At 43.2% G+C, this 71,767-nt stretch overlaps 3 pseudogenes, besides 6 other annotated features; all 3 read left to right on the top strand.

Moving 5' to 3' along the window:
• MARK2P11 (MARK2 pseudogene 11) lies at positions 27,301-32,641 on the top strand (annotated as a pseudogene).
• On the top strand, positions 29,569-31,170 carry LOC345471 (cell division cycle 37, HSP90 cochaperone pseudogene; annotated as a pseudogene).
• RNU2-48P (RNA, U2 small nuclear 48, pseudogene) lies at positions 40,329-40,516 on the top strand (annotated as a pseudogene).
• Positions 45,422-45,946: an enhancer, noted in NCBI's record as "H3K4me1 hESC enhancer chr5:157398347-157398871 (GRCh37/hg19 assembly coordinates)". NCBI's record gives its function as "activates a minimal SCP1, AML or CMV promoter by ChIP-STARR-seq in naive H9 embryonic stem cells {active_cell/tissue: H9 hESC(naive)}" and the evidence as "EXISTENCE:reporter gene assay evidence [ECO:0000049][PMID:30033119]".
• Positions 45,947-46,471: an enhancer, noted in NCBI's record as "H3K4me1 hESC enhancer chr5:157397822-157398346 (GRCh37/hg19 assembly coordinates)". NCBI's record gives its function as "activates a minimal SCP1, AML or CMV promoter by ChIP-STARR-seq in naive H9 embryonic stem cells {active_cell/tissue: H9 hESC(naive)}" and the evidence as "EXISTENCE:reporter gene assay evidence [ECO:0000049][PMID:30033119]".
• Positions 49,339-50,229: an enhancer, noted in NCBI's record as "H3K27ac-H3K4me1 hESC enhancer chr5:157394064-157394954 (GRCh37/hg19 assembly coordinates)". NCBI's record gives its function as "activates a minimal SCP1, AML or CMV promoter by ChIP-STARR-seq in naive H9 embryonic stem cells {active_cell/tissue: H9 hESC(naive)}" and the evidence as "EXISTENCE:reporter gene assay evidence [ECO:0000049][PMID:30033119]".
• Positions 68,190-68,484: an enhancer, noted in NCBI's record as "identical tiled regions #4109 and #11482; K562 Activating DNase matched - State 4:PromP". NCBI's record gives its function as "activates a minimal TATA promoter and a strong SV40 promoter by Sharpr-MPRA in K562 cells {active_cell/tissue: K562}" and the evidence as "EXISTENCE:reporter gene assay evidence [ECO:0000049][PMID:27701403]".
• Positions 71,101-71,748: an enhancer, noted in NCBI's record as "OCT4-NANOG-H3K27ac-H3K4me1 hESC enhancer chr5:157372545-157373192 (GRCh37/hg19 assembly coordinates)". NCBI's record gives its function as "activates a minimal SCP1, AML or CMV promoter by ChIP-STARR-seq in primed H9 embryonic stem cells {active_cell/tissue: H9 hESC(primed)}" and the evidence as "EXISTENCE:reporter gene assay evidence [ECO:0000049][PMID:30033119]".
• Positions 71,749-71,767: part of an enhancer, noted in NCBI's record as "OCT4-NANOG-H3K27ac-H3K4me1 hESC enhancer chr5:157371897-157372544 (GRCh37/hg19 assembly coordinates)", that runs on past the window's edge. NCBI's record gives its function as "activates a minimal SCP1, AML or CMV promoter by ChIP-STARR-seq in primed H9 embryonic stem cells {active_cell/tissue: H9 hESC(primed)}" and the evidence as "EXISTENCE:reporter gene assay evidence [ECO:0000049][PMID:30033119]".

Below are 71,767 nucleotides of genomic sequence, written 5' to 3'. Positions count from 1 at the left end.
GCTCCAGCATCTGCTCCTGGTGAGACTTCAGGAAGCTTCTAATCATGGTGGAAGGCAAAGGCGGAACAGGTGTATCACATAGCGAGGGATGGAGGGAGAGAGCACGCACACGAGAGAGTGAGAGAGAGAGAGAGCGTGAGCAGACAGGAGGTGTCAGGCTCTTTAAACAACAAAATCTAGTGTGAATTCAGAGCGAGAACTCACTTATTACCTTGGAGATGGCACCAAACCAATTATGAGGGATCCACTCCATGACTCAAACACCTCCCACCAGGCCCTACCTCCAACATTGGAGATCACATTTCATGTAAGATTTGGAAGGGACAAAACATCCAAACTATATCAATGTGGTCTTGTAATGTAAGTGAGAAATAAATTTACTTTTATTTGAGTCACTAAGTTTGGGTCTCTTTTACAGCAACTTAACCTACCCTAATAAATTTACACTTTAGAAATTTGCTTTGAGTTTACTAAATGCTTACCTTGTGCCAGAGACTATACAAAGCACTTTATATGCATTATTACTAAACTCCATTTCTTTTTCACAGTACAGATCTGCAGCTAGGATTGGATTGCCAGCCAAGAACCTCCACTGCTAATAATGATAATAGCAGCAATAACAAGAATAGTACCACCTAATACTTATCAAATGCTTACAATGTGCCAAGCATTAAGCAAAACTCTATGTTATTCTTTACAATCTTACAGGGGTTCTTCTTTAAAAAAAAATCCAAGTTTAATCACTAGCATTAAATTAATCTCTCTGACTGGTTAATACACTTTATTTAGAAAATGAAAGCAAATCTGCTTTGCCAAGATAAATTTCTGACAGTAAAACTTAACTCAATCTTCTTGGTTTCCGAAGATGCAGAAAAAATGAATCTCCTCTTAAAAGGGATAAGATTCCCAGCATACAGCATCACTGGGTGAGAACTGGTGGTAGGATTTTTTCTTATGCTTCCCAAAGAGGGATCTTATTTTTATAAAGGCTGAGAAGTGCCACACACACTTTTGCTGTTTAGGATTAGCTCATGGGCCCTTTAGAAGCAAAGCTTTGAAGGTGCCCTCCAAGACTTTTCTCCTATTTCTCAAAGAACTAAAAATAGAATAACCATTCAACCCAGCAACCCCATCAGTGGGTATATACCCAAAGAAAAATAAATTGTTCTACCAAAAAGACACGAGGCTGGGCGTAGTGGCTCATGCTTATAATCCCAATGCTTTGGGATGCCTAGGCAAGAGGATCACTTGAGTTCAGGAGTTCAAGACCAGCCTGGGCAACTTAGTGAGACCTCATCTCTACTAAAAATAAAAATTAAAGAAATAGTCAGGCGTGGTGGTACATGCCTGTAGTCCCAGCTACTAGGGAGGCTGAAGCAGGGGGATCACTTGAGCCCAAGAGATCAAGTCTGCAGCAAGTTATGATCTCACCATTGCACTCCAGTCTGGGTGACAAAACAAGATCCTTTCTGCAAACAAAACAAAGAAAAAGACACATGCATTCATATGTTCATAGCAGCACTATCTACAATAGCAAAGACACGAAGCCAACCTGGGTGTCTATCAATGGTGGATTGGATAAAGTAGTACATATACACCACAGAATACTACTTGGCCATAAAAAAGAACAAAATCATGTCCTTCACAGTAACATGGGTGCAGCTGGAGGCCATTATTCCAAGTGAATTAATGCAGAAACAAAAGTCAAATATCACATGTTCTCACTTATAAGTGGGAGCTAAACCTTGAGTACATGCAAACAAAGATGGGAACAACAGACAATGGGGACTCCAAAAGGAGGGAGGGAGGGAGAGGGGCAAGGGCTGAAAAACTTCCTATTGGGTGCTCTGTTCACTATCTGGGTGATGGGATCAATAGAAGTCCAAACCTCAGCATTATGCAATCTACCCCTATAATGAACCTGTGTATATACCCCCTGAATCTAAAGTTTAAATTTTAATTAAAAAAAAAAAAGCTTTTCTCCTAAATGCCTTTTCTCTTTCAGAGAAAGAAATTGTCTCACTTTGCCCCCAAAGACTTAGCTCAGTTTTAAATTAAATTAAAATTATAGGTATAGGAGGGAAAATTCAATTTCGAATTAAGGTACAGGCTGGACCTCAAATCTTGGTACAGCCTTTTCTCTCAAGGTGTTGTAAGGTCTGATATATTCATGTCTGACCTTAGTAGGGTTGGACAGATGTTTTTGTTATTGTTTTATGGGGGTTTTAGTGGGATCTTTTCTACCTAGTGATACTTCTAAGGCAAGGTTCAGAGGAAGGGTCTCAAATGGGGGCATCTGCATCCATGCATTATTGTAAGATCAATTAATAAACACCGGGGACACATCTAAGGGCAGGAATCTCAGGGCCATAGCCTCTGGGTACCTTGCTACCAAAGGTATGAATAAACCACATGATCCTTCTATGTTGTCCAAGAGCAGAATCCTGTTTTCTACAGTGCTTCAAATCATCTGAGAGTGTCTAAGCCTCAGTTTCCTCATCTGTTAAATGGAACCATTAATACTATCTCATAGGCTTGCTGTGAAAATCATTATGGAGTATTTAGGTGCACACACTCTGAAAGTATGCAGCCTGTATCTTAATCTTTATGACATTCTTTAGTACAGTGGAAACCCTGGGCAAATAACTTCTTTGTGCTCAGATTTCTTCATCTCTATAGTGGGGATAATGAGAATATCTATATCATGGGATCATTGTAAGGATTACATTCTTGTATGGTGCCTCACATAACATAATTGGCATCACTACCACTACTACTGTTACCACTACTGATTCTATTTAGTAAAAGAAGTTTCTAGCCATGTCACGCCAAGGGGAGGGGTTGAAAATGCTCCTTGAACCCCTGAAATAGGCTTCCTTGGGAGAATGATCTCCAGAAAGAGGGTCAAGCATTCTGGGTTTGTGAGTGCAGGAAGCTAAGACTAGTCTTGCACCAGCCTCCTAGGGTTGGCCTGTGCCCTGGGATGTGGCTGTGCACCTGAACTCAAGGAGAGGATCAAATCTGATGTCTTGGCAGCCAGAGCTCTCAGTACGCATGGCCCAGTCTAGCCCACAAGAAGTGGAATGTCCTCCCTGGAGAACCACTGAAGGCTCCTCTCAGATGAACGAGCCTATGGGACCGTGCAGAATTCAGCTTCACCAGCGACACCCTCTGGCAGCAAGAAAGAAACAGCCGAGACAGCATAGGGATTTCTCCCCAGATTCCCCTGGTATCAAAAGAAGACTGGCTGCCCCAACCAGTTCTTTTGAGATTAAGAAAATATCCTGGAATTCATAGACATTTTCAGGACTGGAAGTCTCAAGAGAACTATATTTGGAGTCCGTTTGTGAGGAAGAGATTAAGCAATCTGTTGGAAAACTAAATCATCTATCTATCCATCCATGCATCCAATTCCCAAATAATTATTGAGCATTCACTATGTGCCAGGCACTATTTAAAACATTAAGGATATAGCAGCGGACACGGTAGTCAAAGAGATGTGATGATATTTGTACCCTGTGATTGCAGAGCAGTTCATACAAGCCATTTAACATAGAATCATATTGTAATGTCAAATGTGTTTTTTCACTTCTCCCTCATCCACCCATCTCACGCAGTGCATCTAGCCCTCACCGAGGTGCAAGGGCATCCATAGACAATGTTAGTTAGGCCAAACCCTGGCTTCGTTGGCCTGCCCCAAAGACTGCAATTATCCCTAAGAAGGAGTCACTCTTTTGGGTTCAGATCATGCAACTGCCAGAGTCCTTATTTGAATGCAAATAGCCTTGCAGCAGTGACACATTACATCATTGTCATTCATTATCACCTTTCAAGTGTCACAGCAAGGCTGGGGGTGGGGGTGAAGAAATCCTGGAGAGGGAGAGAATCTGAGTGACTTCTTCCAGGAAGAACAAGGCTAGCTGTTGTGGCTCAACAGGGGAACAGGAAGGGGGCTACCGACAGGTTAAAGAAAGGTGAGGTGAACACAAAACCATTTTTCCCTACTTCAGGGGGTGACTGAAGGACTCTCTTGAGGGAGAGACCAGAAGGCAACAGGATGATCAGTAACGAAATGAAGGATGCCTTGTATTAGGCTATGCAATTCAGTTTTGTTTTCACGTAGACCTGGAGTGCTTAAAAAGGTTCACAGTCCTCTATAGAAATGGACAGGGTATATAACAACATAGAGGAAATCTTTACTTAGTAGGTGAACTCACCCACCCTCAATAAAGTTAACTTGGTGAATAAATCAGAAGCTTCGATGGGGAGGAGATTTCCAAGAGGCATTTGATGATCACTCTAAGACTAATTCCAGGGCTTGGTTTAGCTGAATGGGGCATATAAGTTACAGACACAAGCTGAATAGCCTGGACAGGAGAGTCCTGAGAGGCTGTTTGGATTAAGAGACAGGTGGCTGGCAGAGGACAGAGCTTTATTAGCTTTCTATTGTGTGGTCTATGATGCCAACCATATTCCCTGTTTTCTCTTGAAATCTTCAGTAAAATTCCATTCTTGTTCATGCCCCAAAGACCTTAGGGAACGGTCTGAGCACCAGCCAGCCCCAGGAGGCCTGCCACATCTGGGTTCCAACTGTAAATATTTAAAGAGCTTGAGCTGTACAGGGTCCAGTGCACAAAGCCTGCTGCTTAATGCAGGGTTGTTGGTCTAGGGATGGGATTTTTTAATGGTGGCAAAAAAGGTCTAGATGTTCAAAATATGTTGTTTTCATGAGGCGATACCAAATCAATGCTTTGTGTTCAAACCCCAAGCCCCTGATTTCCAAAAATGATGATGCCTAATCCTCAAAGCTAGCGGAACATACTAAGTATAGTTTTCCCATCTTCAGGAGAGACATGACTCCGGTTCAGCAAGGATAGAGAACTTTATCAAAGTCACCTCAACCAATGAAGACAAGAATCAGAGTACCTGGCTCTCCACTGAGAGTCAGACACAACCCAAGGGGCTGGGAACCACATTTGAGCATAGAGCTGAGCTTCATGAAGTTGATTTCCTGAAAGAACATTCCATCTACTTCTCCATCAGAAGGCTGTTGAGACATGACTGGGTAGCACTATTGTTTACGTTGTAAAATTCCAGGCCATCAAGCTGAGTCAAGTTTCAAATCCAGCAGTAAAAAGAATAGCAGAGCATTCTCAAAGGAGCTCCAGAAGACAGCTTCCCCCAAGGTGTATCACCAAGACGGTTCAACCACAGAAAGCTGAAGATAAGTAAACTACAATTTCTTGGAAAATCACCCAACTCATAAACGACACAGTCCACCAGATTCAATAAACATTAGCATCCTTGTTATAATTTCCATGCAATTTGACATCCTGAAGAGCTCTACTCTTGGTCCAAGATCGATTGCCAGCAATTGCCACTCACTTTTATTTTGGGGCTAATGGGCAAAGGCATACTGTTTTGTGGCTTTTCCTTTCTGCAAACATGCTTATGCCTTGGTTAGTCAATTACCCCCATGACTCCTATATCCATTTGCAGTAATTTCTATTAAGGAAAGTTCCACCCCTTGCACTAATGGGAGCTTTGATGATCAACTCAAGGTCCCTAGCTACTATGTTTATCTACTATCCCTGCCAGGCCTCCAAGACCTTTCTCAGCACTATAGAGAAAGGGATCTTTGAAGAGCATAATGGTTCTCATTACTCCTCCTTCCACACCCACCTCACTAGCAGACAGAAATCAGCATGGGTGACAGCCAGCAAATCAACACTGGGAACAATTGCTACATTTGTCATTGTCAGGCATAACATGCACAGACACACATGTGCCACACACAATGGGATTTTGCTCACCAGCAACCCTGTGTTACTTATATTTTTCACTGTTAATATTTTTTCACTAATTTAAATAGTTCCTTCCATGCTGTTGTCCCAGAGTAAAAACCAGACATGCCCATTCTTAATTGCACAATGATGAAAGATTTCATTATCATAATGAATTACACGTGCAACCCTTTTTCAGTGGCACAACCCCAGCTCCTGACAGCCAGAGAAGCAACAGGGAGAAGAACCAAAAACATAAGTCAAATATAAAATTGGAGGGAAAAGACAATAGAGAATTATACCAACGTTTAATGCAATGGATATGGCTGGTGGCGAGAGCCCTCCCTATTCAAGCCAGGCTTCCAGAAAACAGCAGGAAAAGTGCTAAGACAGATTTTAAACAGACTCCTCCTTGCTACTCAAAGTGTGGCCCACAGAGCAGCAGTGATGGTGTCACTTGTTAGAAATGCAGAATTTCGGGCCTCACCCAGACCTACCGAATCAGAATTTGCGTTTTAACAAACATGCGGGTAATATGTGGGTACATTGAAGTTTGAGAAGCACAGCTCTAGCTCATTGGGATATGAGAAAACAGAAGTCTCCTAAGGATGGAAGACCAGTTCTAATAGAGTTCAGATAGAATGAACCCAGCGGAGAACATTAAGAAAAGAAGGAAGGCTGGCCGGGTGCAGTGGCTCATGCCTGTAATCCCAGCACTTTGAGAGGCTGAAGTGGGTGGATCGCTTGAAGCCAGGAGTTCGAGACCAGCCTAGCCAACATGGCAAAACTCCATTTCTACTAAAAATACAAAAATCAGCCAGGTGTGGTGGCAGATGCCTATAATTCCAGCTACTCTAGAGTCTGAGGCTGGAGACTCACTTGAACCTGGGAGGCAGAGAGCCAAGATCACACTACTGCATTCCAGCCTGGATGACAGAGTGAGACTCTGTCTCAATTTAAAAAAAAAAAAAAAAAGGAAAATATTTTAATAATAATAGTAAAAGTATCAGGGAAGAACAAGCCTAGATAATTTTGATTCATTTATCACCCTACAATCATTATTGACCATCTTCTATGTGTAGGCAGGATTCTAGGTGCTATGGAAACAACAATGAACAAAAAAGACAAAATTATCTGTTTTCATGGAGCTTACATTCTACTCTGGGGAGACCAATAGTAAACAATAAATATAATAATGAATCATGTGGTATGTTAGATGGTGATGAGTGCTATGGAAAATAACAGATAGGAGTAATGAAGGCAATCGGGAAGGGTTTGCAATTTTAAGTGGAAAGTTCAAGGTAGGTCTCATTTCAGCAAAGACTTAGCAGAAAAGAAGGAGTAAGCCTTGCAGATTTCTGAGAGAAGAGCATTCCAGGTGTGACTGGCATTTTGAGGAACAGAGAGGAAGCTTGTGTGTCTACAGCAGAATGATAGAACAGAAGAGGAGAAGGAAAGAAGGTCAGCCAGGAAACAGGAGTGTGGATTAGGTAAGGCCGTGTAAGCTGTTGTAAAAACTTGAGCTTCTACTGAGTCAGATGGGATATCAATGGGGAATTTTGAGCAGAAATGTGACACAATCTAACTTATATGTTTCAACAGGACAACTCTAGCTGCTGTTTGAGAATAGGCTCTTCGGGGTAAGCAAGACTGGAAGCAGAGAGATCAATTGGTAGATTTTTGCAATAACGTAAGCAAGAAATGACAACAGCTTGGACCAGGGAGGTTGAAGTGGAAGGGGTGAGAAGTAGTCAGATTCTGGATAGGTTTTTAAGATAGTGTCATCAAGATTTGTTGATGTTTTGAATGTAGGGTATGGCATAAAGAAAGAAATCGAGAATGATACCAATGTTTACAGCTAAGCAACTGAAACATTGGGGAATATGTAAGTGTAGCAAGTTTATGGGAGGAAGATCAACAGTTTGTTTTGTACACATTGGGTTTGAGAGGTCTATTAGACAGCCAGATGAGGATGCCAAATAGAAGACTTCAGAGGTGAGGTCCTGAGCAGGAGATATAAACTTGGGAGTTGATGGCATATGAAGGTACTTTAAGGCCATGAGATTGAACAAGAATCCCTAGAGCAGAAGTAGAGATTGATAAGAGAGCCAAAGATAGCCTGAGGCCCTCCAAGAAGAGGTTGTGGAGAGGAATGACTGGAAGAGGTTGAGAAGGAACAACCAATGAGATAGGAAGAGAGCCAAGACCCAGCCAAGCAGGACGAATCATTTTATTTGTCCATTTTATGGCAAGATAAAATGTTGAAGAATTAATCAGTGGACTGTTTCATTTTATTTCTGTTTCTCTGTATCAGAAGGTTGATGTTTTCCCCTTTTTTACTCTTCTGTTCAAACAAGACCTTAACCTTTACTCTTGAAGGGAAGGATGGTCACAGAAGAAACACTATGAGAAATAAAGTTCAGCTTTAACCTTCCAAAAGCAAAGATCCTGACATAAACAAGTGTTTGGGGAGGGGTGTATTGCTTGGCTACCTTTTCATTGACACAAAGAGAGGAGAAAAACTTCTCTGTGCTGGGGCAGGGCAAAGAGTTTGAAGGGATGCAAGAAATATGGAAGCTTTCGAAGAGTTTGAGTCCCAGTTCCATAACTTATTGATGTATAACTTGGGGGAGGCACTTGAATTTTATAGGCCTTAGATTCCCCATCTCTGGGAAGCAACACTGCATTCAGTCCCTCCCACTGTAGTCCAAAAGTGAAGAAATTATAGAGACACATACACACCAGATAAGTCTGGGAATTTGGGAATAAATAACATCTATGCCCTACTTTATGCTTGGAATCCTGGGAGACAGTAGTTTTGCAGTATTTTGCATGCTACCAATGCATGTGAGCTATAGACTATAGAAGGCATAAAGGGTAGTATGAAAGGACAGATGAATTTTCTCATGCCTTCAAAAGAGACATAGAAATTAAGAGACCAATAAAGGGAGCCAGCAAATCTGAACAGGCCTTGCAAAAGGAATAAATGGGCCCGGGTGCGGTGGTTCATGCCTGTAATCCCAACACTTTGAGAGGCCAAGGTGGGCAGATCACCTGAGGTTAGGAGTTTGAGACTGGCCTGGCCAACATGGTGAAATGACGCCTCTACTAAAAATACAAAAATTAGCCAGGCATGGTGGTGGGCGCCTGTAATCCCAGCTACTCGGGAGACTGAGGCAAGAGAATCACTTGAACCCGGGAGGTGGAGGTTGCTGTGAGCCAAGATCATACCACTGTACTCCAGGCTGGGCAATAGAGGAAGATTTCGTAAAAAAAAAGGAATAAATGGACATCATAATGGAATGTACCATAGACATTGTCAGTCAGAATAGGCTGTTATGTTGCAATATAATACCAAAATTTCAGTGGCTTAAAACAACAAAAGCGTATTTCATACCCATGTTACATGTACATCATGAGTGGGTGGTAGAACTCTGTTCCTTGTAATCCCTCAGAGACCCAAGCTGATGGAGTAGCTGCCATCTTGAACATTGCCACTTACTTTGCAGAGAGGAAGAGCTCTTGAGGGTGTCACCAGCAACTAAATGTTTAGTCCATGGATGGCTAAGTGTTAACAGCTCAGTGAAGGGTCAGGGTGACAGCCTCCTGCACCTGCCCTTTTTGACAGCCGAGTTCTTATTCGGTTTCCAGGAAGAATCAGGTCACATGAACTCTTTGAAGGGCAGTGTATGCGGAGGATTTTACTGGGCAATAAAAGTGATTCTCAGCGGGATGGGGAATTAGAAAGGAGATGCTGTGGGAAGAAGGTGATCTTTACCTGAAGCTGCACTGTCTGAAGTTAGCCACGTCTATCCATAGTCTTCAATGCTCAGCAGCATGTATCCTGATCACTTGCATCAGCCTCTTTTTGTTACTCTGCCAGCTGAAGTCTTTTTATGTGCACAGAATAGGGGTGTAGCAGACCAAACAGGCAATCATTTGGGTGGAAAAATGGAGTCAGCTGTCTTCACTTAGGGCTGAGGTTCCAGGCTTGAAGGTGGAGTTTAGCCTGGAGCCCAGCCCCTCTGTATCAGGGTCAGCTGTTTTCACTTAGCGCTGAGGTGCCAGGCTTGAGGGTGGGGTTTAGCCAGGAGCCCAGCCTTTCTGTATTAGCTTCATGTAATAATAACAGGGCCAAATCCTACCGTGCACCCAGAAGAGTGAGAACTGGACATATTTAGCAAACAGCACTATTGACAAAACGTCTTTTAGGGACAAAATTAATACAAACAGCTCAGGAAAAGTCATCACAAGGAGAGTGATAAACTGGATAGATGAATATCTCAGCAGAAGCTTGAGACACAACGATGAAAGAGAGATTGTTCAGAAGCATGTGTTCTTCACATTAGAGCATGTTTTTTCTCAAGGTCTTCTTGAAGATCTACCTCTTTTCTTTTAATGACATTCTACTATCACATTGTATGAATCTACCAAACATATTTAATGATCCCCCTTCAAAAAGACATTAGGATGCTAATTTTCTCATCTTGTTGCATACCAAGGGTTCTAATTTTCTACCATTACATGAAAGGTCTTGATGGACATCTTTTAAGTGTATACTATGATTACACAGAAGTTTTTCTATTGGATAGCTTCCTGAAGTAGCTTTCTATATCACACTTTTTCCTTTGACCCTTCAACTCTTGGCATAGTAATTGTAGAATACAAATAAATTGAGAGATATATCACCTTTTGTGATTAGAAGCATTAATATTGTTAAAATGTCCATTCTTTCCAAAGTAATCTACAGATTCAACACAATTGCTATCAAAATTCCAACGGCATTTTTCATAGAAATAGAAAAAACAGGCTGGGCGTGGTGGCTTGCACCTGTAATCCCAGAACTTAGGGAGGCTGAGGCGGGTGGATCACCTGAGGTCGGGAGTTCAAGACCAGCCTGACCAACATGGAGAAACCCCATCTCTACTAAAAATACAAAATTAGCCAGGGGTGGTGGCACATACCTGTAATCCCAGCTACTAGGGAGGCTGAGGCAGGAGAATCGTTTGAACCCAGGAGGCAGAGGTTGCAGTGAGCCGAGATCACACCATTGCACTCCAGCCTGGGCAACAAGAGTGAAACTCCATCTCAAAAAAAAAAAAAAAGAAAAAGAAAAAAACAATCATAAAATTTGTATAAAATCACAACAGACCCTGAATAGCCAAAACAATCTTGACAAAAAGCAAAGCTGGAAGCATCACACTTCCTGATTTCAACTATATTACAAAACTGCAGTAGTCAAAACAGTATGTTACTGGCATAAAACAACAGACACATAAACCAATGAAACAGAATAGATAGCCCAGAAATAAATCTATGCATACATGGTCAACTGATCTTTGAAAAGTATGCCAAGATTGCACAATGGGGACAGGAAAATCTCTTCAATAAATGGTGTCAGGAAAACTGGATATCTACATGCAAAAAAATAAAATTGGACCCTTATTTTATACCATATGCAAAAATTAATTCAAAATAGATTAAAAACTTAAATGTAAAAATCTGAAACTGTAAAACTCCTAAAAGAAAAACAGCAAACGGCAAAAGCTCTTTGACATTTAGTCTTGGCAACAATTATTTGGATATAACACCAAAAGCACAGGTGAGCAAGCAACAATGAACAAGCAGCACTACATCACACTAAAAAGCTTCTGCACAGCAAAGGAAACAATCAATGAAATGAGAAGCACCCAGAAGAGTGGGTGCTTCTGTGGCAACCTATGGAATGGGAGAAAGTATTTGCAAATCATATATCTGATAAGGGGTTAAGATCCAAAATATATAAGGACCTCATACGACTCAACAGCAAAAAAAAAAAAAAAAAATAACAACGCCAAATAACCTGATTTTAAAATGGGCAAGATTCTGAGCAGACATTTTTCCAAAGAAGACATACAAATGGCCGACAAGTATATGAAAAGGTGCTCACCATCACTAATCATCAGGGAAATGCAAATCAAAAACACAATGAACTATCACCTTACACCTGTTAGGATTTGATAATGGCTATTATCAAAAAGGCAAGAGATAATAAGGCAAGGGTGTGGAAACAGAGAATTTCTGTACATAGTTGATGGGAATGTAAATGGGGACAGCCATTACAGAAAACAGTACAGAAGTTCCTCAAAATTTTATAAATAGACATGCCATATGATTCAGCAATCCCACTTTTTGTTATATATCCAAAGGAAATGAAATCGGTATCTCAAAGAGATATCTGCACCTCCAATCTAAGTGTCTATCAACAGATGAATGAAGAAAATGTGATATATAAAATATTTCATTGTGTGTATGTATATACATATATACACACATATACATATGTATATATACACCTATACAAACATATATACACATACACACATATATACATATATAATATGTATATAATATATATGCAATGGAATATTATTCAGCCACAAAAAAATAAGGAAATCCTGTCATTTGTGACAACACAAATAAACCTGGAGGAGATTGTGCTAAGTGCAATAAGTCAAACACAGCAGAAAGACAAATACTGGATGATCTCACTTACATGTAGAATCTAAAAAGGTCAAACTCACAGACACAAAGAATACAATGGTGGTGACCAGGGCTGGGGAATGAGAGAAATGAGGAGATGTTGGTCAAAGAGTACAAATTTAAAGTTATAAGATAAAACAAGTTGAGGATTTAATGTACAGCATGGGTGGTAATAGGTATGTAATTAATTTGATGGTTATAATCATTACACGATGTTTATCAAATTATACTGTACACCTTAAATATATAAAATCTTTGTCAATTATGTATTTAAAACTAATAAAAGACATGCATATTTAAAACATTTGTTTTTTAAAAAAAAATTTTTTTTTTTGTCTTGGGAGAAAAATTTCTTTTTTTTTTTAATTATACTTTAAGTTTTAGGGTACATGTGCACATTGTGCAGGTTAGTTACATATGTATACATGTGCCATGCTGGTGTGCTGCACCCACTAACTCGTCATCTAGCATTAGGTATATCTCCCAATGCTATCCCTCTCCCCTCCCCCCACCCCACCACAGTCCCCAGAGTGTGATATTCCCCTTCCTGTGTCCATGTGATCTCATTGTTCAATTCCCACCTATGAGTGAGAATATGCGGTGTTTGGTTTTTTGTTCTTGCGATAGTTTACTGAGAATGATGGTTTCCAATTTCATCCATGTCCCTACAAAGGACATGAACTCATCATTTTTTATGGCTGCATAGTATTCCATGGTGTATATGTGCCACATTTAAGATACTTTGAAAGAGAATACTTTGAACATTTTGCATGCTTTTTTATTTTTACATGTCAATGAGACTGAATTCTTACATCTAAAATCAATTTTTAAAAATTTAAAGCTCTAATTCTATTTTGTAGATGTATATTATACTCACTTGAGTTTATTAAAAGGCTGCTGAGGGCTTTCCCATCAACAACTTGGCAATTTTAACGTGTTCTCATTATTAATAAAAATCTGTGTTTTAAGGAACAAATGTTCAAACTGGCTTTTGAAAAGGTCCCCAGAGAACTGCTGTGGATAGCTACTGATGTGAGGAAAAACCAACATTGACCATGTAAAATTATCATCTGCATATCCACAGGGTCCCTTTTCAGAGGCTGCTTAGGGACTAAAGTGTTGGACCCCGGCTGGTGTAGGGACCAGCAAGAAAGACGACTTCCTCCATTTCTCCCCTTGAGACCCACTCTGTCTGATGTGGGTGCCAGTTAATGACAAACGAGCCCAACAGGTCTGTTTAATGGGATCGATGTGGGCTATCTCCTATTAAAACGCCTATTAAATGTGAATTTTTTTGGTTATTTAATAACTAAGGGGAAGTATGTACTTCCAGATTATGAACAGAACTTCAAAAGCACTCAGTGCTCACCAACCAGATTTTCGCAAAAAGCTTATAAGGTCAGTCAGTGATGGCTGTGAGAAGGCCAAAAAATGTTGCACTTGGGGGCATTTGTGAATTATGAACTTGGAGGATGAGAGGAACTTCCACATATTTAAGAATGCAGCCTCCAGATTAGCTGGAACTACAGATGCATGCCACCAAGCCCAGCTAATTTTTACATTTTTTTTGTAGAAATGAGGTCTTGCCATGTTGCCCAGGCTGGTCTCAAATTCCTGGACTCAACTAATCCTGCTGCCTTGGCCTCCCACGGTGTCAGGATTACAGCCTAAGCCACAACACCCAGCCCTTAATGAACATTTTTAAAAGTCAAAATTACTTATGATACTTGGAGATCATATACATAGTATGAAATTGCCCTCACAGGAGCAAGACTATTTCAACAAGATGGAGGAGAAAAAAAGAGTCAGAGATGGAGCGAAAACAAAGTAGAATTTAACAGGAGCAATGAGACATCCTATATTTAGGTTTTAACAAAGGTATTGAATAAGGTAAACCTGGTTTAAGAACTATACACTTTTTTAAAAAAGGATGTGGGGGTTTCAGTTAAATAACTGTGTGGCTGCTTTAACGACAACAAAAAAAGCAAAGTTAGATTTCATTGACAGAAGTAGAGTCCATGCCTGGGAAAAGGGAGATAACAGTCCCAACGGTGCCACATGTAAAGAGAGACACAAATCTACTGTAACATAGTCAAAGAAGAACAAGTTGACAAGGCCTCTAGGCAAAATATTCCAAGAAAAACTGTCCACAGAACAGAAAGTAAAGAGAACACGATACAAAGAAAATTAGGGGTTATGTTCTAAATGATTAAATAAGAAAATTGGCCGGGCACAGTGGCTCATACCTATAAGCCCTGCACTTTGGGAGGCCAAAGCAGACAGATCACTTGAGGTCAAGAGTTGGAGACCACCCTGGCCAATATGGTGAAACCCCATCTCTACTAAAAGTACAAAAATTAGCCAGACCTGGTGGTGCATGCCTGCAATCCCAGCTACTCAGGAGGCTGAGGCAGGAGAATCACTTGAACCCGGGAGGCAGAAGCTGCAGTGAGCTGGGATAGTGCCACTGTATTCCTGGTGAAAGAGCAAGACTTTCTCAATTAAAAAAATAAAAAAGAAAGAAAATTGTATACAGCCAAAATGAACAACAAAAAATGCCTCGAAACCACCTAGAGAATACATACATACAGTTCTACATATAAATCCCTTATACACACTGAAGCTTGAAAACCTCAAAGGGAACAGACACAACCAAAATGTCTTGTCTGTACAATTGAATAAGCTGCCAATCTTGAGGAAAATTCTCAAACTCCTTTTTTTTTTTTTTTTTTTTTGGAGACTGAGTTTAGCTCTGTTGCCCAGGCTGGAGTGCAGTGGCACGATCTTGGCTGACTGCAACCCCTGCCTCCCAGGTTCAAGCCGTTCTCATGCCTCAGCTTCCCAAGTAGCTGGGATTACAGGTGCCCACCACCATGCCCGGCTAATTTTTGTATTTTTAGTAGAAACAGGGTTTCACCATGTTGGCCAGGCTGGTCTCGAACTTCTGACCTCAGGTGATCCACCCACCTTGGCCTCCCAAAGTGCTGAGATTACAGGCATGAGCCACCGCTCCCAGCTGAAAATTCTCAAACTCCTAGAAGTGAACAAGAGGTTGTATTAGTTTCCTAGAGATGCAGTAACAAACCAGGGGGCTTAAAATAACTCAAATTTATTCTCCTACAGTTGTGGATGATAGAAATCTGAAATCAAAATGGTAGCAGGGCCTTACTCTCTCTGAGATTTTACATAAAATCCTTTCTGGCCTCTTCCTAGCTTCTGCTGGTGGCCAGCCGTCCTTGGTATTGTCTCTGTTGTCACATGTCATTCTCCCTTTGTGTCTCTGTCTTCACGTGGCATTTTCCTTTTCTTAAAAAGACACCAGTCATATTAGCTTAGGGCCCACCCTACCTCTTCTTGACTTGACTACATCTGCAAAGATCCTATTTCCAAATTGGGTCACATTCATAGGTTCTGCGAATTAGGACTTAAATACATTTGGCCAGTGGCACACAATTCAACCCATAATAGAGGTGTATGTAGAATAAATTCCAAAGTAAACTTGCACACAGCAAAGTTTCCACTGTTAGGTTTTAACAGTAAGCCTCTATAACATCAATAGATGCCAATAGATACATTTGTTTATATGATCCTTAATGTTTGCTAGATTTTAATCTAAATTTTGCTTGTTCCAACCCACACATACACACTATGAAACTCTGAAAACCTTTGGAAAGGAACTTGGCCAGCTGCTTTCTGTCTTTCTGAGTTGATCATTTTCTATAGTGTCCTCACTGACCTTCTGTCCTTGGGCATCTTTCTTTTTTTTTTTTTTTTTTTTTGAGACAGAGCCTTGCTCTGTCACCCAGGCTTGAGTGCAGTGGCACGATCTCAGCTCACTGCAGTCTCTGCCTCCTGGTTCCAGTGACTCTCCTGCCTCAGCCTCCTGGGCAGCTGGGATTACAGGTGCCCCCCACTACGCCTGGCTAATTTTTCATATTTTTAGTAGAGATGGGATTTCACCATGTTGGCTAGACTGGTCTCAAACTCCTGACCTCAGGTGATCCTCTCACCTCAGTCTCTCAAAGTGCTGGGATTACAGGCATGAGCCACTGCGCCCAGCCCCTTGGGCACCTTTCTAGGGAGGTCAGTTTCTAAAGTCACCAGGTAAGTACCTGCAGTGACATGGGACTATCTTGGCCTCTCTACTTAATAGTGACAGGCCTCAGTCACATCATATATAAGATGGAGATAATAATAGCACCCCCAACAAGGTCATTGTGCAGAAATGATGTTATACCAGCAAAAATTGCACCAAGAAAAAATGCTGGCCTCTTAGAAATGCTCAACATATGGCAGCCGTGTCCATTGTTAGTATTGAAACATTGCAAGCTCTCTCATGCAAAAATGAGTTAGTAAATTCCATGAATTTTATAACGATTTTAAGTGAATTCTTACTTACAGAAGCAAGCAATTAAAGTGATGAATAAGTGGTTCGGTCTACTTTGCAAAGCGGAGAGTTCTCCATTCATAGATACTTGGTAGCAGTGACTACGTCGATCTGTCAGGGATGCCACCAGGTGTTTCCTGTCATCTGAATGTGGGGTGATAATATCTACCTCACAGAGTTATTGTAAAGATTAATAAAATCACAAAGGAAAAGTGCTTCACATATAGGGAGGTATTCGAGGGGTGTTATTACTATGGTAACTATTTCTGTTGTTAAGTCATCGGTAGAGAAGTTTCTTGCCCAGGATAGAATGATCAACCTGATGACTCCCTTCCAATTCTCAGCCAGCGTGGCTTTATAAGATGACCTACTGCCGAGCATATATATTTCTGTTTACCTAAGAATATCTATCTCATTAATATTTCAGGAAGAGATGGAGTCTAGAGGCCTAAGGGCTGGGATTTTGACAACTCATAAACACATGTTTTCTGGGATATTCATCGCAGCATTGTTTATAAAAAGTTAACACTGAGAAAAAAGCAAAACATATAAAGTTAGAGAACTGCATAAAAAACAATCACAGCCAGCCAGCCAGGTTTGAGCTCTATTCAGCCTTTGGCAAGTTACTTAATCACACTCAGCCACATGTTCCTCTTATTCACAGAGCAGTTGTGATTTTGTAGTAAAGCAGGTAAAGCAGGTACACAGCACCCAACATAGAAGTCTTGCATGATGGTGATGTGATGATGGTGATAATGGTGGTAGCAATACCACCATAACGAAAAATAATGCTGTAGGTCTTGCTTTTCTTGCTTTAAAAAAATAGCATATGTTATTAAATGTTTAAAAGCATGTCATACCACAGGGAAACTGGACAATACCTTGACCCAGTGATGAAAATTACCATCATCAATGGACATTGTGTACCCACAGATGTGATTTCTGGGGACAGACACAACGTCCTGGACCAGTAGCATTCTGGCCAGGAAGACCTAACCTGAACATAGCCAAGAGAAAACTTAAGATAAACCCAAGTTGAAGAACATTCTGTAAGATAAATAGCCTTTATTCTTCCAAAATGTCAATGTCATCAAAGGCAAAGAAAGGCTAAAGAACAGTTCCAATGAAAGGAGACCAACAAGACATGACAGCCAAATGTTATGCATGATCTTGGACTAGATCCTGGACTAGGCGTTAAAAAAATATTATAAGGGACATTATTGGGACAATTGACAAAACTGGAATACGGACCATAGATGTTAAGTATTGCTATCAATTAACTTTCCTCCATTTAGTTACTACGGCTATGTAAGAAAATATCTTTGTTCTCAGGAAACGGACATTGAAGTATGAAGTAAAGCTGCCTTAGCCACGCAGCCTACTGTCAGATGACCCAAAAATTAATGATTTTATATATATATATACACATATACACACAAGTATATACACATACAGATATATATATACATATATAGAGCAAATCAGAGAGAGAGAATTATAAAGCATATATGGCAAGAGGTTAAAAATTAGTGAATTTGGATAAAGGGCATTTGGTATTTTCTTTTAAGATGGAGTCTCCCTCTGTCACCCAGGCTGGAGTGCAGTAGTGAGATCTTGGCTCACTGCAACCTCCACCTCCTAGACTCAAGTGATTCTCCTGCCTCAGCCTCCCAAGTAACTGGGATTACAGGTGTCCACCACCACACCCAGCTAATTTTTTGTATTTTTAGTGGAGACGGGGTTTCACCATGTTGTCCAGGCTGGTCTCGAACTCCTGACCTCAGGTGATCCACCCGCCTAGGCCTCCCAAAGTGCTGGGATTACACGTGTGAGCCACCACGCCCAGCTGGGTATTTTCTTTCTTTTTTTTTTTTTTTTTTTTTTTTTTTTTTGAGACAGAGTTTTGCTCTCATTGCCCAGGCTAGAGTGCAGTGGCACAACCTCAGATCACTGCAACCTCCGCCTTCCGGTTTCGGCCTCCCAAAGTGCTGGAATTACAGGCGTGAGCCACCACACCCGGCCCAGCTGGGTATTTTCTATACTAGTAATACTCCTGCAAGTATGAAGCTATTTCAAAGTAAATAATTCCAAAAAATCTATAGAGAGGAAAAAGTACTGGAAGTAGAGATGAAACAAGATGAGTCATCAAATTATTATTGAATCTGAGTGACTGGCACATGTGGTTGTAGTGAGTGCTAAAAACTAAACACTCACACTGTGGTTGCATCATGGAAGCCGTGCCTGCAATCTGAGCCTGGATAGCAAGGCCGCCACAAAGGAACCCAAGTCAGTAGTCCCCTTGCTGGTCCTCTCCTTTCTGGGCCTCTCAGGTGCTGTAGACAGTAAAGTTCATTGTTTCACTCAAAACAGGGGTTCGTTAAACTCTCCTGCCTACTTTTGTATGTAAAACATGAGTCATGAAGCACTGTATTAGTCTGTTCTCACACTGCCATGACGAAATATCTGAGACCGGGTAATTTATAAAGGAAGAAGGTTTGATTGACTCACAGTTCCACATTGCTGGGGAAGCCTCGGGAAACTTACAGTCATGGCGGAGGGCAAAGGAGAAGCTGGAACCTTCCTCACTGGGCGGCAGGACAGAGTGAATGCAAGCAGGGGAAACGCCAGACGCTTATAAAACCATCAGATCTCCTAAGAACTCACTCACTATCACGAGAACAGCATAGGGGAACCGCCCCCAAGATTCAATTACCTCCACCTGCTCCCAACCTTGACAGGTGGAGATTATGGGGATTACAATTCAAGATGAGATTTCGGTAGGGACACAAAGCCTAACCATGTCAACTGCCATAAATAAAATGATTGTTTTGTAAAATGTGGATGTGCTCATATGTGTGTTAGTGACATGTATGTGCACATGTCTGGGTATATGCATATGATCACGTGCGTGATTGTATATGTGTGCACTTGTGTGTATGTGAGCAAGAGTGCACATCTGTACAAAAGAATATTTACCAAAGGGTTCGAAGTGCCTTTTTCTCAGCAAGGTGGGGTCGGATAGTGGTGAAGAGCACAGGTTTTAGAGTCAGATTGCCTGAGTTCGAATTCAAGCTCTTACAAATCTTAGGTGGAGCTGGACTTTCATCTTAGGAAATTTACTCAACCCCTTTGTGCCTCAACTTCCCCACCTGTAAAATATGAATGATAGTAGAAACTACTTCCTTGGGGTATTAGTAAAGTATGAATGTGTTTAGAACAGTGTTTTGTGCTGTTTTCACTATTATTTTTAGAATGTAACGTCGTGGATAATTTTAATGTCTTCTTTACCCCTTTCATTATTGTCTGAACTTTTTTTTACCGTGACTTTATAATCTGAAAACAAGAGCTTTTTAAAAAATTTTAGCAAACTAGGGAAAGATGAAGGAAGAAAGGAAGGGAGAAGGGAAAGAAAAGATTTGTTCTCTTGGGCTAATTTCATTTCCTCTACAGCTGAACTGTATGCCTTCATTGGATCATTTTAATTGCTATTATTTGAAGAAGACTTGAGGAGATATTTTTCCCAGAACATGAACATTTCTTTATAATGCAAATAGTTTTTCCGTAATTTCCCCGAATTATAGGAAATTCGGGGATCGGAAATTTCTTTTTTTTCTCTTAAGATGGAGTCTCACTCTGTCCCCCAGGCTGGAGTGCAGTGGCGTGATCTCGACTCACTGCAACCTCTACCTCCTGGGTTCAAGCAATTCTTCTCCCTCAGCCTCCTGAATAGCTGGGATTATAGGCGCACACCACCACACCCAGCTAATTTTTGTATCTTTAGTAGAGACGGGGTTTTACCATGTTGGCCAGGCTGGTCTTTAACTCCTGACCTCAAGTGATCTGCCCGCCTTGGCCTCCCGAAGTGCTGAGATTACAGGCGTGAGCCACCATGCCCAGCCATGATTGGAAATTTCTTAAAAGCAGGGTGATCACGACTGCACATCAAGACAATGGTAATATTTTTTCTTTTCCTATTTTTTATTTTGATAATTTTTAAATACATAGAAATTGAAAGAATAGTACAATGAATACCTCTATAGCCACCACTTAATTTCAATAATGGTTAACATTTTGCTGTATTTGTACTCTGTCTCTTAACACACATATACATATACATGAAGTAAAGAGGCCTTAGCCATGCAGCCTACTGTCAGATGGTCCAAAAATTAACGATTTTATGTCTACATGCACATATATCTGTAAACACATACAGATATATATACACAAACATTGCACATGAGGGAGCATGATAAGATTTTTAAAAATAGTGAATTTAAACAAAGAGTATTTGGGTATTCTCCAAACTATACTTGCAATTTTTTTGCAAGCTTGAAATTACTTCAAAGTAAATAATTCCAAAATAAGTCTATAGAGACAGGAAGGTAGTAGGAGTAGAAATGAAACAAGATGGCTCATCAGATCATTATTGAATCTGAGTGATGGGTGCATGGGGTTGTAGTGAGTGCTAAAAGCTCTTAAACTTTCACATTGTGGTTGTGTCATTGATATACACATACAGATAATACTTTTTTTTCCTGAACCAACTAAGTTGCGGCAGATATCATCCAACTTTGCCCATAAACCCTTCAGCATGACTAGCTAAAGAATAAGCACATTCCCCTAGATGGCTACAATAGTATTAGAGAATGTAAGTTACCTTCTCACATCAGTAAACATTGCCATGCAACTATTTATTCATTCCACAAGTATTTATTGAAGACTTACTCAACTAGACAGTGAGCTAGACTGATGAGCAAAACAAATATGGTTTCTGCCTTTATGGAATGAGAGAGACCAACATTTAGAAACAGAAAAACAGATCACTATATAGTGACAAATGTGGATTCTGCCATAGAGTGCCATTGTGTATCTACCTCAAACTTACTTTTGATCAGTACCACTACTAATAGTGATGGCTAGCACTGATTGACATAGCAATTAGGAGATTTCCAGTTGCAAGCAACAGAAACCTAACTGAAACCAGCTTAAGAGAAAAAGTTATTTATTGGCTCAGTCTAAGCCCAAACCGAAGCAGGAGCTTAAATGATGGTTCCCATCACATCTCCAGACCCCACCTTCCTCCTCAGTATTGATTTAAATTCTCAGGAAGCCTCCCTTCGTGTGGCCAAAGAGATGGAGACTGGCAGTCCAAGTATAAAAGGACATTATAACTCCAAATCCCAGGTAAAAAGATGCTCTGTCTCCTAAGGTCCCTGTACCAATGCTTAGGGAAGACCTGACTTGCCCAGACTGGGTCATGTGCCCTTTCTGAGCCAATCCCTGAGGCCAAGAGGTGTTGGATGGTCAAAAGTCATTGGGCCATCCCATGGCAGTGTCTGAAATCCTGTCCCTCCAAAGGTCCTGAAAATCTGAAGAGGACCTGAGGTGCTGGAGGCCTTCATAATACATCGCATACTCCCAGCCAAATGGAAGAAGGAGGCAAGGACTTCCACATTCCCACTTGGTCTATGTCTTAACAGGCCGATTCCACCAGAGGTCAGGGCAGAGCACGACATGGAACGGCCCTGGGGCTGGCTCTTCAACTCCAAATCAGCAGCTCTCACCAGCGGTCCCTGAAAACACCAGGAGCTGCAAGCCGCCAGAAAGAAAACCTGGGTGCAGCACGGAACTGCTGTCTGCTTCAGAACTGGCTCTCAAAAGGCACAGGTCTAAACAGGCAGGATGAGGAAAGTGATTTTGAAAACACTGTATTTTGTAGCTGCAAATCGTACAAAGTGGGCCCCCGAATCGTACAAAGTTATATACAAAATGTACCAACACAGAAGCCACCAGAAAAACAGGATTCTCATCTCTGCTTCCACCTGTCTCTCTACATGGACCTTCTACCACCCTTCTGCCTGCTCATTCAGACTCAACCGCACTGATTGCCTTTCTGCTCCTGGAACATGTCCAGCTTATTCCCACCTCGGAGCCTTTGCACTTGCAGTATCCCCTGCGTGGAAAGTCCTCTTTCTACACCTCTACCTATCGGGCTCCTTTCTCCCAATGTTAGCGCCCCACCTAAAGTAATGCCCCACCCAGTAGGACTAACACATCACCCTGTTTATTTCCTTCATATCATTTATCACCCTCTTAGATTTCCCACAACCCACAACAAAGCACAACAAACTCAGAGACTTGGTTTTGTGGTTTCCCCAGCCCCTAGAACTGTGCCTCCTCAGAGAGTTTAATAAGGGCTCAGTAAACATTTGTTGAATGAACAAACAAATGAATAACCCCCAATTTTCCACATCTAAAATGCGATGGTTAGATTATATGATGTTAATAATGGCTAATATGTACTGAATGTGTATTGCGGGTTGGGCACATTGTTGAGGGCTGTGGGTAGCACTGTAGATTATTTACTTTATATTATTTCAGCCATAACAAGACCTCAAATATTCTCAGGACCTCAAACATTTAAAGTGATGTTTCTGATGCCAAAATTCCTCTCTTAGCAATTTATTTCTTTGGCTTAATTTGGAATCTTTCAAAATACCTTTTATTGCAAGAACAGGAATCATAAAGTCATCTCTCATCCCAAGTGAGTTAGAAGTTTATAACAATAGATGACACATTTCTCTTTGTTAAAGTATTCCAGCCAATAATTAAAGAAGGGATGATAGATTTATTAATTTGCCTTTTTTTTTTTTTTTTTTTTTTTTTTTTTGGAGATGGAGTCTTGCTCTGTCGCCCAGGCTAGAGTGCAGTGGCACGATCTCGGTTCACTGCAAGCTCTGCCTCTTGGGGTCAAGCAATTCTCCTGCCTCAACCTCCCAAGTAGCTGGGACTACAGGCGCATGCCTCCATGCCCAGCTAATTTTTGTATTCTTAGTAGAGATAGGGTTTCACCGTGTTGCCCAGGCTGGTCTCAAACTCCTGACCTCAGGCAATCTGCCCGCCTCGGCCTCCCAAAGTGCTAGGATTACAGGCATGAGCCACAGCACCTGGCCTTATTTTGCTATTTGTATTAGTCAGGGTTCTCCAGAGAAACAAAGCAAATAGGATATATGTAGATCTATAGAAAGAGATTTATTATGAGGGATTAGCTCACATGATTATGAAGGCTGAGAAGTTCTATAAATTGCCATCTGCAAACTGGAGGCCCAGGGAAGCAAGCAGTATAGTTCTAGTTCAAGCCTGAAGGCCTGGGAGCCAGAAAGCCAATGGTATAAGCTCCAGTCTGAGTGCCAAGGTCCAAAAACAGGAAGTAGGAGATCTGATGGTGAAAATCCCTGCCTGAGTTTAAAGGCTTAAGAACAAGGAGCTCCAATGTCGCAGAGCAAGAGCACTGGATGTCCCAAATCAAGCAGATAGATTGAATTCACAATTCCCCTGCCTTTTTGTTCTATTCAGGCCCTCACCGGATAGGATATTGCCCACCCACATGAGGGAGGGGGATCTTCTTTACTCAGTGCTATGGTCTGAATGTGACAACCCCTCCAAAATCCAGGGGTTGTCAAGGTAATAGTATTAAAAGACGGGCCTCTAACAGGTGATTACACCACGAGGGCTGCTCTCATGTGAAAGAAATAAAGGCCCTTATGAAAAAAGGCTTTTTATGGCATTTGTCTAGGTCTTTAGCTTGCTCGTTAGCTTTTTTGCCATGCAAGGACACAGCATTCCACCTGTCTAGAGGACGCAGCCTCACCAAACATCCTCAACTGCCAGAGCCTTGGTCTTCAACTTTCCATCCTCCAGAACTATGAGAAATAAATGTCTGTTCTTTATAAATTACCCAGTCTCAGGTATTTTGGCCAGGTGCGACAGCCTCTGCCTGGGATTACATCCCAGCACTTTGGGAGGCCAAGGTGGGAGGATTGCTTGAGCCCTGGAGTTCGAGACCAGCCTGGGCAATGTAATGAGACCCCCCCCTGCCGCCATCTCTATTAAAAAAAAAAAAAAAATAGGCCAGGTGCGGTGGCTCACACCTGTAATCCCAGCACTTTGGGAGGCCAAGGCAGGCAATCCCTTGAGGTCAGGAGTTCAAGACCAGCCTGGCCAACATGGTGAAACCCCATCTCTACTAAAAATACAAAAATTAGTCCAGCATGGTGGCACGCAACTGTAATCCCAGCTACTTGGGAGGCTGAGGCAGGAGAATCACTTGAACCAGGGAGGTGAGGCGTAGGTTGTGGTGAGCTCAGATCGCACCATTGCACTCCAGCTTGAGCAACAAGAGCAAAACTCTCTCTCAAAAACAAATAAATAAATAAATAAATACAAAAATAAAAATAAAAAATTACCCAGTCTCAGGTATTTTGTTGTAGCAGCACAAACAGACTAAAACACTCAATCTACTAGTTCAAATGCTAATCTCTTCCAGAAATGCTCACACAGATACATGCAGAAATAATATGTACCAGCTATTGGGGCATCCCTTAGCCCAGTCAAGGTGGCACCTAAAATTAACCATCATGTTACCGATCATGATTTAATAGATCTAGGAAATTAGAATGAAAGTCTGCTAACATCACAAGAAGAGAGCTCATCAGACATCATGTGGCTCCTAATAAAAGAGCAGAACACCACCTGTGAAGAAGTCTTACCAAAATAAATTCACATCTAAATCTGATCAAACCTCAAGATTCAACCATCAATGTACAGAAAATACAGAGAAACTGGTTAATCTATACCACGAATACAATCAGCAAACTGCAAAGAGGAGGATGCTGACAATCTGGATTTCTCAAAGATAGATTATAAAGGAGATTAGAGTGAAAACTGATAGATTTTTAAAGCCTTTTAAAGGACATAATCAATCACAATATATGGACCTTATTTGGTTCCTGTTCGAATAGACAATCTGAAAAACAAAAAATTTCAAAATGACCAGGCGCAGTGGCTCACACCTGTAATCCCAGCACTTTGGGAGGCCGAGGCAGGTGGATCACCTGAGGCCAGGAGTTCGAGACCAGCCTGGCCAACATGGTGAAACCCCATCTCTACTAAAAAATACACACCTGTAGTCCCAGCTACTCAGGAGACTGAGGTGGAAGGATTGCTTGAACCCGAGAGGCGGAGGTTGCAGTGAGCCGAGATCACACCACTGCACTCCAGCCTGGGTGACAGAATGAGACCCTATCTCAAAAATAAATAAATAAATAAACAAAAACAAAATTTTTAATAAAACAAAATTTTTTTAATTCAAAATATGTGGGACAATTAAAATTTTTAACACTGAAAAGATGTTAATATTGAGGAATTATTGTTTTTAGAATGATATTTTAGTTATTTTTGTTTACACAGGGTCCTTTTATTATAGATACAAACTAAAATATGAATAAAATTTAAAAACTAATAAAAAGATAAATTAAAAATCGCCACATATTTGGACATTTAAAAACATAATAAGCCAAAAGCTTTTCGAGCTAGAAATGAAAAAGCCACTGAAGCATCGTATCGGTTTTAATTTCTAATAAGGCAAATAGCAATATCTATAACCTACATAAAGGAAAAGCTGTTGCTATTTAGGGTTCTCAAAATTTTTTTAACAGTAAGGCTTTCTTGAGACCAAAAAATGAGGAAACCACTGTGGATTATCATCAGCCATGATAGGTCCCTTTCTTGCTATGACGTCCTAGGAAGCCACTGTTCTAGAATTCCAGGCACGTATATAAGTCCCTGGTTGGGCTTAGGTTTCCGGGCTTTCTAGCTCAGGAGGCTGGTTTTCAATGACCTAAGGGATTTTGCCCAAAATTTACTTGTTTTCTTTTTGGCATTGTAGGCTTTCTGTCTTTTTCATTTGTTATTAACTTTCGCTCTCTCTCTTTTTTTATTCTTTTTCTCATTTTCCCATTTGTATTCTTTCTCTTTTTTTAGTTTTCTCATTTTTCCCTTTTTCTTGGTCTTCTTTACTTTTATTTTTCTCATTGTTTTCTTTTTCCTTATCCTTTTTTCTTTTTCTCACTTTTTTCTTTCTTTTTTTCTTTCTTTTTTTTTTTTTTTTTTATAAATAGAGATGGGGTCTCACTATGTTGCCCAGGCTGGTCTCAAACTCCTGAGCTCAAGTAATCTTCCCACCCCGGCCTCCCAAAGTGCTGGGATTACAGGTGTCAGCCACCGCACCCAGACTGTTTTTTTTTTTTATCTTTCTCTTGTTCTTTTTTATTCATTTCCTTTCTCTCATTATTATTTTTTTGGGTTTTTTTTGAGACAGAGTCTCACTCTGTTGCCCAGGCTGGAGTGCAGTGGCACAATCTCAGCTCACCGCAACTTCCACCTCCCAGGTTCACGCCATTCTCCTGCCTCAGCCTCCCGAGTAGCTGGGACTACAGGCGCCTGCCAGCACGCCCAGCTAATTTTTGTATTTTTAGTAGAGATGGGGTTTCACTGTGTTACCAAGATGGTCTCAATCTCCTGACCTCGTGATCTGCCCACATTGACCTCCCAAAGTGCTGGGATTACAAGCGTGAGCCATGGCACCCAGCCCTTCCTTTCCTCATTTAAAAAAATTTTTGTTAGTATTTGATTTTTGTTTATTTTTAGTTTAGCACTGTGTTTTGATCCCATTATAAAGATCAGTTGGTCAGGTGGTCTTTGGGAGTGATTTTTCTTTTGACATGATCTAGACCAAGCTTCTCTCTAGCTTTTCTCAGTTTTCAGCTGACCATGGGGCACTCTGCCTTCAAGCCCAGCAGTAAGTCCAATGTATGGCAGGGCCTCTTGTCCATCTCGGCTGAGAACACCCATGTTAGCAAACACCAGCTCCTCAACACCATCATCAAGGGTACCTTTGCCTGTCAAAGTTGGCCTGGCACATCCTTACTGGGAAATATGTAGCCATGGGGGATCATTGACCAGACTCAACAGAATTCCTCTAGCTTCCAGAGACAATCCTGCGAAGTAAAAAGCATGAAGGCTTAGAATCATCCCATCATGGTGAAATTATTTGAAGGGGTTGAGACTGAGAACAAGATTCCTTGTCACGGACTACACCGCTGGAGAAGAGTCCTCCTGCCTCATGGAAGTATGAAAGAAAAAGAGTGAAACTGTGCCCCAAAGAGTTCAAGAAACCAGTGACTAACAGAAATTCTTGAGTTTACAGGATGGCAGATAAGAAATAACTTGCTGAATTGCTGAAATTCCTTCTGCTTATGAGATTTAAAAATTGACTGAAATTGGTTGGAACCAATATGGCCAAATGGAATCTGTGTAAAACAAGGTTGCTTACATCGCAGTCTGGATCTCCACCAGATGTTTCATACTAACTCCTCCCAAATTTGCACATGCGACCCACGAGGAAGCATGAAGAGATAGCTGCGTATGCTGGAGGACTTCCCAGACCTCCCCTTTCCTTCCACCAACCACCTGCTAATCTCAGAATTCACCCCCAAACCTTTTCTAATAATATTGCCTTAAAGCCAGCACAAGCAGACAGATTTGAGCTGGACTCCTATCTCCTTATTGGTCAACCTGTAATAAAAAGCTTTGCTTTTCCTCAAAACCTGGAGTCATTGCATTGGCTTGTAGCGCATTGGGCAGTGAGCCCCTTTTGCTTGGTAACAAAATGACCAAGTCAAATTCCGCCAGATAGTGTCTGCTGTACATTACTGTCACCAGAAGTTTGTTGTCCATAGAGATTCAAAAGCAGATGGTTGGGCACAGTGGCTCACACCTGTGATCCCAGCACTTTGGGAGGCCAAGACGGGCAGTTCTCGTAAGGAGTTCAAGACCAGCCTGGCCAACATGGTGAAACCCTGTCTCTACTAAAAACACAAAAATTAGTCAGGCGTGGTGGCAGTCGCCTGTAATACCCACTGCTCGGGAGGCTGAGGCAGCAGAATTGCTTGAACCCAGGAGGCGGAGGTTGCAGTGAGCCAAGATCATGCCACTGCACTCCAGCCTGGGTGACAAAAGCAAGACTCCGTCTCCAAACAGTATATAGCCCGGGAGCGGTGGCTCATGCCTGTAATCCCAGCACTTTGGGAGGCCAAGGTGGGTGGATCACCTGAGGTCGGGAGTTCAAGACCAGCCTGACCAACATGGAGAAACCCCATCTCTACTAAAAATATAAAATTAGCCGGGCATGGTGGCGCATGCCTGTAATCCCAGCTACTCAGGAGGCTGAGGCAGAAGAATCGCTTGAACCCGGGAGATGGAGGTTGCAGTGAGCAGAGATTGTGCCATTGCACCCCAGCCTGGGCAACAAGAGTGAAACTCTGTCTCAAAAAAAAAAATACATATATATACATATATACATATATACACATATACATATATACACACATATATATACATATATACACATATACATATATATACATACATACATACATATATACATATATACATACATACATATATACATACATATACATATACACACACACACACACACACACATATACATATATATATGGCAGAAAACCTGCCCTTGGATGCTGACATGAACATCAAGATTGCAGACTTTGGCATCGGCAACAAATTCGCTTTCGTCAACAAGGTGGTTATCTTCCGGTTATCCCTTTTGCTGCCCTGGAACTCTTCATGGTCAAAAGTATGATGGACCCACCATGGATCTCAGGAGTCAGCTTCTATACACTGGTCAATGGATCCCTGCCTTTGATGGACAGAATTTCAAGGAGCTGTAGGATGAAGTACAGAGTAGAATGTATCACATTCACTTCTACTTGTTCATGGAAGGTGAAAACCTGCTTAAGAAATTTCTCATTCTCAATTCCAGCAAGAGAGACACTTTGGAGCAAATAATGAATGCTCCATGGATAAATGTATTCCATATCCCTCATAAAGATGAACTAAACCCTGTGTGGAGCCATTTTATGACTACAAGGACCTTCCCCCTCACCTGGCAACAGACAGAGTTGATGGTGTCAGTAGGTTCCACACATGAAGAGATTTAAGACTTGCCTTGGGAGTCTCCAGCGCTGCTGCCGCTGCCACCCAAGCCAGAGCGGGCTGGGCCGCCAAGGCAAGATGGTGGACTACAGCATGTGGAACCACATAGAGGTGTCTGATGATGAAGACGAGACGCATGCCAACATCGACACGGCCAGCCTCTTCCACTGGCAGCACCAGGCCCAGGGGGAGCGCATGGAGCAGTCCCAGAAGGAGAAGAGGAACTGGACAGGGGCTGCCACAAGCGCAAGCACAAGGTGGCCAAGTGCCAGAGGAAACTGAAGGAGCTGAAGGTGGCTGAGGGCGGCAAGGCAGAGCTGGAGCAGCTGCAGGCCGAGGCGCAGCAGCTGCGCGAGGATCGGAGCTGGGAGCAGAAGCTGGAGGAGATGCACAAGAAGGAGAAGAGCATGCCCTGGAACGTGGACACGCTTAGCAAAGATGGCTTCAGCAAGAGCATGGTCAACACCAAGCCGGAGAAGACGGAGGAGGACTCAGAGGAGGTGAGGGAGCAGAAACACAAGACCTTCGTGGAAAAGTGCGAGAAACAGACCAAGCACTTTGGCATGCTCGCCACTGGGATGACAGCCAAGAGTACCTGTCGGACAACGTCCACCTGGTGTGCGAGGAGACAGCCAATTACTTGGTCATCTGGTGCATTGATCTAGAGGTGGTGGAGAAATGTGCACTCATGGAGCAGGTGGTCCCCCAGACAATCGTCATGCAGTTTATCCTGGAGCTGGCCAAGAGCCTGAAGGTGGACCCCCGGGCCTGCTTCCGGCAGTTCTTCACTGAGATTAGGACAGCCGATCGCCAGTACGTGGAGGGCTTCAACGACGAGCTGGAAACCCTCAAAGAGCATGTGCAGGGCCGTGCCAAGCTGCCCATCAAGAAGGCCATGAAGGAGTACGAGGAGGAGGAGCGCCAGAAGCAGCTTGGCCCTGGCGGCCTGGACCCCATCGAGGTCTACGAGTCCCTCCCCGAGGAACTCCAGAAGTGCTTCCATGTGAAAGACGTGCAGATGCTGCAAGATGCCATCAGCAAGACGGACCCCACCAACGCGAAGTACCACATGCAGCGCTGCTTTGACTCTGGCCTCTGGGTCCCCAACTCTAAGGCCAGCCAGGCCAAGGTGGGAGAGGAGGCGGGTCCCGGGGACCCGCTGCTGGAAGCTGTTCCCAAGACGGGCAATGAGAAGGATGTCGGCGTGTGACCCGCCCCAGCTGCCATCGCCACCTGCTTGCAGGCCCCTACGTGCCCCTTTTCAGAAAACAGATAGATGCCATCTTGCCCGCTCCTGGCTTCCTCCACTTGTGCTGCTTGGCCGGGCTGGGAGGCCTGCCCAGCCCTCCCTGGCCTCTCCACTGTCCCATTCTCCAGCACCCATTCAAATCTCTGCTTTGAATCAAGGGGCTTCACTGCCTGCAGCCCCTCATCAGCATTATGCCAAAGGCCCAGGGTCCGGGGAGGGGCAGAGGTTGCCAGCTGGTCCACCAGGTAGTAGGGGAGGGTCCCCAGCCAAGGGGCTGGCTCTGGTCACTGGGCTCTGTTTTCACTGTCTGCTTTCTGTGTCTTCTATTTGGCAAACAGCAATTATGTTCAAATAAAGGACTTCGGATGCTCAAGAGAAAAAAAAAAAAAGACTTGCAACAGGCCAGAGGTACAATGAGGTGATGCCTTTCGATCTGCTCTTGGGCTACAAGAGGTCCAAGCTGGAGGTCTGCACCATCCCTTTGCATCCCCAGCCTTTGGCTGATCTGGCCAACACTTTCCCATCCTACAAGGTACAGCACAGGATCTCTGCCAGCCCCAAGCATGAGTTTCAGGGAGCCTACCATTCCCACCTTTAATTGTTGTATTAGTGTGCAAGGGCTGCCATAATACCACAAACTGAAAGCTTAAACAACAATTATTTTCTCATAGTTCTGGAGGCTGGAAGTCCAAGATCAAGGTGCCAACAGGGTTAGGTTCTTCTGAGGCCACCCTCCTTGTCTTGCAGAGTCTTCTCACTGTGTCCTCACATGGTCTTTTCTCTGTGCCCATGCATCCCTGGTGTCTCTTCCTCTTTTTATAAGGAAGCCAGTCCTGTTTGATTGGGACCCCATCCTTATGCCCTCATTTAAACTTTAAAGGCCTGGCTGGGCACGGTGGCTCATGCCTGTAATCCCAGCACTCTGGGAGGCCAAGGCAGGTGGATCACCTGAGGCCAGGAGTTCAAGACTAGCCTGGCCAACATGGCGAAACCCCATCTCTACTAAAAATACAAAAATTAGCTGGGCTTGTTGGCACATGCCTGTAATTCCAACTATTAGGGGGGCTGAGGCAGGAGGATCACTTGAACCTGGGAGGCGGAGTGAGCCGAGATCGTGCCACTGCACTCCAGCCTGGGCAATAGAGCGAGACTCTGTCTCAAAAAAAAAAAAAAAAAAAACTTTAAAGGCCTTAACTTTAAGTTAAACTTTAAAGGCCTTAACTTTAAATCACCTCTTTAAAGGCCTTATCTCCAAATACAGTCACATTGGGGATTAGGGTTTGACATATTAATGTTGGGGACATGGGGGACACAATTCAGTCCTTAAAAATTGCTGCACTAAGAGTATTCAGAGGAGCAAGGCAGATCCTCAAGAGGTTCCGGAGATAGGGCAGAAGCCAGGGGCATAGCCAATGTGCCTGCCAGTCCCCCATGCAGCCTGGAGCCCTCTCCACAAACAGCAAGTTCTCCTTCAAGTTTATACAGAGGCATCTTTGTTTCAGGTTTGCCAAAAGGAACCTTAAAAAACCGAGTGGAGATATTCAAACCTAAAGAGGCCGACCTATACTTGCTACACTTTATATGTAGTATGAAGATCTCAGGCTCCATGGAGCCCAATGAGATAACATGGGAATTTGGCAAGGTGCTCAACACAAACAGCTGCCAGGGCGAGCTGAGCAAGAAATGGTGCTGCTGTGCATGCATGGTGTGCCAGGCCAGGAGGGCTTTGTGCAGCGGAAGGTGGAGGTGTGAAAACTCCCACAGCAGTCTCTCAGAGTTCAATGGAAATGCATGCCTGGCACCTCCCTGGCCTTCAAAAGTATTGCCTCCAAACTCATGACAAAGATCCTCTCGATGAAACTTTACTCAGGCTCCCCTGGACTCTTTCTCACCTAGGCCTGACTTTTGGACTACCGTGTCCATCTCTACATTGCCCAGTTTTAGCCAGAATCCTGCTGAGTTGGTTTAGATAGAATTCCCCCATCCTGCATGTCTAATCACCCCTGGTATCTAACCTGTTTTCTCATCCTCCACCATCCCCCTGATGTCTGATCACCCTGGTCTGTCTGCAGCAAGAAGCCTGGTTAGGTCAGTAGAGTCAGAATCTCCCTTATCACTGATGTTTTCTCTTAGTAATTTTCCATCCACTGACCCGCCTACCCTGTTCCTTGGCTATAAATTCCCACTTGCCCCTGCTGTATTTGGAATTCAACCCAATTCTATCCTGAAGGCTCTTTTTCCCTATTGCAATAATACTGAACAAAATCTGTTTTTACCACTTGAACTACTGTCCAGCTCTGGTTTTCTTTAACAACGAAGGAGATTAAGGTTTAAAAAGCTGTCAGGAGCCATGTAGGAGACAAGAGGAAGAGCCAACTGGCCACCAGCCACTCAACTCCACCCCAGGCTGCAGAGATTAAATTGGCCTGTTTCTGGGGCACTTCTCCCGTCCCATGCCCTGCATCTTTTTTCTTCCATATTTGTAGGGGAGGGAAGATGGTTCTGTAAAATAAAGATTTAAAAAAAAAACACACACTTCTCTTCCCTCCTTCCTGTTTCCCTTCCCTGTTCCTTCTCCTTCCTCTCTCCCTCATGTGCTTCTGACCTACGCTATAAGACTTTGATTACATACAGGGAGAACTGGGCAAATAATTGAACACATCTAAGATAATGGGAACCAGGTTTCTCACTGGAGGAAGTTACAAATATGGAAAAGAGGAGGACAAAAATAAATCTGATGTTGGATTGGAATTGGAGATATTGGTGTGGACTCATGGTTTTTAATATAAAGAGAAATATATATGTGTGTATGTGTCCATTCAAACCACTAAGATGGCCTAGGAGCATGACATACCAGTATCAGTGAGTACTCCTAGTGCCCAGATCTTGGTTCCTACATACCATTCTCCACTTAAGAAAATCAAGGCTCTTTGGAGAAATGGTGGATTCCAGGGCTAGGTAGGGAAATATAAGATAAACTTGAAACATTTTTTGTTTCAGAAAGAAAGGAAGGGCTCAAAGAATGATGAGAACATACCAAGAAGAACAGAAGTATCTATAATTAATCTAGAGCAAACATTATTCTAAATGGGGAAATGCTAAAATTATTCCTTTTAAAATCAGGAATGGGACAAGATCGCACTAATACCACTACTATTCACATTGTGAAGGTCTGAGCCAATATAGATGTAAGAAAGAAATTGGAGTTTTAGGAATCGGAAGAAAAAATAAATCCATACTCAATTGTATATTAAATGATTGTTTAAAAAGAAAACTCAATAGAATAGACAAATTATGAGAATTAAAGTTTAGAAAGAAGCCTGGTTATAGGATTTTTTTCACATTTTTAATTTTTTTATTGATAAAATATACATATATAATTTACCATTTTGGCTGGGTGCGGTGGCTGATGCCTGTAATCCCAGCACTTTGGCAGGCCGAGGCGGGCGGATCACGAGGTCAGGAGATCGAGACCATCCCGGCTAACACGGTGAAACCCCATCTCTACTAAAAATACAAAAAATTAGCCAGGCGTGGTGGCGGGCGCCTGTAGTCCCAGCTACTCGGTAGGCTGAGGCAGGAGAATGGCATGAACCTGGGAGGCAGAGCTTGCAGTGAGCCAAGATGGCGCCACTGCACTCCAGCCTGAGAAACAGAGCGAGACTCTGTCTCAAAAAAAAAAAAAGATAATAATAATAATTTACCATTTTTACCATCTTTAAGTGTGCAGTTCAGTGGTAATAAATTCATTTATATTATTTTTTCCCTTTCATCCATCCCCACCCCACCTCCCCTTCTCAGCCTCTAGTAACCACCAATCTACTTTCTATCTTCATGGGATCCACTTTTTTAGTTCCTGCGTATGAATCAGAACATGCAATCTCTCTGTGCTTGGCTTATTTCACTCAACATAATGCTCTTCAGTTTCATCCACGTTGTTGCAAATAACAGGATTTAATTCTTTTTATGGCTGAATAATATTCCATTGTGTATATATACCACATTCTCTTTATCCATTTATTCACTGATGGCCACTTTGGTTGATTCCACAGTTTGGCTATTGTCAATAGTGCTGCAATAAACATAGGAGTGCAAATATGTCCTTGATATACTGATTTCCTTTCTTTTTGGATGTATATCCAGAGGTGGAATTGCTGGATCATATGGAAGTTCTACTTTTCATTTTTTGAGAAGCCTCCATTCTATCAAGGCTCTTTGGAGAATGGTGGACTCCAGGGCTAGGTAGGGAAATATAAGATAAACTTATCAATAGAATCAATATTTTTATGTTGTATTTCCATATACCAGAAACAAACAATTATAAAATATAATTTTTTAAAAATCCATTTACAATAGTTAAGAAAATACTTTTTTTCTACATAGAAAAAAAAACTAAAGATATGTCAGAACTACAGAGGAAAGTATAAAACTTTATTAGGATATTAAAATCTAACTAGAAGGAGAAATATACCACGTCCATGGGTAGAAAGACAAAATTGTAGATATGCATTCTCTCCAAATTTATCTACAGATTCAATACAATACTTCAGCAGGGTGTTACATGGAAGTTGATAAGATGATTCCAAAATGTATATGGAAGAGGAAAGGACAAAGAATAACTAGGATCCTCCAAAGAAGAGCAGGGCAGAGGACTTGCCACACAAACTATGAGGAAGTATACTAAACCTATAGTAATTATGACTTTATTAAGTATTATAAACCTATAGTAATTAGTAACTCAGTATTGTAAGCCTATAGTAATTACCTATAGTAATACTTTATAATTATTAAAAACCTGTAGAAATATAATCATATTGGTGCAAGGTCAGATAAATTGACAAATGGGATGAAGGGAGTGGAATGGAAGGGAATGAAATGGAATGGAAGCTTCAAAACAAACCCACACATTTCATAATGTTGATGCACAACAGAGGTGGCATGTCACATCACTGGGGAAAGGAATAACTTCAAGAAATGAAGCACCTTTTAAAAATGTAATCCATTTGGAAAAGGAGAAATTAGATTCCTGCCTCACACTATATCCAAAAATCAACTTCAGATGTAATAAGGACATAAATGTCAAAACAAAACTTTTTTTTTTTTTTTTTTTGAGACGGAGTCTCGCTCTGTCACCCAGACTGGAGTGCAGTGGTGCAATCTCAGCTTACTGCATGCTCTGCCTCCCAGGTTCATGCCATTCTCCTGCCTCAGCCTCCCGAGTAGCTGGGACTACAGGCGCCCGCCACCACGCCCGGCTAATTTTTTGTATTTTTAGTAGAGACGGGGTTTCACCATGTTAGCCAGGATGGTCTCAATCTCCTGACCTCGTGATCTGCCCGCCTAGGCCTCCCAAAGTGCTGAGATTACAAAAACAAAACTTTTAAATAAAAAATATAAGCAAGGTTTTGGCTGGGCGCAGTGGCTCACACCTGTAATCCTAGCAATTTGAGAGGCCAGAGTGGGAGAATCACTTGAACTCAGACTCTGTCTCAAAAAAAAAAAAAAAAAAAAAAAAAGAACTCCTATACAATTACAAATGCACCAACAATTCTCTGTAGGGATAACCACACTTTTTCTTAAAGGGACAGATAGCAGATATTTTTGTCTTTGAGGTCCATACAACCTCTCTTGCAACTACTCAATCATTGTTCAAAAGTAGTGAAAGAAAATACATAAGAGATTAACCACGTTTCAGTGAAATTTTATTTACAAAAACAGAGAGCCAGCACAATGGCCTTAGCTTCCCAACCCTTCTAGTAGACTAAGAATTTGAGTTGAAAATTTTTTAAAATTAGAATTTAAATCAGTTTGCTTTGTTATATAATAAAATACTGCAAAACCTAGTGGCTTAAAGCAGCAAACACATTATGTCTATTATGTCTCTCTCTCTCTCTCTCTTTTTTTTTTGATGGAGTTTTGCTCTTGTCATCCAGGCTGGAGTGCAATGGCAGGATCTCAGCTCACTGCAACCTCTGCCTCCCAGGCTCAAGAGATTCTCCTGCCTCAGCCTCCCGAGTAGCTGGGATTACAAGCATGCACCACCATACCCAGCTAATTTTTGTATTTTTAGTAGAGATGGGGTTTCACCATGTTGGCCAGGCTGGTCTCAAACTCCTGACCTGCAGTGATCCTCCTGCCTCAGCCTCCCAAAGTACTGAGATTACAGGCATGAGCCACCACGCCTGGCCAAAGTCTCTTGATACTATGGGTCTGCTGGGCAGTTCTTCTGGTCTGGATCAGCTTGGCAAATCTGTGCTGTCGGTTGGAAGCTTGGCTGGGACCGGAGAGTTTAGGGTGGCTTCACTCCCATTAATGTTCCTTTGACCAAAGCAGGTCATATGTCCAAGCCCAGATTCAAGATTCAAGAAGTAGATAAATAAACTAAACTTCATCTTTTTTTTCTCTCTCTCTCTTGAAACAGAGTGTTGCTGTGTTTCCCAGGCTGGAGTGCAGTGGCGCGATCTCAGCTCACTGCAACCTCTGCCTCCCAGGTTCTAAATGATTCTCATACCTCAGCCTCCTAAGTAGCTGGGACTACAGGCATGCATCACCACATCCAGCTAATTTCTTTATTTTTAGTAGAGATGAATGGGGTTTAACCACGTTGGCCAGGCTGGTCTGGAACTTCTGGCCTCGAGTGATCCGCCTGCCTCAGCCTCCCAGAGTGCTGGTATTACAGGTGTGGGCCACCTTCATCACTTGATCCTCCCACTTCAGCCTCCCAAAGCACTTGATAGAAGAAGGAGCAAAGTCAGGAGGCAAAAGGGAATGTAATCCAAGATGGGAGGCATTTATAGCCACTTTACAATTGAATTGTAAACCTTTAAGCAACCATGATGTGAATTCATAGTCTAGGTAATAATCAGTGGCTGTACAATTGAAAATCACTAACTTATGTTAGCCTCTGTGGCTTGGCTCCTAAAGGAAAACTTTCCATCAATAACAAGTTTATAGGCCAGAGGCAGTGGCTCACACCTGTAATCCCAACATTTTGGGAGATGGAGGCAGGCAAACTGCTTGAGCTCAGGAGTTCAAGACCAGTCTGGGCAACATAGTGAGACCTTGCTCTACTAAAAATAAAATAATAATAATAATAATAACAAGTTTATAGAACAGTCCCCTATTTTATTTTTCACAGAACTCTTTTGTCCAAATGCAACAACTAAGACACTTCTATAACCACAGTATTGATATTAATGACTCCCAAGAGAACAAGCATTCCTTGTCCCCTGGTCCTACCCAGAGAGATTTTTCTAGAATTGGGGTCGGGGAGGGAAAGGTAAGGAATATCATTTGACAATATTTATTCAGATAAACCACAAAATTTTATAGTCAATGAAAAACATATATAACTATGTCTTTTAATACAAATTATAGAAAGCATCACATTTATAAAATAGAGACAAGGTTTTTAAAAATTGAGAGGCTGGGTGCAGTGGTATGTGCCTGTCACTCCAATGCTTTGGGAGGCCGAGGCAGGTGGATTGCTTGAGCCCATGAGCTCAAGGCTGCAGTGAGCTAGGGTTATGCCACTGTCCTGCAGCCTGGGTGACGGAGCAAGACCCTGTCTCTTAAAAAAAAAAAAAAAAAAAAAAAAAAATACGCCAGGCACAGGGCTCACGCCCGTAATCCCAGCACTTTGGGAGGCTGAGGCAGGTGGATCACGAGGTCAGAAGATCAAGACCATCCTGGCTAACATGGTAAAACCCCGTCTCTACTAAAAATACAAAAAATTAGCCGGGCGTTGTGGCGGGTGCCTGTAGTCCCAGCTACTCAGGAGGCCGAGGCATAAGAATGGTGTGAACCCGAGAGGCAGAGCTTGCAGTGAACTGAGATCATGCCACTGCACACCAGCCTGGGCGACAGAGCGAGACTCCGTCTCAAAAAAAAATATATATATATATATATACACACACACACACACACATACATACATAGAGAGAGAGAGAGAGAGAGAGAGAGAGACCAGACAGTGGAGAGTTTCCAGTTTCCAGGTATACCCTGAGTTTGGTAGAAGCCATTTCTCTCCAAAAGAGACCCTGTAGGCCACAGTCAGAGGGCAAGCATCCCTGAGAAAGCCACAGAAAGATTATTCTCCTGGCTGAATCCATTCCCTGACTGGCTGGCACTTGGCAACCTGACAAGTGTTTTACATTCAAAAGGTCAAGCTCTGAGTGAATCTGCCCAGAGACTCTAGTGAAGAGTGCCTTGCCACTCACGCCTGGATGCCCAGGCCTGGCGCCTGTCCCCTGCCCCTGCCATTCTGACAGCTGTGGAAGAAGGACCCAGGTTCCCAGCTTGGGCTGTCAGCACATGCAGGGCAGCCCTTTTGTTGAAGGTCAAAGTCTAATTCTCACTCCAGGAAGCCTTCTCTCTGGCTCTCTTTCTTCCAGCATGTCCATCTTAATAATTGCTTATATTTTTCTGCTACCTTATAGTCTTCAAGACATTTTCCCCTTCACAACCTCATTTGATCCTCTCAAACAGAAGCAGGGTGTCAGAACAATCATGAGTCTTCGTTTTGTAAAAAGAAAGACTAGGCAATTGAGTGCTGGGAGAAAAGCGTAGGGACAGAAAGATGTGATATTTTTCCTCCCCCATCATAAGGGTCACGGCTGACACTCCTATAACAAAGACAGGTTAACAGGAGAAAAGCATAACAAATTTATTTAATCAAAGTTTTATGTGACACAGGAGCCTTCAGAATGAACATCCAAAGATATAGGGAAAGTTGTCTGGTTTGTTTTTGTTTTGTTTTTGTTTTTGTTTTGAGACAGAGTTTCACTCTTGTTGCCCAGGCTGGAGTGCAGTGGCGCAATCTCAGCTCACTGCAACCTCCATCTCCCAGGTTCAAGAATTTTCCTGCCTCAGCCTCCTGAGTAGCTGAGATTACAGGTGCCTGCCACCACATCTGGCTAATTTTTGTATTTTTAGTAGAGATGGGGTTTCACCATGTTGGCCAGGCTGGTCTCAAACTCTTGACCTCAGGTGATCCACCCACCTTGGCCTCCCAAAGTGCTCGAATTACAGGCCTGAGCCACCGTGCCTGGCGAGCTGTCCATTTTTGTGCTTTGATTGGATGAAAAATGGACAGCTGTGTAGAAATATGATTGGACTAAAAGAGTATGACCCAATGCTAATAGGCTGCGTGGGGAAGCCCAGCAAGGCCTATGCAGTTTCTTCTTGCCCTCTCTGTTGTAGCATTTCTTCCTCCTAGGTATGGATGAGGCAGGACCCCTCTGGAATGACAGTCTTCTGACCTAATATTGCACAAGGATAAGACAGAGAATTTCTTTATGTCCAGCTCCTAGCCAGAACAGTAAAGAAAGGTTACAGTAATTATTCTAGTTTTTATGGCTGGCTTTGGAAAAGAGAAGTTCTAGTTTCTATGACCCACCTTGGGGAAGAGGAATTCTGGTTTCTATGACTTGCTTCAAGACAGAATGAAGGGTAAGAGACAGCAAGGCAGAAAATCTAAGAGACCTTGGTTCTGAGATTGCTTCTGAGGCCTTCTGACATCCTTTAATTTATTGCTTCTAGATATTTTGGCTAAGATCAAGTGTAGTATCTGTTCTTATCAGTTTAATATTTGATATGTCCTCTATCCAAGGGCAATATATTAAATGGATTTTTGGAGCAGGGAGATAGAGTAGGAGCTTGCTCCATCCACTCCACACACTGACTTGGTATTGCAGTACCTCCAGGAATGATGCAACCCTCCAGGATATTTTTATTTTTAATCCTTTAATTTAAAGTGCTCAGCATGCCAAAGTGCCATACTTTGAAGTATCACTTTCTGAGCCCCAATAGAAGTATAATATAGTAGTTAAAAACAAAGGCTCCATAGTTAGCCTTCTGCCCATTACTCACCAGGTAATCTTGGCACACTAATCTCTCTGACTCAGGTTTCCTATATAGAAACTAGACATAATAATCTCCCTATCTCCTAAGTCTTTTTGCAAGAACAAAGTATAAAAATATAAGTAAAATGTCTACCATATAACAATAGCATAAGAAGTCACCAGTATTGTTTTTATTATTTGTATTGCTTTTGTTGTTATCACATAGCTAGTGATCCAACACTAGCTATGTGATAACGCCAGCTGTGTGGCAAAGTGGAGACACACATCCATGACCTGAAAGTCATACTACCTACCTCCAACTTTCAATAAAGAGAGTGGGAACTCTGGCTGTCCTGCTCTCCCAAATGAGAAGCAAGCTATCCCATGATGTGTGGTCTAGGGTTCCTCATTAGACTGCTGTTGTTCTTCTTCTTCCTCCTCCTCCTCCTCCTTTTCCCTTCTCCTCCTCCTCGTCCTCTTCTTCTTCTTCTTCCTTCTTCTTCTTCCCTCTTCTTTTCTTCTTCTTCCTTTAGAGACAGGGTCACACTCTGTTGCCCAGGCTAGAGTGCAGTGGCACAATCATAGTTCACTGCAGCCTTGAACTCCCAGGCTCAAGCAATCTTCTTCCCTCCACCTCCCACATACCTAGGACTGCAGGCATGCGCCACTACACCCAGCCAGACCCATCTTCTTAAAAGAAAACTTTTTCCTTACAGCTTGCTAAAACTTCAGAAAAGAACCCTAGGGTCCAAAATTCTTTTAGGTATGGGCAAAAAACAAGTTTTACCCAAAACTGGGTTTGTCTTTAGAATCCTGTTAGCCTTTCCCTCCGCAACCTAGTAGTCTAATCCAGGAAAGTCAGTATTCCCAAATAAATCAACTCCATTGATGATCAAACTTCTTCTTATAGCCAGGAGTTTCAAATCCTTTTCTCACTAACCTTTCATCAAATTTGCTCAAAAATCACCAACTTTTAACTATTCCAGTTCTTTTTCCTCCTTGGGTAATTACCAATGGATATGTCAGTGAGCAGCAAATGGAAAAAGAAGGTGGAAAACTGAGGGTCCATGTGACCCAGTAGTCTGGTTGCAAATCCATGAATAATTCACAGCTAACTATGCCCATGTGAAAGAAAATGAGAGATGTTTAGTTACAGCATGCAAAAACAAACAAATGAAGAAAAGAATTAAATTTCAAATATGATCATAACTATATAAGGAAAAAAAAAGCAAATGAGAGAAAAAATGAAAATGAGAGAGCAGGATCCCAGGAATAACATTAAACCATGACTGTGAAAGACAAAGAGAATATGAGGGAAAATAATAACAATATAGAAATCTACCTTACTACACAGTGTATAGCAAAAGAACAGTAAATAATGAATCTCCCACTACCATTAAATTAACTTCAAATTGTTTTTGTTTCTAATTTACATATGCCTGAATCAAATGTGACGGTGGAAGTCTTTTTTTAATGCTATTTACATGCCACAGAAATATTGCAACCAGAATGAAAGATTATTGATCGTTTCCAATAGCTTCCTCTAAAGTATATGCCAAACTCATGGAAGGTATATGTGAGAGTCATTTGAATTTCAAATGCATTTACAAGGGTCAGCGCTATCACAGTACATAGCAAATGAATCTGTAATGAAGAGGTATTCCAGACCGATCGTTTCCAAATTATGCTTTTAGATTATCTTCATTTCTGTCTTGAAAATATGTCCTATTATTTATAGCATGGAATGAGAAACCCTGGACTTTTCTGACATCGAATTATATCTCTGGTTTTTACGATTGCTCTCTCATGCTTTTACACACCAGCCTAGCCACAACAGACTCATACGCTTATTTTTTCTAGTAAACTCCTAGAAGCCTTCAAACCCCAGCTCAAATATCACCTGCTCTGCAAAACCTTTGCCAGCACTCCCAGGTGGAGTAGAAATCCCTACTCAGCACTCTCATCACCCTATGTGCATGCGTCTATTCTACATGCAGCTTCAGCAAGCGTCTTCTCTTCTGGCACCCAAACTCATCAGGTTAAGATAGAACCATGGTGCAGCAGGGCACGGTGGCTCACACCCATAATCCCAGCACTTTGGGAGGCCGAGGTGGGTGGATCACCTGAGGTCAGAAGTTCAAGACCAGCCTGACCACCATGGAGAAACGCCGTCTCTACTAAAAATACAAAAAATTAGCCAGGTGTGGTGGTTCATACCTGTAATCTCAGCTACTCGGGAGGCTGAGGTAGGAAAATTACTTGAACCTGGGAGGTAGAGGTTGCAGTGAGCCGAGATCGCACCATTGCACTCCAGCCTGGGCAACAAGAGCAAAACTCCGTCTCAGACAGAAAAAAAAAAAAAAGATACAGCCACAGTGCGGTATGTATGGATTGTACTAGTAGTTAAGTAACAGAGACCTATGCGAGCTAACTTAAATTCAAAGACAGGGAGGGAGGCATATTATTATAAGCCTATATGGGAATCTCATGGAATCCAAGCCAAGCTTCAGGGAAAGACTGGTAAAAAACATGGAAGCCATCTGGAACCTAAATCACACTCCCATCTTCTTTCTTTCTTTTTTTTTCTTTTTAGAGACAGAGTCTCGCTCTGTCACCCAAGCTAGAGTGCAGTGGCGCCATCTCGGCTCAATGCAACCTCCATCTCCTAGGTTCTAGCAATTCTCCTGCCTCAGCCTCCCGAGTAGCTGGGATTACAGGAGCACGCTGCCACATCTGGCTAATTTTTTGTATTTTAGTAGAGACGGGGTTTCACCATGTTGCCCAGGGTGGTCTCAAACTCCTGAGCTCAGGCAATCCACCAGCCTTGGCCTCCCAAAGTGCTAGGATTACAGGCATGAGCCACCACGCCCGGCCACACTCCCATCTTCTATAACCAATTCTTCCTAACATCTGCTTTACTCTTTAAACTATAGACAACACAACAAAAGGAACAGGGTGGTGGTGGAGAGACTTGAGTTTCACCACAATTTTAGCACCTACATGGGGCAAGTCCAGTGATGCTAAAAGATCAATCTCTTGTTGTCTCCCCTTCAGTCCCAATTCCAAATTCCAGGGAGGAAATGGAATTGCCCAGCCTGAGTCGAGTGTCCACAGTGATCCCATTTGCAATGTTCAGGTGGCCAGGCATATGTGGTTCAAACACAATTCTTGGGAACACTGGGAAGGGGAGCAGAAAAGAAGGGAGAATCATTGTGAGTTAAGCAGACAGCCCAAAAGGTGACGCCTATGCAGGTATTTTGTTGGAAAAAAGGGAAGAAGGGAAGGAAGGGAGGGAAGGAAAGAGGGAGGGTGAGAAGGGAGGGATGAATCAAAATACATTTTAGAGGCATTTCTCACGGTGATGAGTCAAACCAGAAAGAACTTAGTGTCTTACTGGGGATGTTCATGAAATCCAATGGCAGTGACATCATTGAATATATGTGCATATGATGATGTGCACCTGCCTGTAGGTAGCCACTGATATGGACTCTTACATTTGAGAACATGTAACCTAATCAATCACTTGGATTTGCAGTTTAGGAAAAATCAAAAATATGTGAAGAACCCAAAACCCCAAATCTATACTGTCAGTGGCATCTTCTCGAAACAATCCAGAGGGCTGTAGCCTTCATGCTCAGTAGGCATCAAAACCTACTGGGAGGTAGAAGAGAAACCCATTTCTACTCACTGAAGTAAATGTGTGCTCACAGCAAACAATAGCAGCGCTTTGGGCATCAGACTGTCAATAAGACTAAAGCCTCGGTATGGCCAAGGTTTCCCAAAGTATGGTCCACATTGGAATCTCAGCCAAGAAATCTGCACTTTTTTTTTTTTGAGACAGGGTCTTGCTGTGTTGCCCCGACTGGAGTGCAGTTGTATGCTCAGGGTTCACTGTAGCCTTGACCTCCTGGGCTCAAGCAATCCTCCTACCTCAGCCACCCAAGTAGCTAGAACCACAACACCCAGCTAATTTTTGTATTTTTTGTAGGGAGGGGATTTTGCCACGTTGCCCAAGCTGGTCGTGAACTCATGAGCTCAAGTGATCCTCCCGCCTTGGCCTCCCAAAGTGCTGGAGTTACAAGAGTGAGCCACTAAGCCCAGCCTGGGAAGCTTCTTATGCATAGCACCACTGTGTAGCAGTGTAGTAAGTGGCCTCTAAAATGACTTCCAATGATCCCCAAGCTATATGCTTTTGCAGCTCCCTCCCACGTTATACTTGGTTTGATCTGATTCCTCCCACATTATACTTGGTTTGATTTGTATTACCAATAGCATATAGCAGAAGTGATAATACATCACTTCCAAGATTAGGTTATAAAAATATTTTGGCTTTCATCTTAAGAGCTTTGTCTCTCTTTCTCCCTCTCTTTGTCTCTCTCTCTTTGTCTTTCTCCCTCTCTTTCTCTTTTCTTAGGTAACCATTCCCACTGGGGAAAGCCATGTCATGAACAGCCCTATGGAGAAAAAACATGTGGCAAGCAGCTGAAGCTCCTGCCAACAGCCTCATGAGTGAGATTAGAAGCGAATACTCCAGCTCCTTCAGAAACTGCAGCACTGGCTGACAGCTTGACTGCAGCATCCTAAGAGACTCTGAAATCAGAACCACTCGGCTAACCATTCCCAGATTCCTGACCCTCAGAAACCATGTGAGATCATAAATGTTCATTGTTTTATTGTTTTAACTGGCTACATTTGGGGGTAATTTATTACACAGCAATAGATAAATAATACAGGTAGCTAGTCTCCAAAGAGGCCCCTTCCTGTCCTTACATACTGCTCCTCACATCAAGAGATGGAGCTTATTTTTCCTTTCTTTACATTTGAGCTGGCCCCGTGGCTTGCTGAACAATAGAATGCAGCCAAAGTGACATTCTGGGACTTTTGAGACCAGCTTTTAAGAGAACTGGCAGCTAGCTACCTCTTGGAATCCAGACACATGCTGTGAGCAACCAAAGCCACATGGATCGGGTATGGAGAGGAGAACAGAAGTGCCTGTTTGGCAGCTCCAGCTGAGCTCCCAGCCAACAGCCAGCGCAGACTGTCTGCCTTGTAAGTGAGCCCTCTTGAATGTCCCATCCAATTGAGCCCCCCAGGTGACTGCAGTCCCCACCCACACCATGTGAAGCAGAACTGCCCAGTCAATCCAAAGAACTGTGAAAAACAAAGGGTTGTTATTTTAAGTCACTAAATGTGGGGGGTAGTTTTCAGGTAGCAATAGATAACCAAAACATATTGTCTTTTTTGTTGTTGTTGTTGTTGTTGTTTTTGTTGTTGTTTTTGAGACGGAGTCTCTCCCTGTCGCCCAGGCTGGAGTGCAGTGGCGCGATCTCGGCTCACTGCAAGCTCTGCCTCCCGGGTTCACGCCATTCTCCTGCCTCAGTCTCCCGGGTAGCTAGGACTACAGGCGCCCGCCACCACGCCCGGCTAATTTTTCGTATTTTTAGTAGAGATGGGGTTTCACCGTGTTAGCCAGGATGGTCTCGATCTCCTGACCTCGTGATCCGCCCACCTCGGCCTCCCAAAGTGCTGGGATTACAGGCATAAGCCACCGTGCCTGGCCGACATATTGTCTTAAACTGATGAATTTGTTCTCTAATGATTAGATTCCCAGCACCCATCTGTAAGTGGAGTATAGATGTCTGTTCAAGGGACTTTTCCAGGCAAAGAAGTCATGCCTTGTAAGATTGTCTTGTACCTTGCATTTCCTTTCTATTCACCAGGATGCTGGGTATCACTAGAGGCCTACTAAGGCCTTTTGACATTGGTTCCTCCAATTTCTGTTCTGCTTCTAATAACAGCAGGAAGAACTAACATTTACTGAGCTCTACTAGGTCCCTGGCACTGTCCTCATTTACCTCTATTAATTTATTAAATTATTGGCTGGGCACGGTGGCTCACGCCTATAATCCCAGCACTTTGGGAGGCCGAGGCAGACGGATCCTTTGAGGTCAGGAGTTCGAGACCAACCTGGCCAATATGGTGAAACCCCGTCTCTACTAAAAATAAGAAAAAAAAATTAGCTAGGTATGGTGGCAGACACCTGTAATCCCAGCTACTGGGGAAGCTGAGGCAGGAGAATCACTTGAACCCGGGAAGTGGAGGTTGCAGAGAACCAAGATTGCACCATTGCATTCCAGCCTGGGTGACAGAGTGAGATTCCACCTCAAGAAAAAAAAAAAAAAAAAAATAGCAACACTAAGAGCTAGGTCTTGTTGTTACCTCCATTCTCCGTATGGGGAAACTGGGGCCTACAGAGGTAAAAAACTTGATCAAGCTCACACAGAACTCATAGGCAATCAAGCCAGCAGTAGGGCTGGTGCAGTGGCTCACGCCTGTAATCCCAGCACTTTGGGAGGCCCAGGCAGGCAGATCACATGGTCAGGAGTTCGAGACCAGCCTGGCCAATATGGTAAAACCCGTCTCTACTAAAAATACAAAAATTAGCTGGGCGTGGTGGCGCACACCTGTAGTCCCAGCTACTCAGGAGGCTGAGGCAGAAGAATTGCTTGAACCCAGGAGGTGGAAGTTGCAGTGAGCCGAGATCGCGCCATTGCACTCCAGCATGAGTGACAGAGTGAGACTCTGTCTCAAAAAAAAACAGCCAGCAGTGCGTGGGAATCAGTCAGTTCAGCTCCACATCCATGCTTCACCACTGCTCCACACTACACTCAATCACAGGAGGTAGGATGCTCCCATTACCTCCATTTTAGGGACAGGAACCTGAAGCTTATGGACAGTGAGTCTCTGGCACAGAGTTCACACAGTTAATAAAGGGAAGACCTAGAAGGAAACTTCCCCTTTCACCTATGCTCTTAAACACAATCCTATTTTGCATCCCCACCTTTGCAGAACATGCAGATTGTAGCGGGGGTCTGGTCCAGTCATGTAATCTCCACTCTGTTAGGCCCTACCTTCCAGGCTCTTCTAGGCTATACCTTATGAACAGTATTTTAAGGAAGAGACAGGTCAAGGAATCACACAACTATGGTGTCAACTTGGCAGCTCCTGGAATTGCTTTTTGTTTTGTTTGTTTTTATTTTTTTGAGACAGGATCTCCCTCTGTTACCTGGGCTAGGGTGCAGTGGTACAATCACAACTCACTGTAGCTTCAACCTCTTGAGCTCAAGCAGTCCTCCTGCCTCAGCCTCCCGAGTAGCTGGGATCACAGGTGCAACCATCACACCTTGCTAATTTTTCATTTTTAATAGAGGCCAGGTCATATCATGTTGCCCAGGCTGGTCTCAAACTTCTGGGCTCAAGTGATCCTTTCACCTCAGCCTCCCAAATTGTTGGGATTACAGGCACGAGCCACCACTTCAGCCTAGCTCCTGAATCTTCTCTGCCCCCATTTTGGAGGAGATCATCAGAACTTAGAAACATTATCTTGATTTCTTTACAAACACCTGGCCCAGTCCGGGCGCAGTGGCTCACCCCACTGTAATCCCAGCACTTTGGGAGGACGAGGTAGGCAGATCACAAGGTCAGGAGTTAGAGACCAGCGTAGCCAACATGGTGAAACCCCATTGTCACGTGCGTCCGTGTGAAGAGAACACCAAACAGGCTTTGTGTGAGCAACAAGGCTGTTTATTTCACCTGGGTGCAGGCAGGCTGAGTCCGAAAACAGAGTCAGTGAAGGGAGATGGGGTGGGGCCATTTTATAGGATTTGGGTAGGTAGTGGAAAATTACAGTCAAAGGGGGTTGTTCTCTGGCGGGCAGGGGCAGGGGTCACAAGGTGCTCAGTGGGGGAGCTTCTGAGCCAGGAGAAGGAATTTCACAAGGTAACGTCATCAGTTAAGGCAGGAATCGGCCATTTTCACTTCTTTTGTGACTCTTCAGTTACTTCAGGCCATATGGATGTATACGTGCAGGTCACAGGGGATATGATGGCTAGCTTGGGCTCGGAGGCCTGACACCCATCTCTATTAAAAATACAAAAATTAGCCAGGTGTGGTGGTGTGCGCTTGTAATCCCAACTATGCAGGAGGCTGAGGCAGGATAATTGCTTGAACCTGGGAGGTGGAGGTTGCAGTGAGCCCAGATCATGCCACTGCACTCCAGCCTGGGAGACAGAGCGAGACTCCGTCTCAAAAAATAAATAAATAAATAAATAAACAAACAAACAAACTGCTGGCCCATTTTCAGGGACTCAAGAAACTAACCATATTTAGAAGTTCAAAAGAAAAAAAAAGTCAGCAAATTCACAGATCTGCAGGAGAGCAATATTTCCTGTTTAACTCCTCCTATCCTGAAACAAATGAAAAGAAAACCCATTTGCTCTCTGCTCATTTTTCTATGAACAGTCTCCATCAAGAAAATTGAGTATTTTTGACATCCATGCTTTACAGACAGTAAGGAAGAAAAAGAAAGCAAACTTTCCCATACACAATCTCACTTGATTCTCATGAGGGTTTTTGTTTGTTTGTTTCTTTTTGGAGACAAAGTCTCGCTCTGTCACCCAGGCTGGAGTGCAGTGGCATGATCTCAGCTCACTGTAACCTCTGCCTCCCAGGTTCAAGCGATCCTCATGCCTTAGCCTCCCAAGTAGCTGGGATTACAGACATGCACCACCACACCTGGATAATTTTTGTATTTTTAGTAGAGACAGGGTTCACGGTGTTGGCCAGGCTGGTCTCAGAATCCTGGTCTCAAGTGATCCACCCACTTCAGCCTCCCAAAGTGCTGGGATTACAGGCGTGAGCCACCACTCGCAGGCCTCTAATCAGTTTCTTTTAATAGCAAAAGGTATTTTACATATGTAGCATGAAGATTTATTGAGAATTTACGGTAGCAGGAAAATCTACTGATATTTTTGTGCCTATTTCTTCTTGTCTATCAGGAAGGAATCAATAGTATTTGCCCCATCCTGATGTTACCGGGGGTCCTTGCTCCCAGAGTTCCCAAGATGGTGGCGGGCCACTTCCAAAATGGCGGCGGGCCACTTCCAAGATGGTGGCAAGCCTTGTGTTCTCTGACCTGGGGTTCTTGGCCTCACGGATTCCAAGGAATGGAATCTTGGGCCATGCGGTGAGTGTTATAGCTCTATTAGAAGCCGTGGGTCACAGAAGAGAACCGTGGAACCCAGTGACTACTGTTCAGCTCGATTAGGATGAACCCAGGCACTTAGCCATGCAGGAACAATGGCAAGCCGTTAGCCCAATCGGGAGCAGCAATGGGCGCCTGGCTGGATCAGGAGCACAGAAGGCACCCTGCCGGTTCCGGAGGGATGGAAGTCAGCGGCGGGTCTATGACGGTGGAAAAAGCAGTTGTGGATGGCGAGCGAAAGCTCAGCTCAAGCCATAAAAAACACGGACCAGAAGAGTGCAGTTGCAAGATTTAATAGTGTGAAATAAGAGTGAAAACAGAGCTCCCATACAAAGGGAGGGGACCCAAAGGGGGTTGTCGTTGCCGGCTCAAATGCCTGGGTTTATATCCTGATCATTGTCCCTTCCGCTGTGCTCTCAGGCAACAGATGATTGGCTATTTCTTTACCTCCCGTTGTTGCCTAATTAGCATTTTAGTGAGCTCTCCTTACTATCTGATTGGTCAAGTGTGAGCTAAGTTGCAAGCCCCATGTTTAAAGGTGGAAGCGGTCACCTTCCCAGCTAGACTTAGGGATTCTTAGCCTAGGAAATTCAGCTAGGCCTGTCTCTCACTGAGGGGCATTTGTTCCAGGGTCAAAAAAGAAAGCTGACAGCAGTGGGGCCAGGAGAACACCCTGATTATATCCCCAGATCAGACTTGGCATCCTGAAGGACTTGCCCAGGGGTCAGGCCTTTAGTGGAGATACGTCCTTTCTAAATAGGGTCATATTCAGCTGGCTGCTCAGAGGGATTTGGGCAAAACAGTCTAGGAACAACTACTTTGCAAGTAGCTATGTTGTTCCAGAGTGGTGAGGACTGGCTGGGTGATGCTTTGGTGCTTTGAGGGCAACCTGAGGTAAGATTCCTCCGGCTTCGGGTTGAGAGTTGGTGCCTCCTCACCCAGGAGAAGTGACTGAGGCCTGAGTCCCAAGTGCTGTGGCTTCAGAAGCCTTAGCAACAATCCCATAGCAGAGCTGGACACCATAGTGACCATCTCGCCTTGAGTGCCAGAAACCTTTGCCATTTTTCTAGACTGCGTAAGCCATTGATAAGCCTCCCGTGAGTGGAGGAACACCAGGGCTCTTGTCTTGTCTTGAGTTAGATAAAACAACATGGACACACGTGGAGTGGTTTTAAGGAGCGGAGAGTTTAATGGGCAAGAAGGGGCAAGAAGGAAGGGAGAAGGAAAAAGCTCCCCTGTACAGAGACAGAGGGAGTGGGATTCCAAAGCCAAGAGAGGGAACCCCACCTGCCACAAATATACAGAGGCTAGAGGAGGCAGTGTTTAATTTGCATAGGTCTCAGGGGATTGGTTTGAGTAGGCAGGTCATTCACGTCGCCCGCGAAAAAGCTGGCCCTTCCACCCTAGCCTTTTAATACGCAAATGAAGGGTGCCATGATGTTCTACACACGTGGGGATATGTGGGGGCGGTCATGTTGCCAGCTACATGTGGGGCAAGGACAAGAAGAGGGGGGAAATCGCCATGTTTGGGTGGACCCAGTTTCTAATGGCCTGCATTTGCAAATCAAAGGTTGCCTGCCTGGCTCGAAGAGCCAGGGCTTTACAAGAAAATTTCCAGAGATGCTTTAAAACACGAAAACTTCCCAAGGACCCCTTTTTCTCTCTATCTGCCTAAAATAATGTCTTAATAACTCCTACAATACCATGAGATCTCAAACCAAACTAGGAAATGAGAGGGAACCCCTGCCTCCCTGGCCCATGGAAACACACAAATGACTGCATCTACCTTGTCAACCTTGGCAAGTGAAGCCTGAGCCAGATTTACTATTTTTAAAATAATGTAAAAACATGATATTGCTTGCACCCCTCCATCATAAAACAAATCATACCTTTTGCAGCACACATTTCCATTTCCCACCACAGAAAAGAAAAAAAAATCACAAATAATTTTACTTAAATCTCAGTTTCTTAGATATTAACATTTTCTCCTCTTTCCTCCTGTTTTTTTCTCTGACATCTTTCCTATTGCATAATATTAGACTTTAAGCAGGTCAGCTCTTATTTCTTTCACACACTTGCTTGTCTTATTTACCCTCTCTGCTCTTCCAGAAAGTCATTGTTTCCATTGCACAGCATTTTTCCTCCCTCAGGTCCACGTTTACAGAATGCCTGCTAGCCTCTGAGCACTGGTCAGCAAACCAAGACCCACAGGCCCAATTCTGCCCATAGCCTGTGTTTGTAAATAAAGTTACATTGGAATATAGCCTCACTCATTCAATCAGGTATAAACCAAAAATAAAATTCTAAGCCCCACAACTGACTGACGGATGCTCCACCCTTTGCCAAGAGTATTCCAAAGTAAACCTGAAAATCCAGTTTGGGCCATGATGGAAGTGGAGGATGGAATATGCCTCACTATGCTCTCCTCCCTTTGGAATTCAGGGAACACTGACCAGCATTAACATTAAAACAGAGATTTTGAGACAGAACAGACTCTTTGTAGTAATAAGATACCACCAATTCCAACCTGACTCTAGTATAGCATCACATGACAGAGAGCAGGCCCTGAAAGAAACTGAAGTGTTTTGCCCTGAAATATATATATATATATATATTTTGAGACAGAGTCTTGCTGTCGCCCAGACTGAGTGCAGTGGTACGATCTTGGCTCATTGCAAGCTCCGCCTCCCAGGTTCACGCCATTCTCCTGCCTCAGCCTCCCGAGTAGGTGGGATTACAGGAGCCTGCCACCACATCCAGCTAATTTTTTTGTATTTTTAGTAGAGACAGGGTTTCACCATGTTGGCCAGGCTGGTCTTGAACTCCTGACCTCAGGCGATCTGCCTGTCTTGGCCTCCCAAAGTGCTGGGATTACAGGCGTGAGCCACCGCACCCAGCTGAATGTTATTTTAATAGTGGTCTCTGCAAAGTGTTCTGGAAGCACCATTAGGTTTTAAATCATCCCATGGCTTATAGCTGCCATCCTAGTTGAGGCTTCATATTGCAGATAGCAAACAACCATTCAAGCTACATTATGCCAAAAAAAGAATTTTTTATAAAGTAATATGATGTTGTTTTCTTTTCTTTTCTTTTTTTTTTTTTTTTTTTTTTTAGACAGAGTCTCGCTCTGTCCCCCAGGCTGGAGTGCAGTGGCGTGATCTCAGCTCACTGCAACCTCCACCTCCCGGGCTCAAGCAATTCTCTTTCCTCAGCCTCCCAAGTAGCTGGGATTACAGGCACCCGCCACCCCACCCTGCTAATTTTTGTATTTTTAGTAGAGACAGGGTTTCACCATGTGGCCCAGGCTGGTCTTGAACTCCTGACCACAGGTGATCCACCCGCCTCAGCCTCCCAAAGGGCTGGGATTACAGGCGTGAGCCACTGCACTTGGCCGGCTGTTTTCTTCTTAGTCAGAATTCAATCAGATAACAAAAGCACTACCAGTATTATGGAATAAAACGTTTATTAAATTTATGATAGAAATGATACTTTACACAATTGTGGGAGGAGCTAGGGAAGTAAGGTCTAAAAACAGCAACTGGAGAATCAGTGGCAAGTTTCTAACCAACCTGGCCTCAGAGGGGACAAGCCAGAACAGAGTGAAGAAGCAATGAGGGCACAAGCTTGAAATACAAGCAAATCGTGTATTGACTCATGTCCATATTGACATCATCTGTTACGTCTCTTCCCTTTCGCAAGATTCCCACTTGCACCCATTCAAAGAACAGAAATGCAGCTCAAAATTCCACCCTTTTGAGGACTTGTAATTCTTTGCTTTATGTTGCTGTGAGAAGGATCCTCTCTCAAACCCTCATCTTCATCCCTGTATGTAAGAAGTGACAATGATATTCTATAGGTTGATGCAAAAGTAATTGGGTTTTGTGCCTTTAAAAGTAATGGCAAAAACTGCAATTACTTTTGCACCAACCTAATAGGTTTTCTTCTCTGCAGTAGTTCCTGTCTCATTCAGAATAAGGATTCAAGTCGCAACTTTATTGATTTTGATCACAGGTTATTTCAAATTTCCAGAACAGTGATCGGGTGAGTGAAGGTTCTAAAACATATTTGCAAATTCATTGACATTGCTCCCACAAAAGGTGGAGTCCAATTCAACCTCCCCTTGATTATGGGCTGGCCACAATGACTTCTTCAAAGAGATAGAAGGCAATGGAAGGATGTTGTGCAACTTATGAGGCTTATCACCAAAAGTAATACAGGCCAGGCATGGTGGCTCATGCTTGTAATCCCAGCACTTTGGGAGGTTGAGGCAAGGGGATTGCTTGAGTCCAAGAGTTCAAGACCAGCCTAAGCAACATAGTGAAACCCCATCTCTACAAAAAATGTGCTGGGCATGATGGTGCACCTATAGTCCCAGCTACTTCTGAGGCTGAGGTGAAAGGATTGCTTGATCCCAGGCAGTCGAGGCTGCAGTGTGCTGTGATCGTGCCACTGTACTCAGCTTGGGCAATAGAGTGAGACCTTGTCTCAAAAAAAAAAAAAAAAAAAAAAAGGGCCGGGCACGGTGGCTCACGCTGGTAATCCCAGCACTTTGGGAGGCCGAGGTGGGCGGATCATTTGAGTTCAGGAGTTTGAGACCAGCCTGGCCAACATGGCGAAACTCCATCTCTACTAAAGATGCAAAAATTAGCCAGGCATAGTGGCAGGAACCTGTAATGCTGGCTACTCAGGAGGCTGAGGCAGGGAGAACTGCTTGAACCTGGGAGGTGGAGGTTGCAGTGAGCCAAGATTGCGCCACTGCACTTCAGCCTGGGCGGCAAAGCAAGACTCTGTCTCAAAAAGAAAAAGAAAATGAAATGCAAATTCCATGTGGCTTTTTCTCTGTCCTTAGTACACACACCTCTGGAGCCCTGAGCCATCACGTAAGCAGTTTGATTACCCTGAAGCCACCATTCAGGAGAGATTACTTAGCGACATCACATAAAGCTCGAGAAAGATGTCTGAGGATCCCTGCTTGATCCAGTCCCTGGCCATTCAAGGCTCCGAGCCTAGGCTAGGAGCAGCATCCAAATATTTCTACTCTCCAGCCTCCTACCTACCCCGGCCAACACAAAGAAGAGCAGAAATGAGCTTTCTCCACCAAACCCAGTTCAAACTGCATATCTGTGAGGGAAAAAAAAAATGTTGTTGAGTCTTAGGCCATAAGTTTTGGGGTGGTTTATTATGTATCCATAGTAACTGAAGCCGATGCAAAGCAATTTTCCAAATAAGCAATAGAGTTTTAACTCAGAACAGAGTTAGGTTGAGCTGCCAAAGATAAAAATGCATATATACCAATATATCACTTTGGAATTTCATTCATCCGTGTCATTCAGCTATCCATCCAACAAATATTTATGAAGTGCCTCCTTTGTGTGCTGGGGATTCAGTGGCAAAGACAGACATGATCTCCGTCCTGATGGAGCTTCCGGGCTTTAACCGTGGGTTAAAGAGACATTGACAAGTAATTTATGAGTGTTAGAAAAGGGAGAAGCCCAGGATGCTTTGAGCCCTTGTCAGATAATAAGTCACATGTCTGTTCTGGAAATTTCTTAAAGATAAGTTTTCCTTAATTGCTAAGCATTGTTTGGGTTCTGGCAATGTTCCAGATATACAGAGCAAAAGAAAAGATATCAATTTACAATTTCAGCAAATGCAAGCTGCTAGGTTGTAGGGGTTTATGGTGGCTGCTTTCAACTCCAACAGTCAGCTGTCCTTTCTCTGGATCAAACATACATAGACAAGATGCTAATTGTATGCTTTTTCCTGCGCCTACTTTGAAATTATTTATAATGATGAAACTATAAGATCATCTTGTCTAAGAAACACTGCCATGCAAAGTGGCTTTAGTTGGGTTGCAAATTGAAATTACTCACAAGATCTATATTAGAAGCTAAAAGCTTTCTTATCAGGCTGCTGGTAATGAAGTTTGCTAACCATTCTAGTACATAAAGTAGAATTATGAAAACTGATTCAGTCTAATTATCAAAGGGTCAGGTTTTTTCTGCTGTTCTCAAAATGTAGCCATTGAAGCGGCTTGAAAATTCATTGTCCAGAATTTAAATTACCCATTGCCAAAGCTCAGTAACTGCTCCAAGAATGAACGAAAGTGCTTAAAATCTCCGGACTGTTTGATTACAGGTACCCGTCCGCCGTTTGCTCAGTCATGTACAACTGTGCAATTAAAACAAATGGTGGTGTATAAAAGGCTGACTGAGGTAAATTTGGCCTATGGGCAAAGTGCCAGTCTGTTAGAAGGAAGTGCCAGCCATGATGGGGAAAGCAATGAACAAAAAAGACACGGGCCTCTGTGCAATGCTCTCCTGGCGCTTAGAGTCTAGCAGCGGAGAAAGACAGCAAGAGGGCACCAGGGATAGAGTTTGTAAGAGCTGAGTTGCAGGGGGACAGTTCAGTGTGCTGTATCACAGAGAACTAGCCCAAGGATGTGACCTCTAAGCTGAAGTTCGTGTAGGAGTCAGAAGGTAAAGCTGAGGGGGACAAAGGAGAAAAGAAAGTATGGTTCAGGCTGAGTCAGGTATGGGCTAAGATGCTTGAGATACTCAGAATTTTACAGAAACAGAAAAAATTCAGTATGGCTGGAAGACTAAGAGGCAGAATAATGAGAGATAAGGCTGGACAGGTAGGGAAAAGAGCCAGCCAGTTCCCGAAGGGCCATGTAAGCCATTTCAAAAGGTTCAACTTTCTATTCCTTAGATTTCAAAAATAGCATGAAATCAACATGTTCAGCTAGCACCTTTTAAAAAGAGAGATTCAGGCTGGGCACGGTGGCTCATGCCTGTAATCCCAGCACTTTGGGAGGCCAAGGCGGGCGGATCACAAGGTCAGGAGATCGAGACCATCCTGGCTAACACGGTGAAACCCTGTCTCTACTAAAAATACAAAAAATTAGCCGGGTGTGGTGGCAGGCGCCTGTAATCCCAGCTACTCGAGAGGCTGAGGCAGGAGAATGACATGAACCCAGGAGGTGGAGCTTGCAGTGAGCCGAGATCGCGCCACTGCACTCTAGCCTTGGTGGCAGTGTGAGACTGTCTCAATAAAAAAAAAAAAGAGAGAGAGACTCACGTTTTTTTTCTTTTGAGACAGAGTCTTACTCTGTTGCCCAGGCTAGAGGGCAGTGGCACAATCTCAGCTTGCTGCAACCTTTGCCTCCCGAGTAGCTGAGATTACAGGCATGCACCACTACACCTGGCTAATTTTTGCATTTTTAGCAGAGATAGTGGGGGATGGGAGGGGTTGTTCACCATGTTGGCCAAGCTGATCTCAAACTCCTGGGCTCAAGTGATCCGCCCACCTCAGTCTCCCAAAGTGCTGGGATTGTAGGCATGAACCACTGTGCCTGGCCAAGAGATTCACTTTTATGAGGATCTCTAAACATCAGATGAATGGAAGAAACTGTTTTTCTCTGGCCTTAGGTCAAGAAGGCAGAGAATATGGATCTCCCTTTCTCATGCTCAAGATTTTTGTTCCAAAGACTGGTAGCTATTTCCTCCTTTACCCACTCAGTCTTGACCTCTCTCTCCCCAGCAGATAAGAGACAGAGGCCACAAAATTAAGTCCAAAACATTAGGAAACAGCATTCTCTATTCTTTAGAGGAAATTTTCCAACAAAAATGATAAGAATTACTGTTTCAGACAAGCACAAGAATAGGTAAATATTGAGAGTTTAGAATTGTCAGATTTTCTTCCTAATCTAAGAAAGATTCCTGCATACAACATTTGTACCATTTTTCTGGATCTAAGAAAAATTGATGTATACATGGCACATGTGAATACAGCACCAGCACTTTGTAGCAACCATTTTTACTAGGGAGAAAGTAGTTACACATATTTAAATTTGCTAAGTAATAGAAAAGCCACTTCCCATGAAAGTTGCCTTGTTTGCAAAAAGGGCCTGAGCCAAGTGTACATCTCCTAGATTAAGTGCTAGACATTTAGTGCACCCAGCATGGTGCCAGGAGGTGAGAAAACAGATGAATTAAATACATCCTACAATCCATTGAAAGTCCAGGCACAGGCCCAATGACATAAAACAGGCAGAGCTTCTGGAGCAAACACAATTCTGTCATCTGGAAAAACTTCCCATTTCCTGTTTGCTGAACCAACCACTGGAAACTCACAATATAAAAGGTCTGCAACTTAAAACTGCTGAAGCAAAAAGGCAAGTGTATGAGTTTCCTATTGCTGCTGTAACAAATTGCCAGAAGCTTAATGGCTTAAAACACCATAAATGTATTCTCTTGTAGTTCTGGAGACCAAAAGTCCCAAATGAGTCTGATAGGACTAAAAGCAAAGGGCCAGGAGACCTGCAGTCTTCTGGAGGCTCTAGGGGAGAATCCATTCCTTGTCTTTTCCAGCTTCTAGAGGCTGGCCTTGGTTTACAACTCTCCCTATCACTCTGCACCCCTTGTCTCATCTCCTTTTCTTCCTTTTCTCTTTTTTCCTTTTTCTTTCTTTCTTTCTTTTTTTTTTTTTTTTTTTTTTTTTTTTTTGAGACAGGGTCTTGCTCTGTCACCCAGGCTGGAGTGCAGTGGCAAAATCTCAGCTCACTGCAACCACCACCTCTGGGGTTCAAGAGATTCTCTTGCCTCAGCCTCCCAAGTAGCTGGGACTATAGGCGTGCACCACCACACCCAGCTAATTTTTGTATTTTTAGTAGACATAGGGTTTCACTATGTTGGCCAGGCTGGTCTCGAACTCTTGACCTCAGGTGATCCACCCACCTTGGCCTCCCAAAGTGCTGGGATTACAGGCGTGAGCCACCACATCTGGCTTCATCTCCTTTTCTGGCCCTTGCCTCCCTCTTTCCTTTATAAGAACACTTGTGATTACACTGGGCTCATCTGGATAATCCAGGATCCTCTCATCATCTCAAGGTCCTTAATATAGTCATATCTCAAACTCTCCTTTTGCCACATGAGGTAGCATCTTCACAGATTCAGGCATTAGGACATGTACATCTTTGGAGAGCCTTGATTTTGCCTACCACAATAAGAAGGGAAAAATCTGTAAGATCAGAGAGGACAAGGCCATCTGATCTGTTTAACATCATCCCAGTGCAGTACCTGGCTCATCATCAGTACCCAGTTAACACCTGTTAAATAATTCAGTGAGGCCAGGAGCAGTGACTCACTTCTATAATCCCAGCACTTTGGGAAGCCAAGGCAGGAGGATCGCTTGAGTTCAGGAGTTCAAGACCAGCCTGGGCAACATGATGAGACTCTGTCTTTACAAAAAATTTTAAAAATCAGCCAGGCATGGTGGGATGTAGCTATAGTCTCAGCTACTTGGGAGGCCAATTTGGGAGGATCACTTGAGCCGAGGGGCTCAAGGCTGCAGGAGCCCTTAGCATGATACTGAACTCCACCCTGGGCACCAGAGCAAGACTCTGTCTTAAAAATAATAATAATCAAATAAATAAATAAATAAATAAATAAAGATAGAAGCTATACTACTTCCTATGAAGTCTTGCTCTGTTGCCCAGGCTAGAATGTAGTGGTGTGATCATGGCTCACTGCAGCCTTGACCTCCTGGGCTCAAGTGATCCTCCTCCCTCAGCCTCCCCATGTAGCTGGTACCACAGGCACACACCACTGGGCCCGGCCAATTCTTTAATTTTTTGTAGAGACAGGAGTCTCATTTTGTTGTTCAAGCTGGTCTTGAACTCCTGGGCTCAAGTGGTCCTCTTGCCTCGGCCTCCCAGAGTGCTGGGATTACAGGTGAGAACCACTGCGCCCAGGTGCATCATGATTTTAAACTCAAACTCACACACACTCTCTCCCTGTCTCCCCCCGCCACACACACACACACACACACACACACACACACACACTTGCATGTGCACACCTGTGCATGCAATTGGTATTCACATGGTACCAAAATACCCCATGGGTTCATAAACAAAAACCTGCCAGATTGCTTGAGTGGGCTTTCCACAGACTCTACAACCAAGATATAGAGTGAATTTTCACTAATATATCAGTTTCTTTGGGCAAATTGTAGATACTGCCTCAAATAGGCCATTCTCAGAATAGATGGGTCAACTTTTATCCCAAAGCAACAACTAGGAACCAATTACAGCCATTCTCTTCAATGGGATTTATTTAATATTGGTAATAATCTGTGAATAGAATAATCCAATTGTGAGGAATGTTAGCAACACCAAATATGGCACCTCTATGGTTTCTTAGGCTTCTGCCAACTTCTTCACGCTTCACGCTGCCTTAATTGCTTCTGTAGGGGTTGGTTTCACACGGGGAATGGAGTCCTTTCCAGTGTTCCAGTCAAACTCTCACAATATCAGGTGTGGGAGACTGAGAAGGGCACAGGAAACTTAGGTCCCTCTACTAAATCTGTTTCTACATTATCTCATTTGATCTTCACAACAAGCTTGTTAGAGAGATATAATTAAGAAGCTTACACAAAGTTGCACAACTGAAATCAACGGAATAGAAACTAGAGCCCAAATCTGTCTTCCTCAAAGTCCACTACCTTTCTATCACATCACACAGTGACCACAGCTAAGCAGTCAGCCCTCAGAAAAAGAACCAGCCAATATTTGTCTTCAAAATTCTACTGTTTTTCCTACATCCTCCCCCACTTTCAGCAACCATCTCTCTCATGTTCCTACGAGAGTCCAGTTCCCCTACCACACACACCTATTAAGGAATAAAACATTTCGTAAAACAAACTTTCATGTGCACTACAGCTAGAATTTACTGGGAACTAACTCTATGACCGGCCATGTGTTAAATGTCTTATGTGCATTATGAAATGTAATCTTTTTCTTAGATATGGTTGATGATGCTGAGGTCTGAGGAGTCATTAGCAAAACCAGAACCTGAATTGATTGCATCAGACCAAGTTCTGGGAGTTTCTATTCTGCCACATTGCCTTTGGGGCCACCAGTTACAACTCAATCTTCCCTACCATAATGAGTGTCAGTAAGTGGAGTACAATATTGACTTTGTCATATAAACAAAGCAGTCCAAACAGGGAGTGGAGATAGCAAAAGAACAAGGAGCCTTTAGCAAAGGGAAGAAAAGACTTTCTATGAACAAAGCTCTCTTACGTTTTGCCTTCAAAGAATTTCTTTATAGTAGCAAAGACTCTATGAAATAAATTTGTGTTGGAAAGCACAAGAATGCATCAATGTTTCTTCTGTGTTTTCTATGCCTTCAGTTGAAGGAGCTTGGTAGAAATTGTTCCTTCCAGTGTGAAGCTTACCCTGGTCCTAAGGGATATATAAAGATGGGAGCTGGGTGTGATGGCTCACGCCTGTAATCCCAGCAACTTTGGGAGGCTGAGCCATGTGGATCGCCTGAGCTCAGGAGTTCAAGACCAGCCTGGCCAACATAGTGAAACCCCATCTCTACTAAAAATACAAAAAATTAGTTGGGTGTAGTGGTGCCTGTAATCCCAGATAGTAGGAAGGGTGAGGCAGGAGACTCGCTTGAACCCGGGAGGTGGAGGTTGCAGTGAGCCGAGATCGTGCCATTGCACTCCAGCCTGGGCAACAAAAGCAAAACTCGGAAGAAAGGAAGAAAGAAAGAAAAGGAAGGAAGGAAGGAAGGAAGGAAGGAAGGAAGGAAGGAAGGAAGGAAGAAAGAAAGAAAGAAAAGAAAAGAAAGAATAAAAAGGAAAGAAAGGAAAGAAGGAAGGAAGGAAAGAAAGAAAGGAAGGATCCACAGTCTCCCTTCATAGCATCCTAGAGTCCTTTTACTCTTCTCTACGATCAAACATCCTGGAAAATTTAGAGGTTTCCTAAGAGGTTTACTCATAAGAGGTGAATGAGTCCAAGTTAAAATCCTCCTGTGAAAATAGCCTTCCCCTGCATAGTTCAATATTCTTACTTCCTACTGACTCATGAGCATTCTTTGCAAAGTCTGGGCAGGTGTGTGGTGTGCAGGGACACAAGACTTATTTCTTTTTTTGTTTTGTTTTGTTTTTGAGACAGTCTCACTTCATCATCCAGGCTGGAGTACAATGACACAATCTCAGCTAACTGCAACCTCCACTTCCTGGGTTCAAGCAATCCTCCTGCCTCAGCCTCCAGAAGAGCTGGGATTACAGGTGTGAGCCACCATGCCTGGCTAACTTTTGTATTTTCAGTAGAGATGGGGTTTCACCATGTTGGCCAAACTGGTCTCAAACTCCTGACCTCAAGTGATCCACCTGCTTCAGCCTTCAAAGTGCTGGGATTACAGGCGTGAACCACCACACCGGGCCAGAAGACTTCTTATAGTGGTTCACCTCAGGAGCAAAAGAAAATTCAAGCTGGAGCATGATTTTTCCTTTCATTTCTTTTCTTTCCCTCAGACAGTAAAATCACCGAAGAGATTGCTGAAATTCTTCTACAGACCAAAAAAACGAGGGATTGAAAGGAGAGAGTCTAAGCTCTTTATTTTTAGCTTTGTGAAAAGAAATCTTTCTTTCTAAAATTAAGCAGAAAAGTTAATGCCACCCTACTAGTGGTAAACAACCTTGAAAGAAATTGATTAGGGTGAATTAATATGGCAGGGATATTCATTATCTTTTGAGAGTGAGAAAATCTTATAGTTATCAAAGTAAGTCTCAGTCTGCAACCCAGGACAATGCAGGAAACTCCTCATGGATGAAATTAATACACAGAAAATTCCTTAGTGGGCAGCCTGTACATTCCAGTGAAGTTGGTGCCTGAGCTTGGGAAAAATCACAGTCAAATGCATTGAGCAGCTCCAGGATGAAACTAAGCCAATAGACAACATGTTTTTTTGGTTTTTGGTTTTGTGTGTGTGTGTGTGGTTTTTTTTTTTTTTTTTTTTTTTTTTTGAGACCAAGTCTCACTCTGTTGCCCAGACTGGAGTGCAGTGGCATGATCTTGGCTCACTGCAACCTCCGCCTCCCGAGTTCAAACAATTCTCCTGTCTCAGCCTCCCGAGTAGCTGGGACTACAGGTGCCCGCCACCATGGCTGGCTAATTTTTGTATTTTTAGTAGAGATGGGGTTTCACCATGTTGGCCAAGCTGGTCTCGAACTCCTGACCTCAGGTGATTCCACCTGTCTCGGTCTCCCAAAGTGCTGGGATTACAGGCGTGAGCCACCACGCCCAGCCAACAATATGGTTTTTATACCTATTGTTTTAGCTGGCAAAATTTGAAGAATTGAAGAGAAGTATTAAATCTCCCACTGACAAGTCTCCTAGACAGCTTGTGTCTGTTCACTTGCTGATTACAGCATTTAAAAATCCCCAAGCCAAGTGGTCCTAGTGGGATGTGCAAGGAAAAATTTCACTTCCTCTGATTGACACCAGGCCAGGGTCAAAGTGTGAATTAACTGAAGCCTTATAGTATGATTGGAAAATTTAAAACCTTGGTCCCCACATCAGCCCTACCACCATCTCCATGGGTAATCAATCCTAAACCTTATATTATTTTCCTCTGCAAAATGAGGGTTTTCACTAGATAATCTCTAGGGTTGCTTTAAGCTCTCACAATTCATATACATACATACATATATATGTATGTATGTATATGTATATATATATGATGCAGTCTCGCTCTGTCTCCCAGGCTGGAGTGCAGTGGCACGATCTCGGCTCACTGCAACCTCCACCTACCAGGTTCAAGTGATTCTCCTACCTCAACCTCCCGAGTAGCTGGGATTACAGGCGCCTACGACCACACGCAGCTGGTGATCCACCCGTCTCGGCCTCCCAAAGTGCTGGGATTACAGGCGTGAGCCACTGTGCCCGGCCCATAATTCGTATTTCTAAATTTCCCTCTGGTCCCTTTTTATTCCCCACTACTTCAAGTCCCTCTCTCACTTGCTTACTACATTCCTGGAGAAAATACTGTCTGGAGGACTTCTATAAATGATAATACCTGTAAACATTTTCTGATTTCAAATACACACACACACACACAAGTCAAGAGCATACATAAGGGTGCTGTTATCTTCAATTAGCAGATGCAGAAACTGAGACTCAAAGAGATTAAACCGCTTGTCCAAGATCGAAGAGCGAGAAGAAGGTTTTGTCTGGATTTGAACCCAGGACCATCTGACTGAAGCTCACATTCTCCGCACTACACCCCACAGTCTCCTGTGGCCCTAGACCTCATCCATGGGCTCCACAGCAAATGACTCTTTTACTCAGCTTGAAACCCCTAGGCAGTGAGCCTTTGTTCCCAACCAAAGCTTAGTTGCCCTATTTCTTTTTTTCTCAAGAGCTTACTGTTTTGCATACGTTTTCATTATAACTGACAAAGGACTTGGTATCTATTCCAATCCATTTATACAAAAAAAGGAAGAAACCAAAGCCCAAAGAAAGTGGTTCGCTCAATCTCATAGACTATTTACCAGTAAGGCCTAAATACAGCCCAGGCTCAAAACCCACTACTTTTTTTTTTTTTTTTTTTTTTTTTTTGAGATGGAGTTTCACTCTTATTGCCCAGGTTGGAGTGCAATGGTGCAATCTTGGCTCACCGCAACCTCCGCTTCCCAGGTTCAAGCAATTCTCCTGCCTCAGACTCCCAAGTAGCTGGGATTACAGGTATGTGCCACCACACCCAGCTAATTTTGTATTTTTCGTAGAGATGGGGTTTCTCCATGTTGGTCAGGCTGGTCTCGAACTCCCGACCTCAGGTGATCTGCCCGTCTCGGCCTCCCAAAGTGCTGGGATTACAGGCATAAGCCACCACACCCAGCCCAAAACCCACCACTTTTTAAGTTGTCACATTAAAGTCACCAGCCACTAAAATGTCACTGAATTATATCGGAATAATGTATTAACTATTGTGGGTACGTTTTTAAATAAACAAATATGTTTTCTTCTACATAAAAGACATACAAGTTTAGTTTGGACAATTTGGAAACAAGCAAAGTAGAACAAAAAAGAAATTCAAGAGAAGTGAACCATTAATCCTATTTCATTTACTTCCAGTCCTGTCTTTCTTTTCCTTGGCATCATTTGTTTTATTTTTTATAAAGCTTTTTGTTCTGATTATAAAAATAATACATGATTCACAATGAGGTGCCACTACATACCCATGAGAAAGCTACATTTTTTTTAAAAAGACTGACACCATCAGGGATTAGTGTGGATGTGGAGCAACTGGAATTTGCTTACCTCATTGGTGACAGTATAAAAGGGTACAACCACTTCGGAAAAGGTTTGGCAGTCTCTCACAAAACTTAACATACCCCTATGCTAGAAATTCCAGAAATGCCACTGCTAGATATTTATCCAAGAGAAATAAAAACATACATCCACAAAAAGACATGTATAAGACTATTGATAATTAACAGCTTTGTTATAAAGCCAAAAACTGGAAATAGCTCAGGTGTCCATCAATAGGAGAAAGGGAATACAAACAGTGGTACATTCTTACCACCTTCGGCAATAGAAAGGACCAAATAATTTGTACACACAACAGCATGGGCAAATCTCAGAAACATTACGTTGAGTAAAAGAAGCCTTACAGAAAAACTACACACTGAAGTTTACATGAAGTTCTATAATAGGAAAAACTAATCTATGCTGAAAACAATTAGGACATAGCTACTCTTGGCACACTGCCTATGGGTTAGCCCCACGCTGAGAGGAGAGGAGAGGAGAAGAGAAGGGAGGGGAGGGGAGGGGAGGGGAGAGGAGAGGAGGGGAGGGGAGGGAAAGGGAAGGGGAAGTGAAGAAAAGGAGCTTGGATTGCACAGGTGAATGCATTTGTCAGAACCCATGAAATGGCCCATAAAATTTGTGTGTTTCATCATAAGTAAATCTTACCTCAAAAGAAAGAAAGTAAACCAATATTGAATTTTAACAACGTGCATGATGAAGTATTTAGGGAAAACTACATGATGTCTACAACCTACTCTGAAATACATCAAAAAATAAGATGGAGAAAGAGAGGAATGGATAGACAGGTAATAAAGCAAGTGTCATAGAATGTTAATTGTATAATCTACGTAGTAGGTATATGGGTATTTGCTGTAAAATTCTTTTTTTTTTTTTTTTTGAGATGGAGTTTCGCTCTTGTTGCCCAAGCTGGGGTGCAATGGCACAATGTTGGCTCACTGCAACCTCCACCTCCCTGGTTCAAGCAATTCTGCCTTAGCCTCCCGAGTAGCTGGGATTACAGGCATGCCTCACCAGGCCCGGCTATTCTTTTGTGTTTTTAGTAGAAACGGGGTTTCTCCATGTTAGCCAGCTGGTCTTGAACGCCTGATTTCAGGTAATCCGCCCACCTTGGCCTCCCAAAGTGCTAGGATTACAGGCGTGAGCCACAGCACCTCGCCTTGCTGTAAAATTCTTTCAAATGTTCTGTATGTTTGAAAATTGTCCTAAAATGTGAGGGGGGGAAAGTGTTTTTTTAAGGTAGAAAATAGGGAAATCTTTAAAAGCTCAAAGAAAATAAGACTCTCCCAAAACCTAACAAAAACTGCCCAATAATAAAAACTTAACATTTTAATGACTTGCTTTCATCCCTTTTTCTATATTTATGAATGTGGAGGGAAGTTTTTTTTTTTTTTATTTGAGACAGAGTCTTACTCTGTAGCCCAGGCTGGAGTGCAGTGATGTGATCTCAGCCCACTGCAAGCTACGCCTCCCGGGTTCACGCCATTCTCCTGCCTCAGCCTCCCAAGTAGCTGGGACTACAGGTTCTTGCCACCATGCCCGGCTAATTTTTTGTATTTTTAGTAGAGAGGGTTTTCACCGTGTTAGCCTGGTTGGTTTCAATCTCCTGACCTCATGATCCTCCCACCTCGGCCTCCCAAAGTGCTGGAATTACAGGCATGAGCCACCGCGCCCGGCCTTGTTTTATTTTTTGAGATGGAGATGGAGTCTCACTCTGGTAACCAGAATGGAGTACAGTGGCAAAATCTCGGCTCACTTCAACCTCTACCTCCCAGGTTCAAGTGATCCTCCTGCTCAGCCTCCCGAGTAGCTGGGCTTACAGGTGCCCACCACCTGCCCAGCTAATCTTTGTATTTTTAATAGAGACCAGGTTTTGCCATGTTGGCCAGGCTGGTCTCAAACTCCTGACCTCAAGTATCTGTCCGCCTTGGCCCCCCCAAAGTGATGGGATTACAGCCACCGTGCCCAGCCAAATTTGAGTGTTTTATAAAATTAGTATCAAACAGATCAATATCACCATTTTATGAAGTGGCATTTTAACCACGGCATTTTCCCAATTCATTAAATATTCTTCAAGTATATTGTGCTATAATTTACTTCAATATATTTTGGCTATTTTAGGATTTTTCTACACTGTAAATAACACTTTGATGACCGTCCATGCACAGATAAATATGCATTTTACCTAAGGACATGAAGCTACCTAATGCCTTTACCAAAAGAAAATACTTTTCACGACAGTATCGCATTGGCCGGGCATGGTGGCTCACACCTGTAATGCCAGCACTTTGGTTTGAGGGTTTAACAAGACAGCACATGGGAAGAGCCTAGCACCGTATCTGGCACATAGCTAACTCTCAATACCTGGTAGCTACCATTGTTTCACCCAGCCAAGGTACTTGTGCACTGTGACAGCTAGTTGAGGATATCTCTGGCAAAGGAACTATTCAGGGAGACACAGCAAGAACCATCGACATAAGAAGAACTATGTCTAATTTGACATAATATCACCACTACTTACACAGTTTCAGTCATGTAAGAGGTGCTCAATAAAAGTAAGCTGAATAAATGAGTGAAGGAATGAATATATAAATGAGAGAGTGGCCACCTGGCTTTAATTCATTTAGGCATGAAGCCAGCCTCAACCTCCCTTGTAAGTTTTTCTTGCCTCTGTCCCTCTAGAAGCAGCTGAACACATCTCTCCTTGGTTAGCAGAAATTGTATGATACATCTCAACTGGGAACCAGGAGTTCAAAGTCCAGCTCTATCTCTAAATAGCTGTGTGTCTTTGGACCAAACATTGATAACACCATCCCCATTAGTTAATTAGACTATTAAAATAGTTTCTGAGGAAGAAAAGGGACAGAGCGTGTCATTATGGCCCTTGTTCAGATGAGGAAACTGAGGCCCAGGGAAGTGAAATAATTTGTTCAAATTCCCTCCTCTAGACCAAACACGGTGGCTCACGCCTGTAATCCCAGCATTTTGGGAGATCGAGGAGAGGGGACTGCTTGAGCTCGCAAGTTCGAGACCAGCCAGGGCAACAAGGCAAGCATCCCCCCCGACTCCTATCTCCCTCACCCCCATCTCTACCCAAAAAAATTAAAAATTAGCAGAGCAGGGTGGCAGGCGCCTGTGTAGTCCCAGCTACTCGGAAAGCTGAGGTGGGAGGATCGCTTGGAGCCCAGGATTTGGAGGCTGCAGTGAGCTGTGATCACACCACTGCTCTCGTGACAGAGCAACACCCTGTATCAAAACAAAACAAACCAAAATAAAACAAAACAAATTCTCTCCTCCAGACCAGGAGGCAGTCAGGTAGATTTCCCCCACATGTCATCCAGCTTTAAGGATCTTATTGCAAGATTTCTTCCAATCACTTCCAGGTTGCAAACGGGTTTCCCCATAGCAGCATTTTTCACACTACTTTCTTCTGGGCTCGCTCTCCTCCCTGCTCGCTTCCCCAAAGCCCGCTCAGCTAGACTGAGCTAGGGATTTTTGACAGCAGAGGGGGCTGCTGAGACACACTGAGTTTTCTCCAAATAAGGAAGAGCATTGTGCCTGCGGGCTGAGAGGCAGTTTGATGATCATTCCATGGTGAGTTCTGCAAAGACTCTTAGGTCGCAGTAGTACAAAATATAATCCAGGAGGAACATGTGCTCGAGTCCTAGCTCTGCCAATAATAACATGTCACCCCAGGAAAGTCCCATCCTTGAAATGTAAAAATGTTTTAGCTCAGGAGTTCTCAAACCTGGCCGCACATCAGAAACCCCTGGGCTACTTACTAAAAATACAAAATCCGGGGCCTCCGTCCCAGATCTATTAAACTAGAATCCCCAGGGTGGGAACCTGGAAATCTGTAATTTTATAATTTAAGATCGCAGAAGTTTCTAATGAACAGATATGTTTGGGAAACACTTAACTAGATAAACTCAAAGGTTCTTTTTCTCTCTTTTTTTTTTTTTTTTTTTTTTGGGACGGAGTCTCACTCTGTCGCCCAGGCTGGAGTGCAGTGGTGCAACCTCCGCTCACTGCAATCTCCCCCTTCCGGGTTCAAGCGATTCTCCTGCCTCAGTCTCCCAAGTAGCTGGGATTACAGACGTGCACCACCACACCTGGCTAATTTTTTTATTTTTAATAGAGACGGGATTTCGCCAGGTTGGCCACGCTGACCTCAAGTGATCCGCCTGCCTCGGCCTCCCAAAGTGCTGGGATTACAGGCATGAGCCACCCGTGCCCGGCAAAAGGTTCTTTTTTTTTTTTTTCATTCTAAGATTGAAAACTCAAACTCTGTAGACCTCTCTCCCATTCCCATAAAATACTACTGCTTTTGTTTCTGGTTTGTTGGTAGTGACTGCCTGGGGAACTGTCTTAAGTAGGATTTGAAGGCAGTGCTGTCCTGTAGAAATACAACTTGAGCCACGAATGCAAGCCACATATAGAATTTTACATTTTCTAGTAATCACTTTTTTGAAAGTGAAATAAATATATAAAATTAATCTTAATAACATTTGGTTTAACCCAGTATATCCAAACTATTATCATTTCAAGTTGTAATCAATACAAAAAATTATTAATGAGATATTTTACATTCTTTTCTTGTGTGCCAGGTCTTCATAATCTGGTATGTATTTTACCTGTGTAGCATACCTGAATTTGGACTAACCACATTTCAAATGCTCAGTAGCTACATGTGACCTGTGGTTACCATATTAGCACTGTTAAGCAATATTGATAGGACAGGGCAATCATCAATTAGCAGTGGCCATGATAAGCAGAGAATTGGAGTGAAGGTACTTGTGCCATATAGTTGTCATCAGCAATGCCAAATAACCTAATTTCTAGTTCTCTACAGATCAGGCAAAAAGAAAAAACTCAGAGGTAACTCAGCCTCGGACTCGTTATACATTGGGGGTGGGGCAGGGGGAACACAGGAAATTCACACAAGGAGTATTAGGAACACCGCAACTGAATATGACATACTTAAAATAAGTAAAACCAAGATTTAGCCAGAACTAGCAGTAGTAGGCTCAAGCATGGCACTTGAGAATATATATTGTATTCATTCTACGAAAATAATCTTCCTGGCCAGCCGTGGTGACTCATGCCTATAATCCCGGAACTTTGGGAAGCCGAGGTGGGAGGATCACTCGAGACCAGGAGTCTGAGAACGGCCTGGGTGACATGGAGAAACCCTCTCTCTACAAAAAATACAAAAATTAGCCAGGCATGGTGGTACATGCTCTAGTCCCAACTACTAAGAAGGCTGAGGTAGGAGGATTGCCCTCAGGTTGATCCAAAGCCCAGCAGTCTGAGGCTGCAGTGAGCCGTGATCATCATGCCACTGCACTCCAGCCTGGGAGACAGAGTGAGATCCTATCTCAGACAAAAAAAGGAAGGAGGTTGGTGTGTGGTGGCTCACGCCTGTAATCCCAGAAATTTGGGAGGCCGAGGCAGGGGGATCACCTGAGGTCACGAGTTCAAGACCAGCCTGGCCAACATAGTGAAACCCCGTCTCTACTAAAAATACAAAAATTAGACGGGCATAGTCGCGCATGCCTGTAATCCCAGCTACTCAGGAGGCTGAGGCAGGAGAATCGCTTGAACCCAGGAGACAGAGGTTGCACTGAGTCGAGATGGTGCCACTAAACTCCAGCCTGGGTGAAAGAGTAACACTCCGTCTCAAAAAAAAAAGGAGAAAAAAAAAAGAAAATAGATGGGCACAGTGGCTCACACCTGTGATCTCAACACTTTCAAAGGCTGAAGCGGACAAATCACTTAAGGTCAAGAATTCAAGATCAGCCTGGCCAACATGGCAAAACACAGTCTCTAAAAAGAAAATAGGCCAGACACGGTGGCTCACGCCTGTAATCCCAGTACTTTGGGAGGCCAAGGAGGGTGGATCACCTGTCAGGAGTTCGAGACCAGCCTGGCCAACATGATGAAACCTGTCTCTACTAAAAATACAAAAATTACCTGGGTGTGATGGCGGGTACCTGTAATCCCAGCTACTAGGAAGGCTGAGGCAGGAGAATCGCTTCAACCTGGGAGGCGGAGGTTGTAGTGAGCCAAGATCGCGTCATTGCACTCCAGTCTGGGCGACAAGAGCGAGACTCCATCTCAAAAAATAATTAAGGCTGGACGCAGCGGCTCACACCTGTAATCCCAGCACTTTGAGAGGCTGAGGCGGGTGGATCACGAGGTCAGGAGTTCAAGACCCACCTGGCCAACATAGTGAAACCCCGTCTCTACTAAAAATACAAAAATTAGGTGGGTGTGGTGGCCTGCACCTGTAGTCTCAGCTACTCGGGAGGCTGAGGCAGGAGAATCACTTGAACCCGGGAGGTAGAGGTTGCAGTGAGCCAAGACCATGCCACTGCACTCCAGACTGGGTGACAGAGCAAGACTCTGTCTAAAAAATAAATAAATAAAATAAAAAAATAAAAATGAATTAATTAAAATTAAATTAATTAAATAAAAAATATATAAATTAGGTGTGCTAGCACACACCTGTGGTCCCAGCTATGCGGGGAAGCTGAGATGGGAGGATAGCTTGAGCCTGGGAAGTTGGGGCTTCAGTGAGCTGTGTTCACGCCACTGCACTCCAGCCTGGGTGACAGACGGAGACCCTGTCTCAGAAAAAAATAAATATATAAAAAAGAAGGAAGGCAGGAAGGGAGGGAAGGAGGGGAAGAAAGAGACAGAGAGAGAGAGAAGGAAGGAAGGAAGGAAGGAAGGAAGGAAGGAAGGAAGGAAGGAAGGAAGGAAGGTTTCATGCACGTCCGTGTGAAGAGACCACCAAACAGGCTTTGTGTGAGCAACATGGCTGTTTATTTCACCTGGGTGCAGGCGGGCTGAGTCCGAAAAGAGAGTCAGCGAAGGGAGATAAGGGTGGGGCCGTTTTATAGGATTTGGGTAGGTAAAGGAAAATTACAGTCAAAAGGGGTTTGTTCTCTGGC

This window comes from Homo sapiens, chromosome 5 (assembly GCF_000001405.40).
Source record: "Homo sapiens chromosome 5, GRCh38.p14 Primary Assembly".
Taxonomy (NCBI): domain Eukaryota; kingdom Metazoa; phylum Chordata; class Mammalia; order Primates; family Hominidae; genus Homo; species Homo sapiens.
The sequence above is the reverse complement of the archived record's forward strand: the minus strand, read 5'-3'. Positions and strand labels throughout refer to the sequence as shown.